Source organism: Hevea brasiliensis, chromosome 2 (genome assembly GCF_030052815.1).
Source record: "Hevea brasiliensis isolate MT/VB/25A 57/8 chromosome 2, ASM3005281v1, whole genome shotgun sequence".
Taxonomy (NCBI): Eukaryota; Viridiplantae; Streptophyta; class Magnoliopsida; order Malpighiales; family Euphorbiaceae; genus Hevea; species Hevea brasiliensis.
This window is the reverse complement of record NC_079494.1, coordinates 45,167,459-45,239,547: the sequence shown is the minus strand read 5'-3', so window position 1 is coordinate 45,239,547 and position 72,089 is coordinate 45,167,459. Positions and strand designations below refer to the sequence as shown.

At 36.0% G+C, this 72,089-nt stretch overlaps 1 protein-coding gene and 1 long non-coding RNA gene across 5 annotated transcripts; both read left to right on the top strand.

Moving 5' to 3' along the window:
• Positions 1-17,826: 17,826 nt before the first annotated feature.
• On the top strand, positions 17,827-23,958 carry LOC110663632 (GATA transcription factor 24). 3 transcript variants are annotated; one of them, XR_002496569.2, is made up of 10 exons: positions 17,827-18,458; positions 19,130-19,216; positions 19,300-19,433; positions 19,974-20,084; positions 20,228-20,342; positions 21,812-21,871; positions 22,247-22,312; positions 22,420-22,524; positions 22,930-23,010; positions 23,497-23,560. XR_002496569.2 is itself a non-coding variant. In XM_021823013.2 (10 exons), exons 1-10 carry the CDS (start codon positions 18,183-18,185, stop codon positions 23,560-23,562), a joined length of 1,068 nt encoding a protein of 355 aa, XP_021678705.2. In that variant the 5' UTR covers positions 17,827-18,182; the 3' UTR covers positions 23,563-23,958. The 3 variants fall into 3 exon arrangements, 2 of the variants coding, with proteins under 2 accessions (XP_021678705.2, XP_021678706.2); XM_021823013.2 differs by having other exon boundaries at positions 22,420-22,491; positions 23,497-23,958; XM_021823014.2 differs by lacking the exon at positions 23,497-23,560 and having other exon boundaries at positions 22,930-23,066.
• A 1,354-nt stretch (positions 23,959-25,312) lies between these two features.
• LOC131173306 (uncharacterized) lies at positions 25,313-41,399 on the top strand. 2 transcript variants are annotated; one of them, XR_009143555.1, is made up of 3 exons: positions 25,313-25,784; positions 29,055-29,212; positions 41,141-41,399. It is a non-coding gene; the product is annotated as an uncharacterized LOC131173306 (long non-coding RNA). The 2 variants fall into 2 exon arrangements; XR_009143553.1 differs by lacking the exon at positions 29,055-29,212.
• Positions 41,400-72,089: the final 30,690 nt, after the last annotated feature.

The following is a 72,089-nucleotide window of genomic DNA, read 5'->3' as shown; positions in this document are numbered from 1 at the left end:
AGCGGAGAGTGCCATCCTTCTTCTTAACAAACAACACTGGCGCTCCCCAAGGTGACACACTAGGGCGGATAAAGCCCTTGTCAAGTAATTCTTGCAACTGCACTTCAACTCTTTCAATTCTGCAGGTGCCATTCTATATGGTGTTATGGAGATTGGGTCCACACCAGGCATAACATCAATCTCAAACTGCACCTCTCTTTCTGGAGGTAATCTTGGCAATTCATCAGAAAACACATTCGAAAAGTCACATACAGTAGGGATGTCCCTCAGTGCTGGACTCCCCACTTGGGTGTCTATCACATGTACTAAGTATGCTTCACATCCCTTTCTAATCATCCTTTTGGCTAGTGCAGTTGAAATGATGTTTGATGGCAGTAAATGCCTCTCCCCATGTATTACCACATCACCGTACCAAGGGGGACCAAAAGTGACTGTCTTTAGTCTACAGTCAATCATGGCATGATGCCTGGCTAACCAATCTATGCCCAAGATAATATCATAATCTCTGAAGGGTATTTCAATCAAATCTGATAGAAAAACATGTCCTTGGATCACCAAAGGACAGTCTCTATAAATTCTGTTGACCCGGACCTCTTGTCCTAATGGACTAGTTACTAGCACTTCAAAACCCATTTGGACACATGGAATAGCAAGTGAACTAACTATGCTAGCACTAACATATGAATGGGTTGAACCCGGATCAAACAACACAAATACTTCTTGATCAGAGATAGAAAATATACCGGCTACAACATCAGAAGTCTCAACCTCTTCTCACTGTCTCATTGTGTAGACTCTGGCTGAAGCACTTCCTTGTGTTGACTGACCAACCGTACCCTGACTGCCAGAAGCAGTGCCTCTACCTCTGCCTCTTCCTCTGCCAACTGATTGTGAACCTCTGGGAGCAGGACTCTGAATAAATCCTTCGGCAGTAGTAGGAGCTAGACCATATTTAGGAGCACTTGTGCAGTCTTTACCAAGATGGCCCTTGCCTCCACAGTTAAAACAGGCTCCTGTGGCCCAATAACATTCTCCTCTATGAATCTTGCCACAAGTCTCACAGGGGCAGGCAGGATATGAACCCTTGCTCGACTGCTGACCAGACCTAGGAGGTCTCTGTCCAGAGAATCGGCCCCTTCCAAATCTTCCACCTCGACCTCTACTAGGCCCACCAAATTTCTTTCTCTTCCCAGAAGTACCACCAGAACTTGGCTCTACTGACTTTTCTCCCTTGTCTTTCTCTGATTTTTCAACTTTTTCTAATTTTTCTTTAGTTGGGGTCGCTTCTGATTCAATCCTTTCTAGCTCAAGTACTTGAGACATGAGTTCTGAAAAATTGCTGTGCCTGAATTCCACTACTTGCATTCTCAAACTGGGCTTTAAACCAGTCTCAAATCTCTTGCACCGTTCCTTACTGGTAGAAAGGAGACTCCCAGCATAATGGCTTAAGCGAAAGAACTCCCTCTCATATTCTGCCACTGATTTACTCCCTTGCTTCAGACTCAGAAATTCTTGCAACTTTTGATCCACATATGCGTCTGGGATGTATTTTTGTCTGAATTCTCTGATGAAGTCATCCCAGGTCAGTACTGGTGGTTCAGCCAAGCTGTGGGGGATGGTCTTCCACCAATCATATGCATCCCCTTGCAGTAGTGACATAGAGTATTCAAATTTCAATTCATCTTGGCAGTGCAGCTTCTTAAACACTCTGTCCATTCTTTCAAGCCATTGCTCTGCCTCTAAAAGGTCCACTGTACCCTTAAATTCTGTAGCTCCATACTTTAATAACTTATCATACTATCTGGCTGGAGGCAGTGGTTGTGTCACAGGTGTCTGGGGTGGAGCTTGAGCAGGCATACCCCCAGCCATTTGTTGAAACATTGCAGCCATCTGCTGTGTAAACTGTGCAGAAAACTGCGGCATTTGTGGGGCTGGTGCTACTGATCCACTGACATTCTGTAGAGCTGGGGCTTCCCCTTGTGCCTCAGCTTCAACAAATTGCTCGACTGAGCGATTCCCTTCTTCCATTTCAGTCTGAAATTAAGGTATCTCCTAAACAAATAACACAAGGAGATTTCCCTCCGTTAGTTCATATTTATGATGTAATGCACTGTATGTAACAAATATGGACATTGAGCAGTTGTACATAACAAGGAAAGACACAAACTCTCAAGTTAAAACATACTTCAAAAATTTGCTCTGATACCACTAAAACATATCACACCTTACCCCTCTGTAAGGCATAACATGATCCCGTAGAATACCTAATGAACTACTGAACTTCACCTACGATAACTTATTAAGTACTCTATGAGGGATTTTAAAATAATTTTCTTACTTTTATAAGTGGTGAGCTTTTCTAATGGGTATTAAAATCATTTAATTAAAGTTGAAAACTAGTTAAGATTTTTAGCCCATTTTATTTTCCGCAAATTTTATAGAAATTTCGGCAGAGTGCCGTCTGTATTTTGAGAAAACAGTTCTTCAAATACCTATAAAAAGCACTTCTAATAATTTATCTCAACAATTTCAACAACTCCACAACAATCCCAACCAATTTCTCAAGTTTCAAAATTCAACAATCATCATTTCTCAATTTTAAAAAATTCAGTAATCAACAAGATATTGTCAATCAATTTCATTCATTCATATTTCATTAAAGATAAACAATTTATTTATACATCATACTAAAATTTTACATTAGGAAAATCCAAACTAAAATTTATTACAAACTTTATACAAACTTTGTACAAGCTGCTTAAGACCAATTTTACATGTCCATACAATTACGTGCATTACATACATCAAAATAAATATTTACAGTCGGGGTATAAATTATACCCGATAACTTCAAGCAGGCAGGTCCTCAATCCTCAGTAGCTCAATCTGCTGCTCCTCTAGTCTTTAAATCTGTGACAGTAATAATAGCCATCGCTGAGTACTAGGACTCAGTGGTGCACAACATACTAAAATAATCTTTATGCAGAATTTAAATCATATTTATTCAAAAATTGGACTGAGCATGAGAGTTAAACATGAAACATGAATTATAAGATTTTAATCCAAACAATTTCATTTTGAAGTGTCAAAACCAATTTCATAAAACCCACAGTTATATCATGCCATTCGAAATAAAAACAATCTCAATAGCCAGAGGCTAAGGAGAAGTCACATCATAAGGTTAGCTAGCTCAAATATATGGATATCCATTCAATTTCTTCTTCTACTGGCACACACCTCAACACTTCAGCCAAAGAAGGAATCAAAATTCAAAACTGATTACTCCCACTAGTCATGCTAGTGAGGTGTTCAAATATATGGTCATGACACTGTAGTTTCAAAACTTATCTTAACAATTTACTAAACTTTGTCATTTCAAATATACACAAATAACTTTCAACAATTTAAATCAAAAACATCATAAATACTTTATCATAGTAATGTCACAATTCAATATTTCAAATTATTCAAAACAATATGCAGAAGATAATTTACAAAAATTATACGTTATGCACAAACCTTAAGCGAGTCACCTCTTGGCCTTGACTCGATTCCTCGAGTTCTTTTCCGGTGTTCTTTTTCACTGAAACACACAGTTTCACAGTGTTTCAGTATCATAACTCATCATTAGTCCAAAAATAAATTTACATTCACTTATACCTAGCTCTAATGTGCTAAAGTTGACGTTCTTTAAATTTTGTGTTTCGGAATTACTATTCACTACACTATTCAAGTCAATTTATTGACTTTTTAAGGCTTAATAAGTATGGGAATTCCAACTTCACCCACATACCACATTTTGGTCACTAAATTTGTTGGTTTTGGTTGTTTACTTAAATTCTAAGTCTTTTAGGCAAATTTGCAAATTTTCAGTTTTGGTGTCTTAAGTTACACTGTTCCATTGGTCATTTTTTTGTTAGAATTTGGCAGAACTTCCTTCACAGAAAATGTTCCCTATTGTCTTAACTTTATTCTCCTTTTTGGATCACTCAAATTGGAGTTTTTTAGCTCAAGTTATAGCCATTTGAATCATGGTTGCCGGATTAGACTTAACCTAGATTTCTGGGCAAATTCTGGTTCTGGCAGTTTTAGGTCATCAATTTTGGGTGGCCAAATGACTTAGTTAATGGCATAATTTGGGTTTGTATTCTTCATAAAAGTTTTAGGTCTATATCTCAACTGTCCACTGGTAAAATTTCAGGTCATTTAGACTGCCTAGCTCAAGTTATGACCACATTGTTCATTTGGTCATTTTTGTACAGGTTAGATTGAGAAAATCCGGATTTGGTCAATTTGTTCACTAGGTTTTTGTCACACCTTACCCCTCCGTAAGGCATAACATGATCCCGTAGAATACTTAATAAACTACCAAACTTCACCTACCGATAACTCATTAAGTACCCTACAAGGGATTTTAAAACAATTTTCTTACATTTTGGAAGTGGTGAGCATTTTGATAGGAATTAAAAACCATTTATTCAAAGTTTAAATACTAGTAAAATTTTTTGTCCATTTTAATTTTGCCGCAAATTTTATAAAAATTTTGACAAAGTTCCGTTTGTAATTGGAGAAAACAGTTCTTCAAATACCTGAGAAAAACACTTCAAAAAATTTTTCACAACTCCCAACCTCCAATAAATCTCAATCAACTCAATTCAAATCACTTCAAAGTAATTCCACAATACAAATCAAAATTCATCATCTCAAAATATTTAATACTTCATTCACAAGGCATAAAACATGAAATTCACATGTACAAATATTAATTTACAGAAGGAAATCCAAAAATAATATTATTACAATTTATTTACAACTGCTCAACTTACATTGATACATAAAAACATTATTATATTTACATCAAAACTAACTACAAGGGTATAAAATAATACCCGTACAAAAAGACCAGAGTAGTCCTCGATTTAATAGCAGCTCACTCTGCTGCTTTCTTCTTGCTCTTATCTGCGACAGCAAAATAAGCTATCGCTGAGTATAAAATACTCAGTGGTGCACAATAAAAATTTAAAATGCAATACATAAATCATTCATTGATGAAACACAATTTGAATACTTCTCAATCACATTTCACAAATATCAAAGCTCATAATAACACCATTTAGTCAAATAATTCATTAAACACAGTGTTGCCAAAATCATACACAACTTAAGCCATGACACAAAATTTCCGATCAATACCGTGTTGTACACCACGACAAAGCAATCTACAACCCCATTAATCGAAATCAATGAGGGAGGTGGCTAGCTAGCTAATGAGTACTCATCCGATCTCAACCTCAACTGGCAAGCCAGAGAGGGAGGAAAATAAACGATCTCAACCCCATAAATGGAGGAGGAATAATGTGATACTGTTATGCTAAGTGTGAACATAAAATCAATTCAAAACAATTTATTCAAATAATTTACTGGAAATCTGGTAAATTTTCAAAGTCATATTCACAATCATAAATGGCAACACAATTCGTAATTAGCTAAAAAAAAAATCAAATTTTCAAGAATCATATATTTAAACAACAATTACTGTGCACAGACCTGACGTGAGTCGTCTCTAGGCCTTGACTCAGTCTCTCCGAGCCTCCAAGTCTTTTTCAGCTGAAACACACAGTTTCACAGTGTTTCAGTACCATAACTTAGCATAAATCCAAAAATAAATTTCACTTCATTTTTGCCTAGCTTTAATGTGCTAATTTCGACATTCTCGAAGTTTTTGTGTTTCGGGTTACTATTCACTACACTATTCAAGTCAAATTGTTGACTTTTTAAGGCTTAATAGGTATGGGAACTCCAACTTCACCCACATACCACATTTTGGTCATTAAATTTGTTGGTTTTGGTCATTTTCTCAAAGCTTAAGTCCTTTTGGCCAAATTGTCACATTTTCAGTTTTGGTGCTCCAAGTTGCACTGTTCCATTGGTAATTTTACTGTTAGAATTTGGCAAAACTTACTTCATAGAAAATATTCCTTATTGTCTTAAGTTTATTCTCATTTTTGAATAACCCCAATTGGAGTTTTGTAGCCCAAGTTATGGCCATTTGAACCAGGGCTGCCGGATTGGAAACAACCCAGATTTTCTGGGCAATTTTGGTGCTGGCAGATTTGGGTCACCAACTTGGGGTGGCAAAATGGCTTGGTTGCTGGCAGAATTTGGACTTGTGTTCTTCATGAAAGTTTTAGGTCTATATCTCATCTAACCACTGGTAAAATTTCAGGTCAATTTGACCTGCCTAGCTCGAGTTATGACCAAATGAACAAACACTGTTCATTTAGTCAGTTTGTACAGTGGCAGACTGCTCTTACTCAACTTTGGTCAATTTGTTCACTAGGTTTTGGTCACTTTTTGGGCATGGTTCCTAAATGAAAATTGTGTCATTTTAGGTCTATTTTCATCCCCAATTGGTACCATATCAATTGGACTTATAAAATTTCAGTTTTGGTCCTTCAAAGTTGACTTGGTCATGCTGCCAGCAGCATGACCATACAACCTCCGAATTTAACTTGATTTCCAACCATTCCCACACAACTCATTTGGTCATAATTGACCATTTTTCACTTCACAATAGGCCAAAGATATCATTTACTCATTTCTCACATTCTTGGTTCACAAACCCTAATATTCAAAACCCTAACTCATCCATCTCATGCATTTAATCACAATTAGTGCTCTTAATCCTAACCATTCAACTAAATAAGGTTTTTAAACTCATTCAAATCCATCAAACCATACAAAATCATACTCCCCTTCAATAGACTGAAATTTCAGTTTGGTCCTCCCCCCATATTTTTATTTCATTTTATTAGTTTCTAAGCTCATTTCAATAACTAATTATGCATTTAAAATGGAAAATAACAAGTTAACATACTAACCTCTCTTAAAACTTCAAATCTCTATCTTTTGCCCTTCTTTCTTCTTGTAATCTTCTTCTTAAGTTGCAATAACAAGCTCTAGTGAGGTTTTTAGGGGAGTTATGAAGATTGAGTGAAGGAATTTAAGCTTAAGTGTAAGCTTAAATGAAGAGTTTTCATGGACGAAATTGGGAGTGAGTGAGGCGGCAAAGAGAGGAAGAAGAAAGAGCTTTCTAATTTTTTTTTTCTTTTCTTTTATAAATTTTGGCTTATGGAAGACCATAAAAATCTAATTTAATAATTCAATTAATTAATTTTTTTATGGCATCATGCATGAGGTCATGCATGATGTCATCACCTTTTTACTTTTTCATTTTCCTCTTTTCTTTTTTTTTTTTATTTTTCTATTAGTTCTTTAATTTAATTCTCGATTCCGAAATTTTATTTTCTCCGATTTTATTTGACAGTTAGGTCAGGAGTCAGCTCTCGGGGTCAATTGACCAAATTGCCCCTCGCCGGTTCATCCCGGTTTGCAAATAATTTCATATTTCTTCCGGCTCCCTGACCTAATTATTTGAATGCCTTAACAGTTCTTTTTCGTGATTTTCTCTTTTCCAATGTGTTCATATGTGACGCTCCTTACCCGTGTACAGTATACCCGAGTAAGTAATGCCACACGGTGTACCGGCACACTTTAATATACCTTAATTAATTTATATCATGCTTTTGAATATAATTTGTGAAATATAATTTATTTAAGCCATTTATCAAAAGTATTATTTATTTGAGGTTCCGAAAATTTTAAAGAAAATCCAGCAGAGTACCGGCTAAAAATGGAGAAAACAGTTCTTCGGAATCTGAAAAAAAACACTTCCAATATTCACATTCAATCATTCCCAAACTCCAATATCCAAAATCTCAACAATTTTTCAATTTCAGGTCTCAACAACCTTTTCATTTCTCAAACATCCATTTCTCAGAATACTCATATAGAAACAACAAATAAATGCTCAAATTTTGCATTCATGACCATAACTTTCATTATTTACATGAACATCAAAATGCATTACATAGATCCAAATACATATGAGAAAATAAAAATTTAGTTACAAAATGACAAAATGACACCTAGTGCCCTACCGATGCACTGAAGGTAGTGAGGTGACACGGACACTGTGCAGAACTGCAGGATGGACTCACCCAGTCTGCGGTCTACTGGGCTCACGATCAGTATCTCCAGTACCTACGAGTGGCAAAAGCAACGCGCTAAGCAATAATGCTTAGTGGTGCAATAATAAAATAACATGAAAAAACAGAAAATAAATATGTATTGCATGTGCATGTTTTGTTTGTCTTGTATTTGTATATCCATTCATTTATTTCTTTTACTTTGCCCATTTTCATTCATTTGGTTGCCCAAGTAACCTACACTAGACGACTGGACTGGATAAGCGGGTAAACTGGCACTGGGTATCAAGTACCTCGGGCCGTCACACCATCGGTCACATATGCATCTCCCGGTGTGCAACAGAATAGCTAACAAACTGTAAATAATATCAGGCACAAGGCCAAATCTCAATACAAGGTCAGAATGGCTAAAAGCCATAAAATCACAGAATGGCATATTGCCATGTGCAGTACTGCTAACTGAACCCTATTGGCATGCCAAACTATCCAAACCAATCTTGTTAGGTATACTAAGGCATTTGAAACCTTTAAATTCTTCAATTTGTGAATTTCAAGTTTTTGGTGTCACTATTCACCTCATTGGTCAACAAAAATGTTGACTTTTGGATAGAAAATATGTACATTGACTTTGGCACTCCCAATATACCACATTTGGCATTCAAAACTTGTTGGCATTAAGCATTTATACCATTTCAAAGTTTAAACCAAGGGAAGCAAAATTTTCAGTTTTTGTAGCTCAACTTTACTGTTCTATTGGACACTATTGCAGTGGGAATTTGAAGAAATGGCAAACATAAAAGTTGTTCCTTATTTTGTCTAGTTGAATTTCCTTTTTTGAATCACTCCATTTGGAGTTTTTTAGCTCTAGATATGGTCCAAAAACCACAGCTGGCCGGATTGCCAATCTGCAGAATTGACCATATCTACAAGAATACGAACAAGAATCGAGTCACTTGGTTGGATGGGTTTTGGCCATAATTTGGGGTAGGTTTCTTCATGAAAGTTGTTTGTCTATGTCTTAAATTGTTGCTGTAAAAATTCCAGGTCAATTGACCATATCTACAGTGAGTTATGGCCAAATGAACAGTTACTGTTCATTTGGTCATTTCTGCAAGTGTCATGTGGTATCCGGATTGGGGCCAAGTTTTGGTCCTCTTGCTTTGGTCTTTTGGGCATGGTTTCTTCAGAAAAAATGTGCCATTATAAGCCTAGTTTCATGTCCTAAGCCAAGTCAAATTTTCACTTCTCAAAACCCTAATTTCCATATGAGTTTTCACAACATGCTTGAATTAACTATCTCATTCACTATCCACATGCATATATGGTTTAAACATAATCTCTAATCCACTTTAAGTCCATCAAAACACTCCATTATTGTTCCTTCAATAGGGTAGCCGAATTTATGGTATGTATACACATAATTATTGTTCATTTTAGTTACAAATTCTTACTCAATTCAAGTTACTAATAATGAAAATAAAGAGTTTTAGGTATCTAATGCACTAACCTTTAAGTGGCACTTTTTTCCCAAGTTTAATCTTCACTTTTCTTGTACTCTCTTGGCTGCCAAACACTTCCTCTAGGTCCAAGGATTCATTTTAGTGTTGGGGTCTTGAGGAAATATGGTGAGGAAGCATAAGAATGAAAGCTTGCAAAGAATGGCTATGGTGGAAACCCTATCTTCTCTCTCTCTACGTTTTGGCTGGTTTGAAAGAGGTGGCTGCTGTATTTTTGGTTAATTTGGTCTTCATTTAGTCTCTTTTATTAGTTAATAATATGGTTGTTTAATTATAATTAGTGGAGACTTTCAAATGACATCATAATGATGTCATATTTGGCATTTTTATGGATTTTTCTTTTCTTTTCATCACTACTCAATTTCAATTTAATTTTTAGTAATGTTTCTTCATATTTTATGTCATATTAATTATTTACTTAACTGGACAAGTTGGCCAAAAATCACCTCTGAAGGCGAAATGACCAAAATGCCGTCCGTTTGGCTTAACGGGTCAAAATTGGCTGTACCGATTGAAAAATTTTCCTAAATATTTTATTGGCATTCTAATGCCATAGGAACCTCAATGACCCTTCTCTGGAGTCCCAAAAATTATTTTATAATTTTTCCCCCGGGTCTAGGGCTCCTCGTTGCGAGAACCGCAACTTTCCTCTGGTTACCCCTCGCTAGGGCACCGGCTCGTTTAATTTGGTTGTATTTTATTTCTAAAATTTTTATTAAATTTTTTTATTAATATTTGAGTTAATTATGGTTCCTGACTTTAGTTTAAATATTTTTTCGGACGTTCTAGCTGTCCGGACCGACACCGGTCACCGAAACAGTTGAATGTACTGAGTTGCTACTGGGAGGATGTTACATCATAAGGGTCCTAAGGACCGCAGCGTCACATTTTACGGTTTGAAATTTGAGTTTAAAACGACTTCGCAGTCGTTCCCGAGGAGGTCACCCATCGCTGTGACTCTCGGCTCGTTTAACTTCTTATGTTCTGTTTTTCTTATTTATACTTAACTAATTGAACATTACTAATTATTTATGTTTATGGTTTCTCTAGTTGTCTTAAGTATGTTTCTAATCCCCTTAATTGTCCAAACCGACACCGGTCACCAGAACAGTGAAATATACCAGGCTATACAAATAGGGGTGTTACAGTTTTGGTCACTTTTTGGGCATGATTCCTAAATGAAAATTGTGTCATTTTATGTCTATTTTCATTCCCAATTGGTTCCATACCAATTGGACTTGTAAATTTTCAATTTTGGTCCCTCAAAGGGACATTGGTCCTGCTGCCAGCAGCACGACCACATTCAATCCGAATTTAAACTCAATTCAAACACTTCCAACACACTTCATTTGGTCATAAATGACCATTTCTCACCTCAAACTAGGTCAAACACATCATTTCACAATTTCTCACATTTTTTACTCCTAAACCCTAAGTGTCCAAAACCCTAGTTCACCCATTCATTGCATTTAACCAATTCAATGCCTATATACATGCTTCTTCAACCCAATCAAGCTCACATACACTTTTAAATCCACCAAATTCATGCATACATACATCAAAACCCTAGTTGACCGAAATTCAGCTTGGTCCTTCAACAAAAAATTTTCTTTTCATTTAAGCATATTTCTAAGTTAGTTAAGCTATAAACACAACTAATAAACTAAATTTTTGCAACTTAAATCACTAACCTCAACTTGGATGCTAATTCTTCAATTTCCTTCTTCTTTTCTTCTTTCTTTTGTGATCAATCTTCTTCTCAAGTGATTAAATCAAGTTCTAATAAGTTAATTTGGGGTCAAAATAGGTTTAAATGGTTGAAAGAAAGCTTGGATTCAAGCTTTTATGGTGTAATAATGGTGGTTTGAGGGAGAGGGAAGAGTGGCCGGCTTGGTTGGGAGAGAAGACCAATAATGTTTTTCATTTCTTCTTTTTTGTTTTATGTATTATAACTCTTTAATTATCCTATAGTTTTAAATTTTTAATAATTAAGTTTATTGCATCATGCTTATGTCACCACATGATGTCATTACTTTTTCAATTTTTCTTTTTCTTTTTTTTTATTTATTTTTCTATTAGTTCTTTAATTTAATTCTCAACTCCGAAATTTTCTTTTCTGCTATTTTATTTGACAGTTAGGTCGGGAGTCAGCTCTCGGGGTCAATTGACCAAATTGCCCCTCGTCGGTTCAACCCGGTTTGTAAATAATTCTGTAACACCCTCCCGGTAACCACTCCGTACATCCTACTGTTCCGGTGACCAGTGTCGGTCCGGACAGCTAGAATGTCCGAAAAAATATTTAAACTAAAGTCAGGAACCATAATTAACTCAAATATTAATAAAAAAAATTTAGTAAAAATTTTTGAAATAAAATACAACCAAGTTAAACGAGCCGGTGCCCTAGCGATGGGTAACCAGAGGGAAGTTGCGGTTCTCGCAACGAGGAGCCCTAGACCCAGGGGAAAAATTATAAAATAATTTTTGAGACTCCAGAGAAGGGTCATTGAGGTTCCTATGGCATTAAAATGCCAAGAAAATATTTAAAAAAATATTTCAATCGGTACAGATAATTTTGACCCGTTGAGCCGAACGGAGGGCATTTTGGTCATTTCGCCTTCAGAAGTGATTTTTTGCCGATTTGTCCAGCTAAGTAAATAATTAATATGACATAAAATATGAATAAACATTACTAGAAATTAAATTGAAGATGATTAGTGGAGGAAAGAAAAGAAAGTGAGGAAAAAGCTTATTTATGACATCATGGAGATGTCATTAAGAACACTATGACCAATCACAATTAAGTAACCATTTGACTAACAAATAAAAGAGATAATTGAGACTAAAAAAATAAAATAAAAACCAGCAGCCACCTCTTCCCATTCCAGCCGAAACCCTTGCCCATAGCCAACCTCCATTGCCAACTTCCATCAAGCTTATTTTCTCTCTTCTTTTCACCATAAACCCTAAACCCCTTTCATTAAAAGTTGTCCACTCATCTTGGGAGAGTGTTTGGCAGCCTAGAAAGTGAAGGAAAGTGAAGATTTAACTTGGAAAAAATCTGCCATATTCAAGGTTAGTGCATTAGATACTTAAAACTCTTTATTTTTATGATTTGTAACTTGAATTGAGTAAGAATTGTAACTAAAATAAACAAGAATTATGTGTATACATACTATGAATTTTCGGCAGCCCTTGTGAAGGAATTATTTTGATTGGTTTGATGGACTTAGAGTGAACTAGAGCTTATGTTTAAAGTGCATACCTATACATATACAAAGAAAGAAAGAGTTAAGTAAGGAATTTGTGAAAACTCATATGGGAATTAAGGTTTTGAGAAGTGAAAAATTGATTTGGCTTAGGAAATTGTTAGAGAACATTTTAATGGTCAATTAGTGACCATTTTAGGTAAGTTGACCACAATTTGGACTGAAAAATAGTATGGCAAAGTGAAGGTGTAAGCTGCCCTAGACAAAGAATGGACTGAAATTTCAGTCCAATTACACAGCCATAACTTTGGCTGTGTTGGTCCAATTGGTGTTTGGCCAATTGGACATGAAACTAGGCTTATAATGGCACATTTTTGCTGAAGAAACCATGCCCAAAAGACCAAATCAAGAGGACCAAAACTTAGCCCCAATCCGGATACCCCGTGAATCGATTTCAGATAATGACCAAATGAACAGTAACTGTTCATTTGGCCATAACTCACTGTAGATTTGGTCAATTGACCTGAAATTTTTACAGCAACAAGTTACGACATAGACAAACAACTTTTATGAAGGAACCTACCCCAAATTATGGCCAAAACCCATCCAACCAAGTGACTCTAGTTACTGTTTATGTTACTGTAGATATGGTCAATTCTGCAGATTGGCAATCCGGCCAGCTGTGGTTTTTGGACCATATCTAGAGCTACAAAACTCCAAATGGAGTGATTCAAAAAAAGAAATTCAACTAGACAAAATAAGGAACAACTTTCATGTTTGTCATTTCTTCAAATTCCCACTGCAACAGGGCCCAATGGAACAGTAAAGTTGGATCTCAAAAACTGAAATTTCTGCCCTCTTAGAATTAAGTTGAGAAATGGAAATGGCAATCAATTCCAACAAGTTTTAAATACAAAATGTGATATGTTTGGGGTGTTAAAACCAATACACCTATTTTCTATCCAAAAGTCAACATTTTTGTTGACCAATGAGGTGAATAGTGACATCAAAACTTGAAATGCACAAATTGAAGAATTTAAAAGTTTCAAATGCCCTAGTATACCTAACATGATTGGTTTGGATAGTTTGGCATGCCAATAGGGTTCATCAAGAAGATCGCACATGGCAATATGCCATTCTGTGATTTTATGGCTTTTAGCCATTCTGACCTTGTATTGAGACTTGGCATTGTGCCTGATGTATTTACAGCTTGTTAGCTGTTCTGTTGCACACCGGGAGATGCATATGTGACCGATGGTGTGACGGCCCGAGGTACTAGGTACCCAGCGCCAGTTTACCCGTTATCCAGTCCAGTCGTCTAGTGTAGGTTACTTGGGCAACCAAATGAATGAAAGTGAACAAAGTTAATGAATTAATGTATATACCCATACTAAACAAATGAATCATACACATTCACTACATATTTGTTTTCTTGCTATTTTCTTTTATTTTATTATTGCACCACTAAGCATTATTGCTTAGCGCGTTGCTTTTGCCACGTGTAGGTACTGGAGATACAGATCGTGAGCCCGTGAGACCGCAGATCGGGTGAGTCTATCCTACGCTCGCTGTCCGTGTTACCTCAACTTCTGCAGTGCATTGGTAGGACACTAGGTGTCATTTTGACATTTTGTAACTAAATTTTGATTTTCTCATATGAAATTAAACTTGTGTAATGTATATTGATGTTTATGTAAATTATGAAAATTGTATTTGTGAATGGAAAAGTAAATGTTTATTTGTGATTTATATGTGATCATCACATGTGATGGATGAATGAGAATTGAAATTGAAATGTTGAGATCTTGATATTGAGTTTTGTGATGATATTGGAGTTGAGAATGAATGAATTTGTTTATTGGAAGTGTTTTTCACAGGTTCCGAAGAACTGTTTTCTCCATTTTTAGCCGGTACTCAGCCGGATTTTCTTTAAAATCTTCGGAACCTCAAATAAATAATACTTTTGATAAATGGCTAAGATAAATTATAATTCATCAATTATATTCACAAGCATGGTATAAATTAATTAAGGTATATTAGAATGTGCCGGTACACCGTGTGGCATTACTTACTCGGGTATACTGTACACGGGTAAGGGGTGTCACAAATTCAATATTTCTTCTGGCTCCCTGACCTAATTATTTGATTGGCTTAACAACATTTTTTCGTGATTTTCTCTTTTTCACTGTGTTCGTAATAGTCCTAAGAACCGCAGCGTCATATTTTACGGTTCGAAATTTGAGTTTAAATCGACTTCGCAATCCTTCCTGAGAAGGTCACCCATCGCTGTGACTCTCGGCTCGTTTAACTTCTTATGTTCTGTTTTTCTTGTTCATACTTAACTAATTAGCAATTACTAATTATTTGTGTTTATGGCTTCTCTAGTTGTCTTAAGTGTGGTTCTAATTCCCTTAATTGTCCGGACTGGCTCCGGTCACCGAAATAGTGAAATGTACCAGGCTATGCAAATAGGGGTGTTACAAGTCTTGCATAGTTAGTGAGATAAATGATGGGTTTTGATTGATAAGAAATTGTGATTTTAAATTAGATTGTACACAAATGATTTTGTTAAAATAATTGTTTATTTCCATAATTGCAGGAATTATTTTTATTGTTTAGTTGTGATTTAACAAATTGAAATTTTGATCAAGGTTATTTTAACAAGTGACTATTATTATTGACAATGAAAATTTTGACATTTTAAAATTGGTTAAATTTTGAGATTTCAAAATTTTTGGGTATAATTATTGTCAATGTATATTGTATTATATTTTAAATTATAGTTGTGCACCACTGAGTTTACCACTCAGCGATAGCTTTGTATGCTGTCGCAGGTGAGAGTAGAGATAGAGTAGTTGAGTGAGATTTTTGCAGCTACACCTTGAACACTGTTTGTGACTAGCCTCAGGTATATTATAGCTATACCGTTGTATATTAGATTTTGATGTATGCTTGTAATTATATGTATGTAAATTATTTGAGCAGTTGTACAAAAACTCTTGTAATATTATTTTGGTATGTAATGAAATGCAAATTATTGTAATGTTCAAACTTATTTTTGAGTTTTGTAATGAATGTAAATTAATTATTTTTTAGTGGAATATAAATGAAATTATTTAATATTATTTTGAAGACAATTGCATTGAGAATTATTTTGAATTATGCAGTTGGGAGAAATGATGTTGATTTGTGTTGTGGTAATGGTTTATTTTGATGAAATAAACTATTAGAAGTGTTTTTACAGGTGTTTGAAGAACTATTTTTCCCAAATATAGATGGTACTCTGTCAAAAATTTTACAAGATTTGCGAAAAATAGAAATTGTCAAATATTTTACTTAGTTTTTAAACTTCAGTTAAAAGTTTCTGATTCCTACAAAAAATGCTCGACACCTTTAAAAAGGAATAGAATTGTTTCAAAATCCCTTGTAGTATATTTAATGGGTTATCGGTAGGCGAAGTTCTGTAATTCATTAAGTATACTACGGGATCATGTCATGCCTTATAAAGGGATAAGGTTTGACATATTTTAGTGGTATCAGAGCCGCTCGCGTGTCCTCTTGGGCGATGGTGGGGCAAACCTCAGCAAGGATGCTGAGTCCCGAAAGGGGGGAGAAAAGTCCCTTAGGCAAATCCCACATCGGCAAAGCACAGAGATGATATTGTGTTCAAAAAAGTAACGATATATAAGATGGGGGAAACTAATCACTAGAGGCGCCTTTTGGTGGAATGGTCTGGAAAGTTGGAAGAACTCCAATGTTAAGCGTGCTCGCTTGAGAGAAATCCTAGGATGGGTGACCTCCTGGGAAGTTTTTCATTCCACTTATGGGACAAAACTGTGAGGCTTATGGCCAAAGCGGACAATTCCTCTAGTGATTAGAGTCCAATCGTTACATGCCGTCCTATGGAAAAATGCTGAATCTATAGACATAATAAAAAATTATTATTTAATTCTTTTATTCTAATAAAATTAATTATTTAATTTTTTATATTAAAAAATATATTAATTAATTTTTGTATTTTATTTTTTTTATTTTAAGTATTAGTTTAAATTTTGCTAAAAAAAAATATTAGTTTGAATTTCATTCAGTACTTGTCCTTCTATTTTTAAAATTTGAATTATTTAGTTTTCATAATGGTAATTTCTCTATCTCTTTTAGATACATTGACTAATAAAAATTTAATTTAAATTTAATAGAGAGATTAAAGGATAAAAAATAAAAAAATATAAAACTAATTAATGTGTTTTTCTTAAAAAAATCAATTTATTTAAAAAAATATCAAATAATTAATTTAATTAAAATAAAAAGAGTAAATAATAATTTTCTATATACATAAATAAAAATTCTTAGGCAAGGCGAGATAAACGTAGTTATTAAATTTGGACAGATATACTAGCCCTAAATTGATTCAAATTTGAAGTTAAACCAAGCAAGAAAGTGATTTGGTGTGACATAGTTAATTCAATGGTTAAACCAATATAACTCAGTTGACTCAATTAATTCAGTTACTTAACAGAATCAATTTTTTTTAATGTTGACAAGAAGAATTAAATTTAAAATCTCATAAAAATTTTTTAAAAATCAAAATCAATTCAACTACTTAGTTATGTGCTTGTAAATATATTATACTATAATAATATAATAAAATATCTTTAAAATTAACACTAAATTAACTAATATATATATAATAATATAATAATAACTAATTTAATAGTTATTCGTTTGTAGTTTTAAAATAAATTTTATAAACTAATTTGTTTATTTATTTTTTAATATAAATTTAATATTTTATAAATATTAAAAAGATAATTAAATATTTATAGAAATTTTTTATATATTATATTACTTTTATGTAAAATTTAAAAATGTTATTAAAATTTATGTAAATGGATCTTAATAAATGTTAAATTTTGATTTTAAATAAATTAGATTTATTTAATTAATTTATTTATTTATATTAATAAGTTTTGCATTTAATTAATTTTTAATTAATTTATATATAATTAATTTGTTTAATGATCATTTATTGAATTACTGATTGATTAACTCAGTCCTACTGTCGGCTTGACCTTCGAACCCGATTTAGTAACACAGAAGGCGACGCATTTCCGTAGCAATCGGAAGGAGAAAAATAAAAAAAAATATTCCAAATTGGAGACTCTGCAAGGAAACACGAGTGAGGCCCCTGCAAATCTTACCTATTAGGGTGCTTTGTCTTTCTCTTTCATTTCTCTTCCATTTTCGAAGCTTCTCGAGAGCTCATATAAAATTGGCCAATTCCAAATTCGGGGTAGGGTTTCCAAAGCTTCAACATTTAGTCACCCAATCCAATGAAACGGATAGCTCCAAGCTTAGCTTAGGGTTTCGGTTCTCTGAGACTGAAGGTACGCCGGTGACTTTACCGTTTTTGAATGGCGGCAGCGAATCCACAGCCACTGCAGGCTCGTCCTTATGAAGAACATGTGCGAGCGCCGATACAGATCGAGGATGACGACGGCGGCGAGTACGGGGACGGTGACGCCATGGATGAAGTTGAAGAGGCGCACGTGAATTCTGGTGTGAACGTGCCGGAGCGTCACGTCGGAGTTGGAGGTGGACCTGGTATGGTTATGGAGTCGAGGACCAGTGAACTTACTCTTTCTTTCGAAGGGGAGGTTTATGTTTTCCCTGCTGTTACACCTGAGAAGGTCTTTCTGCCTTTCTATCTGCGTTCTCTAATTAATAATTGGATAGCTTGTTCTTTCGGTTCCTTGGTTTGTTTTTTGTTTAGAATCTTGCATGCCCTTGTACGTATGATCACTTTTATTCTGACTTGTTTGTGTGGCTATATGTGTCCTTATGAAAAAATTATTATTATTATTATTATTATTATTATTATTATTATTATTATTATTATTATTATTATGTTTTTAGGGGTTTAGTGTGATTTGAATGTTGGGAATTGATATAGAATTTTCGAAGAATTGCAATTTACTGGAATGAAGTAGATATTGCCACTGTTTTTGATAAGATATGTCTTTTCTAATTTTATGTAAAGGTCGTTTATTTTTGTTTATCCATTATTGTTTTCTTTCTCCAGCAATTATGTATCCGTCTTCTAATTTACTTGTGTCTGCATCATTGACTAGGCCCTTAATTTGTATCTATTCATTGAGTTTTATGTCTTAATGCATGGATGTAGATGCTTTTGATTTCTGGGGTAGTGCATGTGTGACTACCATAAGTAGCTTTGGTGGAAATTAGTTGTACTTTTGCAATTATGTGGACTTATTCCCCAGTTCGCACAATTACTCTTTCATTTGTTAGTCTGGATTATATTTAAAGGAATGAATGTATTGGTTTCAACTGGTAAAAGCAGGTGCAAGCAGTGCTCTTGCTTCTGGGTGGACGAGACATACCCACTGCGGTACCTACTATTGTAGTACCCTATGATCAAAATAACAGGGTAATGCAGAATTTGAATTATCAAGCACAATTAAGTTGGTTCTTCTCTGCTTGTGTTCATTTGTTGTCTGCCATATTCTCTAGGGCATAGTTGACACCCCAAAGCGTTCAAATCTTTCACGAAGAATAGCCTCCCTTGTTAGGTTTCGTGAGAAACGGAAGGAGAGATGTTTTGACAAGAAAATAAGATACACTGTGCGAAAAGAGGTTGCACAGAGGTATGTTGCAATTAAACTATTAAATTTTTTGGTGCTGTCTGATTATGTCAAGTGCAGATATTTCTGTTAACTGATAAACTAAGTTGTTATAATTTGCAAGTACTATTTTTATTTCAAATGTTGAGAAGATGATTTATTATGTCTTTGCAGTTTAGGAGTTGGGAATTCTTTTTTCCTTTTATTCATTAATTGTTGGTATTGCTGTTTTTGTGACTAATCTAGTGGACCTAAATACCAGTTTGTTTTAGTTGGATATTGCTTGTCAAGGAATTGTATGTATCTTCAGGAAGCATGCTTTACACATCGAAACTATGCCATTGATATTTTGCAGTATTATTCATTGTCCCTGTACAGCCCTGCTAGATATGGGAAGTTATTGAATTGAATTTGTTATAGAGACAAATCCCCTGTCCTGCTGTTCGCACACACATTAAAGAAAAGAAAAGAGGGGAAAAGTTGCCATTGATGAAAATTCTACAGAACTTTGAACATGTTGGTGTAAATGTGATGCTCTTTCTTTTCTATTTATTATCTTGTTAGGATGCACCGTAAGAATGGGCAGTTTGCATCCTTCAAAGAAAGCTTGGGTGGTTCAAGTTGGGACTCTGTGCAGAGTTGCCTACAGGATGGCACTCCTCGTCCTGAAACCGCGTGAGTTGCGGGCTTAATCTGGCTTTGTTAGTTTTGGCCTTCATAAACGGTTATTGTCATGACCTCTGTTTATGGTGTTTTTTGCTTATGGACCTTATGGTACTAGCTTTTAATCCTCCCCATGGGCTTTTGCAATGTTTCAGTGTTCAGAGATGCCAACATTGTGGTGTTAGTGAAAATAATACTCCTGCAATGCGTCGTGGGCCAGCTGGACCAAGGACATTGTGTAATGCTTGTGGCCTGATGTGGGCGAATAAGGTTGGTTTCTGTTGGCTTCAAATTAATTTTTTATGCAACTGCTGGAGATGGCCTTGCACTCATGCGGACTTGAGTATAGTTTAGCTGAACTATGAAGCATCAGAGTTCATATAGGGGTGGCCACAGGCTGGTTTGGGCTTGAAACCAGCAAGGGACCTGAACTGGCCAGTGGTTCCACAGGATCAAATCGGCCTGGATTCGGTAGGAGGGGAGGGAGGGGGCCAGTGTAGGTGGGTGCAAGTTGGTTACGATTCCTCCCCCATTCAACCCAAATTGGACTTGAACCAGAAACACTGGTCCGGTCCATCAGAACCTTGTATTTTTTCTTCAAAAGAATTCAAAAAATTGTTTCAATCATTGGATTGCCTCAACCTGGATCTTAATGGAACCAAAATCAAAACTACTCTCGAACTGGCCTGAAACTATGGGGAATTGGCTTCCCTTGGTCCAGTTTAGGTGCCCCCCCCCCCCACCCCCAACAAAAAAAAAAAAAGAAAAAAAAAAGAAAAAAAAAAGATGATTTTAGGAGTTAAATTTTCCTTGGGGTTTAATCATTAGCTATTGCTTACAAGTTTGGTCATTTGAGTAAAGGCTCATTGTGCTCTAATAGAAATTGAAGGGCTACATCAACAATTTCTCATGAGATTTTTTTTAGTTGATTTCTTTTGATTATCAAAATATATGGTGGAGTGAGTGACTAGAAAAAAAGCCTCTCTCTTTCTCTGATGAGCCATTTTCCCCATGATCTCAGTACCTACTTTGTTTTTGCTGTCAATTTTTATGTGAAGATTACATGAAATAGGGACATTGTTTTAGGGTCTGTTTGGCATTGTTTGTTGGAGCTGTTGTTGAGAAAAGTGCCTCCTTAATAAATATTAGTTATAGGGTATTAAAAATTGCTTTAAAGTTAAATTTGACATGTCTTAGTTATAAGAACTCAAAAACAACTAAACTTCTTTTTTTAACATCATCTAAAATGATGTTTTTCTAAAAGGCAACTTTTTGGCCTCCCAACCATAATAATGAAGCCTTAGTCATTTGGTAAATTAGTTTTGATAGTTTCCCTATCTTGTCGAGCTTTGATTTGTCCTTTGTAAATGTTCATTGTTTATCCACCTGTCGGAGTCAATAAGCAATGAGTACTCAACTTTGTGCTGTAATCTTATATTGCATTTTTAATGGAAAATATGATACTGAAATGTGAAAATAGCATGGATGTATATAATTCACTGTGGAATTTCAAAGTGGACTATAGAGTGAGTGAATATTTCTATAGTTTTTCATTTATTTTTATTGTCCTGTTTGGTTGTGAAGAAGAGTGTGTGATGTGCACCATTGTTAGATTAGGAACTCTTGAAAGGTAATTTTTTTCCCTAGTCACGGCTTTGGATTATTTTTGGCTTCTAGTGTTACTAATTTTTGTCGCTCTTAATCTTTGTTATTTATTCTTTTTCTCGTGGATTCTGCAGGGAACATTGAGGGATCTTAGCAAAGGAGGAAGGAATCTTCCTATAGACCAAATTGAACCTGTATGTACAATGTCAAAGAACTGAAACCTTTGTTAAAGCTAATTCATTAATTTGTGGATCTGCTATTTTTAAAAATGTCCTAAACTATTGCAAGTTTTGGATTTTGAGTTGGGCAAAACTGAATTTTGTTCGACTGTGATTGCATTATTATTAATATTGGTAATCCTTAATACGAGTTCTTATTGTCTTGATTCTTGCATAATTAGGTTACCATGGTATCTTCATTGTTTTTCTTTAGGGCTTTATCTTTTGATTGCTGAGATGCATGTGGGTCAAGAAATTTTCTGCATTAATCTTGTCCAATTGGAATACATGTGGCGGTGTTGACATCACTTCTATTTGTATGCATGTTTTAAACTGATGATGGATGTGCAGGTAGCCCTGATTGATGTCAAGCCTTCTATCATGGAAGGAGAATTCTCAGGCAACCAGGATGAGCATGTAAAATTTCTTACCTGTTGCAGTTTTCTTCTTAACTATTGCGCTTATCTTGTTAATAAACTGGAAAGCATATTTTATCCTTCTAATTTGATATATGCTGCATTCAGGGAACTCCTGAAGATCCTTCTATGGCTATAACTGAAGTATCCAACAATCCTTCTGTCAATCCAGAGGAAGTAGTATGATTCGACTTCTAGCCTTAACATATAGAGGCAATATATTTTACTTCTATGCTTTCTAAATGCTTGTTATGCTATGTAGTCTCTTCCTCCCTCCGCCCTTTCAACTCAGTTGATGGTTTTGGGCTGAAATTTGTGTAATTGCTTGCCTTTTCTTGCTTCAATAATTATTCTGATAGATGGCAGCAGTTTGTTTTCCATTGCTATGGTGCTGCAAAATGCAACAAAGTGAGATGATGTTTCACCTGCAGCAGAGCAACTTGGAATGATGTGCATTTTTATATTTTTATTTATTTTTTAAATTGTTTGATACTGGGGTTGCTAAAGTCCTTAAGGTTTTGCATTTCAACTACTTGGTTTGTGTGTACTATTTTATTTTCCAACCTCAAATAGATATGCCTTGTCTTTTTTAGCAACTGTCTATTTCATGTGATACAGGTTTTGCAAGAAGGTACTGAAGATCTGTCTAGTACTTTGCCAATGGGAGTTGTCCATTCTTCAGCAGATGATGATGAGCAGGTATATCATCTATATGAACAATTTTGGATGCTTCGTATTTCATGGCTTTTAATGTCTCTATGATTGTTTCACTTTGTCACCTAGTCATATACGTCTGATGCTTTGTATTTTAAAGTTCATAGCAACTGCAAAATGTATAACCTTATATCTGTATAAAGCAAGCCAAGTTTTCCCAAGAGTTGACCATTTGTCTTTCTAAAATTATTCTGTGTGGCCACTTAAAAGCTTGGGCTATTCGCACTTTTTTAATTTTAACATGTGCAATACTCTCTCTTCCATTCTAGTAGTATTACAACAGAGAAACAAAGTTGTTGGCACCTCGTAAGGAGGTAACATTGGTAATCATATCCCAATACGTTCATGTGCAATTAGTTCACAATGTGTTCTTAGTAACTTGATTTACCTATTATAGGCATAATTCACTCAAACTAATGATTTCTGTTGACATTTTAGAACATCTCATATACAAGTTTGTGGGATTGACAGGAACCTCTGGTTGAGCTTTCTAATCATTCGGATACAGAATTGGACATTCCTGCTAATTTTGATTAGAAGGTGATAAGTCGCTTCTGTACACAAATGTTGGGAGGGTTGGTTAGTAAATGGCACTATCATTTTACTGCATATTGTCGTCGTGTTGCAGAGGGAAAGTTAGTGATACCTCATAAGAGGGGGTAATTAACAAATTGAGTTGTAACTAGAAACAGGCATGATGTTGGATCCCCAAGTATAGTCATCCCGAGACGGGAGAAGACATGATGCAGATAACTCCAAAATAGCAGGCGATAGTCCTTGTTGATATTTGTGCTGGATCTTGTATGTATGAAAGTGATTTTAGCAGTCTGTATGTGATTAATTTATTAGGTTACATAATTCCAATTTGCTTCAATTGTCATTTTTCACTTGGTATGACTCAAATAAATCTGCTTCCAGTGTTCTGTTGTCTAACACCAGTCTTGATTTAACAGCAATAATCAAGGTATTGTAATTATGTGATGCCTCTAATAAAAGTATAAAACAATTTGGCAGTGTACGATTGTTTTTTTTACGCGGTTTTTTTTACACTTCCAATTTTAGTTATTTTTTTTTTTATTATTGTTTATTGCCTTGTGCAACGTTTCCTATATTTCTTTCTCCTGCATGACGCTCGTATATTAATTTGGTTTGCATTATCAGATGAATGTTTAACTGAATTAAAAATGAACTAATTACGTTGTCTTGTGAAAGATGACAACGAATTTTTCCATTTGCCGTAATTCCATTAAGATGGAAAATGGTGTTTCATAAAATCATTACCAAATGTGGTTTACTCGGGTTAAGTTTTAACTAATCTCGTTATGTTTATGTATAGGATAAAAAATGCTATTAAAATAATTGAAATGGCCAATTTTTCCTTACAAAAACAATTTTCTGGCTACTTAAGGAATTGCGGGCGCGGAACATATTGAATATGTCACTCAAATTGTGTTCTTAGCATTTAGAGTCAAATGATTCAGGGTTGAGGGAACTGATTTTACTGAATGTAGCTTCTTCAAAGTGTGTTGAAAATTGAAAGAGATCTCTTCAAAGTGTGTTGAAAATTGAAACAAAACTTAATTAAGTATAAGACTTTAGAAATTAAATATAAAGTTTTGAAAAATAAATACAATAGCTAAAAAATTAAAGGCCGATAAAAATAAAAAATAGATTAACTGTTAGAGTCTGATTTGATTGTTTGTTTGAGTTTTTGAGATGTTAATGTTGTTGGACCTCTGTTATTTATGGACATAAATTTTTAGTAGTGTTTTCAAATTTTAAATAAAAGTATTAAAGTAATATAACACATAAAAAATTTCTATAAATATATAATTATCTTTTAAATATTTATAGAATATTAAGTATATTTTGAAAATAAATAAATAAATTACTTTATAAAATTTATTATATATATATATATATATATTGATATTGAAATTACACACACATAACTACCGAGTTTGTTAATTAGTTTTGATTTTACAGACTTTTTATAAGATTTTGAATTCAATTTTCCTTGCCACATTAAAAAATAATTGATTCTATTGACTAATTGAACATTTCGGATCAACCGCCAAGTTGATTAGGTCACATCAAGTTATTTTTTTGTCTGATTCAATTACAAACCCATATCAATTTGAGGGCTGGTTCATCAGTTAGTACGATTCGGGTTTAATAACTATGAAAATAATTAATGATTAAAAAATTAATATTTTGGTGCAAACATTGGTTGAACAAGCCATTCCACATGAAATGTTAATTTCCTGTGAAAATTGGATCTCAATCACTTGCCTTATCTCCAAGAACTTTAATTTAAAAATAATTCTCCTTTTTAAGACTCATCCAATTACCAAGAGATAAGATTCCTAACCAAATTTGTCTTATTATATACCCAATCACAATTCATCCTTTTAGCACCATTCTTATCCTACCACATTCTCTCTCTTTTCCATTCACACTATACTTTTGTCTTTTCCTACACCCAAAACCACGTCTCCTTTATGCTGCCGATCATCTCTTCTTATCGGCATTCTTCTTCTTCTCTTGCTTTTTTTTTTTCTTTTCCCTTACACAGCGTTTTTGCATTTCTCCATCGCCTTGTGAGCCACCATTGGTATTTCCATTTTCGTTTGCTACTTCCCATCATCACTAGTGCTTCCCTCATATGTCGCCGCACTATCTCTAGTCTCGCTTTGCCGTTTGTGGCACTTCTAGCATCTGAATCTTTGGATTTCTAGATATGACATTGAAATTCGCAGGTATGTTTCAATCCATTAGGTGCTTTTATGATTTTGGTAGATTGTAGGCTTGGGACTTGTTCTATGTTGACATTGGAGACATCACCTTTGAATTTGTTGTGCAAAGATGGCTTATAGTGCTTTTACTTCAAATTCTACCCAACTATCTCCATTTCACAAGTGTATGGGTCCCTCTATTGGCTTCCAGAGTATTCTAGGATTTAGTACCCCAAGCTCAAGAATATTTGCACTGCCTTTTCTCTCTATTCCTAGCACTGCCTTTTTTCTCTGTTTCTAGCACCAACTCATTTTCGAGCCTAGATGAAGGTATCTCACTAACCTCTTTGCAGATACCTTTTGCTATTTTAAATTTTGCATCCATGCTATGTGCACATCTTTGCATGTTGTGTTAAAAATTGGCTAAATATTGAAAATCCAATTTTCTAGATGCTTATATTATAGAGAAGATTGTAAAAAATTTTACAGACTAGGTACCTTACTGACCCTACAGGTGTCACACCTTTTCCTCTATAAGGCATAATATGATTCGGTAGTATACCTAATGAATTACCAAACTTTGCCTACTGATAACCCATTAAATATACTACAAGGAATTTTAAACATTTTCTTATTCCTTTTTACAGTGGTAAGCACTTTAGACAGGTATTAGATTTTTTTTTTTTTTTTAACTGAAGTGAACTCAAATAACAAATATGAAGTATCAGTAATTTCTGTAAAAATTTTGGCAAAGTGCCATCTGTATTTTGAATAAAACAGTTCTTCAAAAACCTAAAAAAAAACACTTCCAATATATTTGTTCAATCCTAAACTCCAGTATGACTCAACACAAATCAATTTTCTCAATATTTGTTAAACTCAATTCAATATCAATTTTTAATATTTCCAAAGATAGACTACAAAATGACTGAGTAGTTCAAAAGCTGAGATAAAAAATAAATATATTACAACTTTAGTTTACAACTGCTCAAGACCAAGTACAATATATATATACAGTGCACAAACATTACTACAAAAATTACAAAAGGTGGTATACTCAATATACCCGGCAAAATCCCAAAATGTAGCACAAGCAGCCTACTCTGCTGCTCTGTCTGTCTGTTTTTCTACTTGCGACAGCAATGAAAAAGCTATCGCTGAGCTAATGTCTTAGTGGTGCACAACATTAAGAAAATGCAATTTAAAATCATAAACCATAAATCATATAAACTGTGGATACTTAAAATCATAGTTAAATTCAAAAGACAGAGAATGTCATAAAGAATTAAACTCCATTTCACAATGTCTCAATGAATATCAATAAATCACACACACAACTTAATCATGATTCCATAGTCCAATTTGTCCCAGAAGCCAATGGCTAATGAGGAATAACATAGCTAGTTAGCAATTATATGAGTACTCATCCTATTCGTCCTCAACTGACACACACCTCAACACTTCAGCCAGAGAGGGAATTCAAAGCCAATTCGTCCCACTAGACAAGCTAGTGAGGAATTCAATCAAATATACATGATAGTTGTGGTTTCAAACCATTTACAATATTTTTCAACCAATAAGTATCCATCAAATTCCATTCAAACAAATTTTCCATACTTTAAGCAATAACATACAAATTGTCATAATTTATTTCAATTGAAAATTCAAAAGAAATAACTGTTGTACACAAACCTCAGATGAGTAGCCTCTTAGCCTTGACTCAGTGTTTCTTTTCCCTTCCTTGAGTCTTTGCTAACTGAAACACACAATTTAAAGTGTTTCAGTACTTAGTTAAATTGTCTCTAATAATAAGGTTCAATAATTAAATTTTTTTAATAATATTGCTTTCATTAGTCAACCTATAATGTTGACCTTTGATGCACTTTAGGGGAATAAATTTTAATGTTACCAATATGTCACATTTTATAGTCCTATAGTGTTGGTACATGTTACCAATTTCATTTTCAAGTGTATTATATTTTATTGCAATTTATTAGATTTTGGTATGCTATTTTGACCTAGCCGGATGACCTAGTTTCCTCGGTTTTCGGGTTCTGGTCCGAATTACAAACTTATAGGTCTATGTCTTAGTGAACTTTTGCCACAATTTTAGGTCATTTTGGAGTTTACTAGACAAAGTTATGGTCATTTTACCAATACTAGACAGGTTGCACTAAAATGGCAAACTTAGGTCATTTTTAGGTCATTTCCAATTCTGGCAATTTTTATACCCAAATTTGTGCAAGCATTTTGACTTGCTTATGGTCATTTCTGGGTTTTGTGATCTCTATAAAAGATGTAGCCCTATGTCTAAGCTTTCCAACCATATAAATTTTAGGTCATTTGGACCTGTTTTGAGTAAGTTATGGCTAAAATGCTGATTGCTGTTCAAATGATCAATTTTCAGATTTGCAAAGTCACTAATCTGGATTTGGCCAATTCTCATGTCACTTTCTGGACAGAATTTAGGTAGGCTTTCTTCATGAAAGTTGGCACATTTTGTGCCTAGTTGCACCTCCAATTGGCCTCAACTCAATTAGAGTCACACAAGTCCACTTATAGCCTAAAACATATACTGCCCTTAACACATTTTTGAGGCATTAACCATTCACACATTCAACTAACTATAACTTCAATTCCCAAACAATTCTGGATTTGTATCATACCACAACCATTCATTACTTTACATTATAATAACTTTGGGCAGAATATAACCAATTTACAATGCACCAATTACACTTCCAATTCACAATATCCAATTCTAAATAATACATACACATGAATGCTCCTAACCATTACATATAACTTCCATCCTCAATCATACAAACGGCCCCTATATCATCACCACTAGAATTCATCAATAAGTTTCATGATATCATACATAATTTCATGGGTTTAAAGGCTACCCAAAATGGCAGTTTACTTAGGTATTGAATTTCCTTCACAAATCCTTAATTTCAATTGCTCAATTCACACATACACATAAAATACATTGGCTAAATTATCTTATAACGTTAATCAACATAATTTCCCTTCAATTCCCACCAATTTAATGTAAGAAAAACTCAAGCAAACTCACTTCCCATGGCTGCAAAAAATGGACAGTCCCATAAGTCAACCATTTCTTCAAATTTCTTTACCCAAAATACTACCCACAACCTCAACACAAGTTTTAATTAAGGAAGAGAAGAAAATGGACACTTACCTCTTGTTGGAGCTTGCTAAAACTTGATATTTTCTCTCCTCTTTGCTGCCTACTTACTGCCCATGATGTGAGGACCACTTTTAATGAAGGGAGTTTGAAGAAACATGGCTTGAATTAAGGTGCATGGAGGTTTGTTCAAGCTTTGGCTATGGAGTTTCAATGGAGATTCAATCGGCTGGAGTGTTTAAAGGTTGAAGATGACTCAAGGTTCTGTCCAAAATAGTTTATATAGGTCCCATAAGTTGAGGTTAGTAGAGCACTAACTTAGATTAAATGATTAAATTACTTAAAGTTCCATAATTTGCATTTATGCCTCATTTCTTCCACTATTCATATAATGTACCACATTTTTATTTTTCATGACATCTTCAAACTGTAACACTTCTTATTTTTAATGGACATTGAGGTCAAAAGGAAACTCTAGGTGTTAATTGACCAAAATGCCCTTATTCGGTTTGTATTTCCGATTTTTCGGTAACACCAATTTTTGTCGGTTTCTCGATTTTTTATTTTTCTTTGTACTAATTAATTAAATTTTCTTTGATATTTTCAATGTCATTTATACTTCAATAGATGTTTATTTAAGTCTTAAAAGTATTTTCTAGGGTTCCCCGCAGTCTAGGGCTAGTTAACGGTCTATCCCATAACTTTCCAGTGCGGTCACCCATCGCTACGATTTTTGGCTCGTTTAACTTAGTTTTATTTTCTCTTTTTTATTTTTTCTTAATTTTTCTTGTATTTTATTTTATTGTATTTTATTATTTTATGTCTCCTCACTAACATTTAAGTGTAATTTTAGGCATTCTATCTATCTGGACAAACGCTGGTCGTCGGAACAGTAGAACGCACTACCGAATATAGGAGTATTACAATTCTTTCCCCCTTAAAATAAATTTTGTCTTGAAATTTTACCTGGCATTAGTCTCTGAACAACTGTGGGTGCTGTCTCCTCATGTCCTCTTTACGTTCCCAAGTAGCTTCCTGGCTAATATGATGGTTCCACAGCACTTTCACCAAGGGTATCTGTTTGTTCCTTAGCTGCTTCACCTCATATGCCAGAATCTCTACGGGTTCTTCTTGTAATGATTGGGCTCCAACCACTAGAGGAATTGTCCGCTTTGGCCATAAGCCTCACGGTTTTGTCCCATAGGTGGAATGGAGAACTTCCCAGGAGGTCACCCATCCTAGGATTTCTCTCAAGGGAGCACGCTTAACCCTGGAGTTCTTCCAACTCTCCAGGCCATTCCACCAAAAGGCGCCTCTAGTGATTAGTTCCCCCATTTTATATTTTATTACTTTTTGAACCCAAGACCATCTCCGTGCTTTGTCGATGTGAGATTTGCCTAAGGGACCTTTCTCCTCCCATTTTGGGACCTAACGTCCTCGCTGAGGTTTGCCCCACCATCGTCCAAGAGGACACGCGAGCGGCTTTGATACCAATTGTAACGATCGGGCTCCAACCACTAGAGGAATTGTCCGCTTTGGCCATAAGCCTCACGGTTTTGTCCCATAGGTGGAATGGAAAACTTCCCAGGAGGTCACCCATCCTAGGATTTCTCTCAAGTGAGCACGCTTAACCCTGGAGTTCTTCCAACTCTCCAGGCCATTCCACCAAAAGGCACCTCTAGTGATTAGTTCCCCCATTTTATATATCATTACTTTTTGAACCCAAAACCATCTCCGTGCTTTGCCGTGGGATTTGCCTAAGGGACCTTTAACTCTTTTGTAATATATTTTTTGACTGTAATTAAATACAAATTATTGTAATATTATCTTGAGATTTTATGTACTTATAAAGTTTTGTACTACTAAATTTTTAATGTTCCCATGAATGTAAATATTAATTTTGTTACCTTAATGAGATATTTCAATGTTTGATTTAATTTAAACTGTGTATTGAGTTGCTTGTACTGATTTGTAAAATGAAATCGATTAATGGAGTTGTGATTGAGAAATATATTGGGAGTGTCTTTATTTTCAGGTTTTGAAGAATTGTTTTCTCAAAATACAGACGGCACTCTGCCAAAATTTTTATACAAATTATGGAGATTTTAAATATATATATAAAAAAAGATTTATGTTTGCACTTTAAATAAAGGTTTTTAATATCTGAAAAAAATTTTACCCACCAATTTAAAAATGAACGAAAATTATTTTAAAATCCCTTGTAGTATATTTAATGGGTTATCGGTAGGCGAAGTGTGGTAATTTATTAGGTGTACATCTTACAAGGAGTAGGGTGTGACATGTTTTAGTGGTATCAGAGCACTTTATAGAAATTATTCCTTATTGTCTTAACTTTATTTCCCTTTTTGAATCACTCTAATTGGAGTTTTGTAGCTCAAGTTATAGCCATTTGAACATGGCTGGCCGGATTGGCCTAACCCAGATTTTCTGGGCACCAACTTGGTTTTAGCAGTTTTAGATCACTAACTTTGGGTGGCTAAATGACTTGGTTAAGGGCATAATTTAGACTTGTGTTCCTCATGAAAGTTGTAGGGCTATGTCTCAACTTTCTATTGGTAAAATTTCAGGTCATTTGGATCTGCCTAGCCCAAGTTATGGCCAAATGAAAAAACAAAGCATATTTGAGTTGAAATATATGGGGAGGTGTTGAATAATGACTTTAATTGCATTAGATTTGAATTGTATGAAAGTTAGGGTTTTGGACCTAGGGTTTGGGAGATGAAATTTTGAGAATTGGTCAAATGGTGTGTTTGACCTTGTTTGAGCTGAAAAATGGTCATGTATGACCAATTGTGGTGTGTTGGAAGTGTTGGAACCAAATGGAAATTCGGATTGGTTATGGACATTCTGCAGGCAGCATGACCAAGGTCCATTTCAGGGACCAAAACTGAAAATTTACCAACCCAATTAGTATGAGGCCAATTGGGAATGAAACTAGACACAAAATAGCACATTTTTCATTTAGGAATCATGCCTAGAAAGTGGCCATAACTTAGTGAACAAATTAACCAAATCCGGATTAGGCAATCTGACCTGTACATTCTCTATCTCTGATCAAGATGTATTTGTACTGTTTGATCCCGGTTCAACCCACTCGTATGTTAGTGCTAGCATAGTCAGTTCACTTGCTGTTCCATGTGTCAAAATGGGTTTTAAAGTGCTAGTAACTAGTCTATTAGGAAAAAAGGTTCGGGTTAACAGAATCTATAAAGACTGTCCTTTGGTGATCCAAGGACATGTTTTTCTGTCAGATTTGATTGAAATGCCCTTCAGAGATTATGATATTATCTTGGGCATGGATTGGTTAGCCAGACATTATGCCATGATTGACTGTAGACTGAAGACAGTCACTTTTAGTCTCCCTCTGTATGGTGATGTGGTAATACATGGGGAGAGGCAGTTACTGCCATCAAATATCATTTCGGCTGCACTAGCCAGAAGGTTGATCAGAAAGAGGTGTGAAGCATACTTGGCACATGTGATAGACACCCAAGTGGGGAGTCTAGCATTGAGGGACATCCCTACCATATGTGACTTTCCAGATGTGTTTCTTGATGAATTGCCAGGATTACCTCCAGAAAGAGAAGTGCAGTTTGAGATTAATGTTATGCCTGGTGTGGACCCAATCTCCATAACACCATATAGAATGGCACCAGCAGAATTGAAAGAGTTGAAAGTGTAGTTGCAAGAGCTGCTTGATAAGGGCTTTATCCGTCCTAGTGTGTCACCTTGGGGAGTGCCAGTGTTGTTTGTAAAGAAGAAAGATGGCACTCTCCGGTTATGCATTGACTATCGCCAGTTAAATAAGGTGATAATTGTGACACCCCTTACCCGTCTACAGTATATCCGGGTAAGATATGTCACACGGTGTACCGGCACACTCTATTTTACCTTAATTAATTTTTGTCGTAATTTTGAATATAATTTATGAAATATAATTTATTTAAGCCATTTATCAAAATTATTATTTATTTGAGGTTCCGAAAATTTTAAAGAAAATCCGGCAGAGTACCGGCTAAAAATGGAGAAAACAGTTCTTCGGAATCTGTGAAAAACACTTCCAATATTCATATTCAATCATTCTCAAACTTCAATATCATAATCTCAACAATTTTCAATTTAAGTTCTCAATCATCATTTCTCAGGGTACTCATATACGAACAACAAATAAATACTCAAATTACTTCCATACATAACCATAAATCTTCATTATTTACATGAACCTCAAAATACATTACATAAGTTCATTTACATATGAGAAAATAGAAATTTAGTTACAAAATACCAAAATGACACCTAGTGTCCTACCAATGCACTGCAGAAGTTGTGGTGACACGGACACTGTGCAGAACTGCAGGATGGACTCACCCAGTCTGCGGTCTACTGGGCTCACGATCTGTATCTCCAGAACCTACGCGTGGCAAAAGCAACGCGCTAAGCAATAATGCTTAGTGGTGCAATAATAAAATAAAAGAAAGTAGCAGAAAATAAATATGTATATGTCTTATTTGTTTTGTATCTGTTATATTCATTTATTTCTTTAACTTTGTCCACTTTCATTCATTTGGTTGCCCAAGTAACCTATACTAGACGACTGGACTGGATAAACGGGTAAACTGGCACTGGGTATCAAGTACCTCGGGCCATCACACCATCGGTCACATATGTATCTCCCGGTGTGCAATGTAACACTAACAAGTCAGAAATAATATTAGGCACGAGGTCACATCTCAATACAAGGTCAGAATGGCTAAAAGCCATGAAATCACAGAATGGAATATTGCCATGTGCAGTACTGCTAACTGAACCCTATTGGCATGCCAAACTATCTAAACCAATCTTGTTAGGTATACTAGGGCATTTAATACTTTTGAATTCTTCAAATTTTGAGTTTCAAGTTTTGGTGTCACTATTCATCTCATTGGTCAACAAAAATGTTGAATTTTTGATAAAAAATAGGTACATTGGTTTTGACACTCCCAACATACCACATTTTACATTTAAAACTTGTTGGAATTGAGCACCCATACCATTTCTAAACTTAAAACCAAGAGGGCAGAATTTTCAGTTTTTGAAGCCTAAATTTACTGTTCCATTAAGCACTGTTGCAGTGGGAATTTGAGGAAATGGTAAACATGAAAGTTGTTCCTTATTTTGTCTAGTTGAATATCCTTTTTTGAATCACTCCATTTGGAGTTTTGTAGCTCCAGATATGGTCCAAAAACCATAGCTGGCCGGATTTCCAATCTGCAGAATTTACCAAATCTATAGTACCATGAACAGTGATTGCCACTGCCTTGTTGAATAGGTTCTGGTCATAATTTGGGGTAGGTTTCTTCATGAAAGTTGTTTGTATATGTCTTAACTTGTTGCTGTAAAAATTTCATGTCAATTGACCATATCTATAGTGAGTTATGGCCAAATGAACATTACTGTTCATTTGGTCATTCTGCAGAACCTGTTTGCAGGGGATCCGGATTGGGGCCAATTTTTGGTCCACTTGCTTTGGTCTTTTGGACATGGTTTCTTCAGAAAAATTGTACCATTTTAAGTCTAGTTTCATGTATAATTGGCCAAACACCAATTGGACCTACACAGCCAAAGATATGGCAGTCCAAACAGGCTGGATTCATAGCCTCCTTGCTGTTGTCCCTAGGCAGCCTACCAATTGGGTTTGTAACACTTTAGTTCACTTCAAATTATGATTAACTTACCTAAAATGGTCACTAATTGACCATTAGAATGTTCATATACCATTTCATGAGCAAACCCTAATTTTTGTTCAAGTCTCCAAGTTCTCAAAGTTCAATTTATACATTAAACTTACAATTTCAACTTAAATCATGTTCTTAAACATGAATTGAGTGAGAGAGAATAAATTAGGCACTAACCTTAGGAGGGCAGAATTTTCCCTTCAATTTCCTTCACTTTCTTTAATTTTCTTGGCAGCCAAACACTTTCCCAAGAGGTAAAATCAAGTTTTTGTGAAGAAGACTAAAGGTTTTATGGTGATTTGGTGGGATGTCTCAAGCTTCCATTAAGCTTCCATGGAGGAATGGGTTTGGGAGAGAGTGTAACGTTTTTGGGTGAGGAAGAGCAGATGGTATTTTGATTTCTTTTGTCTCAATTATCTCTTTTTATTAGTTAATTAAGTGGTTGTTTAAATGTAATTGGCGGAAACTTTTAAATGACATCATCATATGTCATAATTTGGCATTTTATTACATTTTCTTTTCTTTTCATCACTACTCATTTTCAATTTAATTTTTAGTAATGTTTATTCATATTTTATGTCATATTAATTATTTACTCAACTGGACAAGTCGGCCAAAAATCACCTCTGAAGGCGAAATGACCAAAATGCCCTCCGTTTGGCTTAACGGGTCAAAATTGTCTGTACCGATTGAAAAATTTTTCTAAATATTTTCTTGGTATTCTAATACCATAGGAACCTCAATGACCCTTCTCTGGAGTCCTAAAAATTATTTTATGAATTTTTACCCGGGTCTAGGGCTCCTAGTTGGAGAACCGCAACTTCTCTCTGGGTTACCCATCGCTTGGGCACCGGCTCATTTAACTTAGTTGTATTTTATTTCTAAAATTTTTACTAAATCTTTCTTATTAATATTTGAGTTAATTATGATTCCTCACTTTAGTTTAAATATTTTTCCGGACGTTCTAGCTGTCCGGACCGACACTGGTCACCGGAACAGTAGAATGTACGGAGTTGCTACCGGGAGGGTGTTACAATAATAAAGAATAGATATCCATTGCCCCGCATTGATGACTTGTTTGATCAGTTGAGGGGTGCTGTTGTGTTCTCCAAAATTGACCTGAGATCAGGTTATTATCAGCTGAAAGTACAAGAGCAGAGTATTCCTAAAATTGCCTTCAGAACCTGCTATGGCCATTATGAGTTCTTGGTCATGCCATTCGGGTTGACTAATGCTCCAGCTGCTTTTATGGATCTGATGAACACTATCTTCAGACCATACCTAGACCAATTCATTGATGACATATTGGTCTACTCGACGAGTGCAGAGGAGCATGATAGACATCTGCGAATTGTACTGCAGACTTTGAGGGAGAAACAGCTATACGCTAAATTGTCGAAGTGTGAATTTTGGCTGAAGGAAATGTCTTTCTTGGGGCATGTAGTATCGGTAGAGGGCATCAAGGTAGATCCAAGTAAGATAGAAGCTGTCCTTAATTGGAGACCACCCAGAAATATCACGGAGATTCGCAGTTTTTTAAGTTTAGCTGGATACTACCGTCGATTTATGAAGGGATTCTCCATGTTGGCATCTCCATTGACCAAATTACTTCGAAAAGATGTGAAATTCCAGTGGATGGACAAATGCTAGCAGAGTTTTGATAAATTGAAGAGATGTTTGACTGAGCTCCAGTCCTGACTTTACCTACTCCGGGTAATGAATACACAGTTTATAGTGATGCTTCTCACAATGGGTTAGGCCGTGTATTGATGCAAGACCGAAATGTTATTGTCTATGCATCACGCCAGCTGAAACCACATGAGAGGAATTATCCAACACATGACTTGGAGATTGCAGCTATTGTATTTGCTCTTAAGATCTGGAGACACTATTTGTATGGGGAGAAGTGCTACATCTACACAGATCATAAGAGTTTGAAGTATTTGGAAACTCAGAAGGAGTTGAATTTGAGACAAAGGAGATGGTTGGAGTTAATAAAAGACTATGATTGTCTGATAGACTATCAGCCAGGGAAAGCTAATGTTGTGGCTGATGCCTTAAGTCGCAAGGCTATGGCAAGTATCAGAGTTTCTCCTTTGTCTATGGTACGTGAGTTGAGATCATTACATGCCAGCTTAGAGATTAATGATGAGGGCCAGACAGCAGTTGCATGGCATGTACAGCCAGTGTTGATTTATCAGATCAGAATGGCTGCTCAGAATGATCAAAAGTATCAGAAGCTGTTAGAAGAAGTCTGGCAGGGCAAGAAACTAGAATTCTCAATAAGAGATGACGCTCTACTGCTACACCAGGACAGAATATATGTTCCTAATGATGTTGATTTGAGGCAGATCATTTTAAAGAAGCACATGAGTCTCCTTTTGCCATGCACCTTGGTGGCACAAAAATGTATAGAGGGCTAAAGGAGCATTACTGGTGGATGGGTATGAAAAAAGATGTGGCAGAATTTGTTTTCAAATGCCTAACTTGTCAGCAAGTACCAGCTGGGTTGTTACATCCACTATCAGTACCAGAGTGGAAATAGGAGAGAATAATGATGGATTTTGTGATGGGACTTCTGAGGACACAGAAGAGTCATGATGCAGTTTGGGTCATTGTTGACAGACTAACTAAGTCTGCTCATTTTTGCTAGTTCGGATGGATTATAATTTAGAAAGATTGGCCAAGTTGTACATTGATGAGATAGTAAGACTGCATGGAGTGCCAGTATCCATCGTATCTGACCGAGATCCTAGGTTCACTTCTATATTCTGGGGCAGTCTTCAGAGAGCCCTAGGAACTAGATTGAACTTTAGTACGACATTCCACCCACAGATAGATGGCCAGTCTGAGAGGGTAATTCAGATCTTGGAGGACATGCTACGGGCTTGTGTGATTGAGTTTGAGGGCAGTTGGGACACACACTTGCCTTTGATTGAGTTTGCTTACAACAACAGCTACCGGTCAAGTATTGGGAAGCCTCCATATGAAGCTTTGTATGGAAGAAAGTGCAGAACCCCATTATGTTGGGATGAAATAGGTGAAAGGAAGATGATTGGACCCGAAATTGTTTAGCAGACTGAGGAGAAGATAAGGGTGATCAGAGATCGACTTAAGACTGCATTAGACCATCAGAAGTCCTATATTGATATGAAGAGAAGAGATATTGAGTATGCAGTGGGTGAGAAAGTATTCCTTAAGGTTTCCCCTTGGAGGAGAATTATGAGATTCGGCAAGAAGGGGAAACTGAGTCCTTGTTTCATTGGGCCATATGAGGTTCTGGAGAGAGTGGGTCCTTTGGCATATCGTTTGGCACTACCTCCAGAGTTAGAAAAGATACATAATGTCTTCCATGTGTCTATGTTGAGGAGGTATCAATCAGATCCATCTCATGTACTACTAGTAGAAGAGATTGAAGTAAATCCATACCTCACATATGAGGAAGAACCCATAGGGATTCTGGCTTATGAGGTGAAGCAGTTACAGAACAAGCAGATATCGTTAGTGAAATTGCTGTGGAACCATCATTCGGGCCAGGAGGCTACTTGGGAATGAGAGGAGGACATGAGGAGACAGCACCCACAGCTGTTTAGAGATTGATTCCAAGTAAAATTTTGAGACGAAATTTATTTTAAGGGGGGGAGAATTGTAACACCCCTATTTGCATAGCCTGGTATATTTCACTATTTCGGTGACCAGTGTTGGTCCAGATAATTAAAGGGATTAGAACCATGTCTAAGATAACTAGATGAGCCCTGAACACAAATAATTAGCAATTGTTAATTAGTTAAGTATAAATGAGAAAAATAGAACATAAGAAGTTAAATGAGCTGAGAGTCACAACGATGGGTGACCTTCTCGGGAAGGACTGCGAGGTCGATTTAAACTCAAATTTTGAACCATAAAATGTGACGTTGCGGTCCTTAGGACTATTGCAAACACAGTGGAAAAGAGAAAATCATGAAAAAGAATTGTTAAGCCAGTCAAATAATTAGGTTAGGGATCCGGAAGAAATATCAAATAATTAGCAAACCGGATCAAACCAGCGAGGGGCAATTTGGTCAATTCACCCCTAGAGCTGACTCCTCACCTAACTGTCTAATAAAATCTGAGAAAAGAAAATTTTGAGATTAAGAATTAAATTAAAGAACTAAAGAAAAATAAATGAAAAAGGAAAAAGAAAAAAATTGAAAAAGTGAAAAAAGTTTATTACATCATGCATGACATCATGCATGATGCAATAAACCTAATAATTAAAAATTTAAATTTTAGGATAATTTTTGTCTTACTAAAGGTTAAAAATTCATAAAAGAAAAGAAAAAAAAATAAAACTCTTCTTCTTTTTTTTGTCGTGACCCATGCTCACCCTCTCCCTCACCACCATGTGTGACCACCATTGATGAGTGAATCAAGCTTACTTAACTTGATTTTAGCTTCCCAAAATAAACCCTAAACCCTAAAAAGCTTCCAATGTAAACTAGAAAAGAAGATTGAGGGAGAAGAAGAAAGGAGAAAGTGAAAGAGTTGGTGGATTGTAAATCAAAGAATTGAGGTTAGTGTTCTTCCTTCCTTATCTCTTTGAATTTATGTTTAAGTAGCTAAGTTACACTTGGAATTAACAAATAAGTGAAACAAATCAAGTAGGTGGACTATGTATAAATTTTGGCCAGCACTTAAGGGAGTAGAGATTGCATGGTTTTGATGAATTAAAAAGCATATTTGAGTTGAAATATATGGGGAGGTGTTGAATAATGACTTTAATTGCATTAGATTTGAATTGAATGAAAATTAGGGTTTTGAACCTAGGGTTTGGGAGATGAAATTTTGAGAATTGGTCAAATGGTGTGTTTGACCTTGTTTGAGCTGAAAAATGGTCATGTATGACCAATTGTGGTGTGTTGGAAGTGTTGGAACCAAATGGAAATTCGGATTGGTTATGGACATTCTGCAGGCAGCATGACCAAGATCCCTTTCAGGGACCAAAACTGAAAATTTACCAACCCAATTGGTGTGAGGCCAATTGGGAATGAAACTAGACACAAAATGGCACTTTTTTCATTTAGGAATCATGCCTAGAAAGTGACCATAACTTAGTGAACAAATTGGCCAAATCCGGATTAGGCAATTTGACCTGTACAAAAATGATCAAATGAACAGTGTTTGTTCATTTTGCCATAACTTAGGCTAGGAAGGTCCAAATGACCTGAAATTTTGCCAGTAGAAGTTGAGACATAGCCCTAAAACTTTCATGAAGAACAAAAGTCCAAATTATGCACTTAACCAAGTCATTTGTCCACCCAAATTTAGTGACCTAAAACTGCCAGAACCAAGTTGGTGCCCAGAAAATATGGGTTAGACCAATCTGGCCAGCCATGTTCAAATGGCTATAACTTGAGCTACAAAACACCAATTGGAGTGATTCAAAAAGAGAAATAATCAATAAAGAACAATTTATATGAAGAAAACTTAGCCAAATTCTAACAGCAACATGACCAATGGAACAGTGCAAAATAGGACACCAAAACTGAAATTTTGAAATTTTGCCTAAAAGACTTAAGTTTTGAGAAAATAACCAAAACCAATAAATTAGGTAACCAAAATGTGGGATGTGGGTGAAATTAGAATTTCCATACCTATTAAGCCTTAGAAAGTCAACTAATTGATTTGAATAGTATTGTAAATAGTAACATCGAAATACAAATTTTAAAGAACGTCAAGTTTAGCATATTAAAGCTAGGTATAAGTAAATTTGAATTTATTTTTGGAGTTATGATAAATTGTGATACTGAAACACTGTGAAACTGTGTGTTTCAGTGGAAAGGAATACTGGGAAAGAACCCGAGGTGTCGAGTCAAGGCCAAGAGGTGACTCATATAAGGTTTTTGCACAATATAGAAGTTCTGTAAATTTTCTTCTGCAAATTATTTTTGAATGAATTGAGATATTAAATTATGACACAATTGGATTGAAATGTTTATTATACTTTTGATTTAAATCATTGAAAGATTAATTGTTTGTGTTTGAAATGGCAATATATGTTTAGTAAATTGTTAAGATAGTTTTGAAACCACAGTGTCATGACCATATATTTGAATACCTCACTAACATGGCTGGTGGGGGAAATTAGTTTCGAATTTTGATTCCTTCTCTGGCTGAACTGTTGAGGTGTGTGCCAATAGAAGAAGAAAAAGAATGGGTTCCCATATATTTGAGCTAGCTAGCCTTGTGATGTGACTTCTCATAAGCCTCTGGCTATTGAGATAATTATTGTTTCGAATGGCATGATATAACTATGTATTTTTATGAAATTTGTTTTAAAACTTTCGAAATGAAATTGTTTGGATTAAAATTTTATAATTCATGTTTTGAATTTATATCTCATGTTCAGTTTAATTTTTGAATAAATATGATTTAAATTCTACATAAATATTATTTTAGTATGTTGTGTACCACTGAGTCATAGTACTCAGCGATGGCTGTTATTGCTGTCGCAGATATAGAGACTAGAGGAGCAGCAGAGTGAGCTGCTAAGGATTGTGGAGCCACCTTCCCTGAAGTTTTATCGAGTATATTTTATACCCTGATTGTAAAAATTATGTTGATGTATGTAAATATATGTAAATGTAGAAAATGGTCATGAGTAGTTATATAAAGTTTGTAATAATATTAGTTTGGATTTTTCTAATGTAAATTTTGGATGAATGTAATTTGTTTTAATTTTAATGAAGTATGAATGAAAGTATTTTGTTTTAATTTGAATGAAATTACTTAGTATTATTTTGGATGTCATTTGAATTGGAAATTACTGATTTGAATTTTTGGAATTTGAGAAATGATGTTGAAATTGGTTGTGATGGAGGTTGATTTGATGAAGTTGATGAGATAAATTATTGGAAGTGTTTTTTTTTTCAGGTATTTAAAGAACTGTTTTATCAAAATACAGACGGCACTCTGCCAAAATTTTTATAAAATTTGCGAAAAAATAAAATAGGACAAAAATCTTAACTAGTTTTCAAACTCTAATTAAATATTTTGATACCTATTAGAAAATGCTCACCACTTATAAAAAGTAAGAAAATTTTTTTAAAATCCCTTGTAGGGTACTTAATGAGTTATTGGTAGGTGAAGTTCGGTAGTTTATTAGATATTCTACGGGATCATGTTACGCCTTACAGAGGGGTAAGTTGTGACACTTCCTCATATAAAAGGTCTGGATTTACCTCAATCTCTTCAACTGATAGAACATGAGATGGGTCAGATCTGTACCTCCTTAACATGGATACATGGAAGACACTGTGTATCCTTTCTAGCTCTGGAGGTAATGCCAACCGATATGCCAAAGAACCCACTCTTTTCAGAACCTCATATGGTCCGATAAAATGAGGACTCAGTTTCCTTTTTCTGCCGAATCTCATAATCCTCTTCCAAGGAGAAACTTTGAGGAATACTTTATCACCCACTGCATATTCAATATCTCTTCTTTTCAAATCAATATAGGAATTCTGACGGTCTGATGTAGCCTTGAGTCGATCTCTGATCAATCTGATCTTTTCCTCTGTCTGCTGAATAATTTCTAGCCTAGTCATCTTTCTTTCACCTATGTCATCCCAACATAGGGGAGTTCTGCACTTTCTGCCATACAAAGCTTCATATGGAGACATCCCAATGCTTGATTGATAGCTGTTGTTATAAGCAAACTCAATCAAAGGCAAGTGTGTATCCCAACTACCTTCAAACTCAATCACACAAGCTCGTAGCATATCCTCCAAGATTTGAATTACCCTCTCAGACTGGCCATCTGTCTGTGGGTAGAACGCCGTGCTGAAGTTCAATCTAGTTCCTAGGGCTCTCTAAAGACTATCCCAGAATCTAGAAGTGAATCTAGGATCTCTGTCAGATACAATTGATACTGGCACTCCACACAGCCTTACAATCTCATCTATGTACAATCTTGCCAATCTTTCTAGGCTATAGTCCATCCGGACTGGCAGAAAGTGAGCAGACTTGGTCAGTCTGTCAACTATAAACCATATTACGTCATGACTATTCTGTGTCCTTGGAAGTCCCATCACAAAATCCATAGTAATCCATTCCCATTTCCACTTCGGTACTGGCAATGGATGTAACAAACCAGCTGGTACTTGATGTTCTGCCTTCACTTGCTAAAAAGTTAGGCATTTGGAGACAAAATCAGCTACATCCCTTTTCATACCCATCCACCAGTAATGCTCTTTTAGCCCTCTGTACATTTTAGTTCCACCGGGGTTCATAGCAAAATGAGACTCATGTGCTTCCTTCATAATGATCCGTCTCAATTCCACATCATTAGGAACGCACATTCTAACCTGATGTAGCAATAAACCATCATCTCTCATAGAAAATTCAGGTTTCTTTCCCTGTTGGACTTCTTTCGGTAGCTTCTGATATTTCTCATCATTTTGAGCAGCCATTCTGATCTGATCAATTAACACTGGCTGTACATGCCATGCAACTACTGTCTGTCCCTCATCATCAATCTCCAAACTGGCATGCTGTGCTTTCAACTCATGTACTATGGACAAAGGAGAAACTCTGAGACTTGTCATAGTCTTGTGACTCCACCACATTTGCTTTCCCTAGCTGATAGTCTATTAGACAATCATAGTCTTTAATTAGTTCTAACCATCTCCTCTGTCTCAAGTTCAATTCTTTCTGAATGGCCAAATACTTCAAGCTCTTATGATCTGTGTAGATGTAGCATTTCTCCCCATACAAATAGTGTCTCCAGATCTTCAGAGCAAAAACAATAGCTGTAAGCTCCAAGTCATGTGTTCAGTAGTTCCTCCTGCGGTTTCAGCTGGCATGATGCATAAGTAATGACATTCTGATCTTGCATCAGTACACAGTCTAACCCATTGTGAGAAGCATCACTATAAACTGTGTATTCTTTACCTGGGGTAGGTAAAGTAAGGACTGAAGCTTTAGTCAAACACCTCTTTAACTCATCAAAACTCTGCTGGCATTTATCCGTCCACTGAAATTTTACATCTTTCCGAAGTAGCTTGGTCAGTGGAGTAGCCAACATAGAAAACCCTTTCACAAATCGACGGTAATATCCAGCTAAACCCAGAAAACTGTGAATTTCTGTGATATTCCTGGGTGGCTTCCAATTAAGGATAGCTTCTACCTTGCTAGAATCTACCTTGATCCCTTCAGCTGACACAACATGTCCCAAAAAAGAGATTTCTTTTAGCCAAAATTCACATTTCGATAATTTGGCATATAGTTATTTCTCCCTTAAGGTCTGTAGTACAATCCGCAGATATCTGTCATGCTCCTTTGCATTCCTCGAATATATCAAAATATCATCAATAAACACCACCACAAATTGGTCGAGATTTGGTCTGAAGATAGTGTTCATCAAATCCATAAAAGCAGCTGGAACATTAGTTTACCCGAATGGCATTACTAGAAACTCATAATGGCCATATCGAGTTCTAAAAGCAGTTTTTGGAATACTCTGCTCTTGCACTTTCAACTGATAATAACCAGATTGCAAATCAATTTTGGAGAACACAGCTGCACCCTTCAACTGATCAAACAGATCATCAATGTGAGGCAATTTATATCTGTTCTTTATTGTCACCTTATTCAACTGCCGGTAGTCAATACATAAGCAGAGAGTTCCATCTTTCTTCTTAATAAATAATACTGGCCCTCCCCAAGGTGACACACTAGGGCGGATGAAGCCCTTTTCAAGTAGTTCTTGCAACTGTACCTTCAACTCCTTTAACTCTGCTGGTGCCATTCTGTATGGTGTAGTGGAGATTGGATCCACACCAGGCATAACATCAATCTGAAACTGCACTTCTCTTTTTGGAGGTAATCCTGGCAATTCATCAGGAAACACATCTGGAAAGTCATATACTGTAGGGATGTCCCTCAATGTTGGACTCCCCACTTGGGTGTCTACCACATGTGCCAAGTAAGTTTCACACCCCTTTCTGATCTTTTTTCTGGCTAGTGCAGCCGAAATGATGTTTGATGGCAATAGCTACCTCTCCCTGTGTATTACCACATCACTGTACTGAGGGAGACCAAAAGTGACTGTCTTCAGTCTATAGTCAATCATGGCATGATGCCTAGCTAACCAATCCATGCCTAAGATGATATCATAATCTCTGAAGGGCATTTCAATGAGATCAGATAGAAAAGTATGTCCTTGGATCACCAAAGGACAATCCCTATACATTCTATTGACCCTGACCACTTGTCCTAGCAGACTTGTTACTAACACCTCAAAGTTCATTTTTGTACACGGAACAACAATGCAATCAATGATGCTAGCACTCACATAGGAGTGGGTAGAACCCGGATCAAACAACACAAAAACATCTTGATTAAAATTTGAGAAGGTACCAGCCACAATATCAGATGTCTCAGCCTCTTCTCTCTGTCTCATTGCGTAGACTCTAACTGAAGCACTGCCTTGCTCTGACTGATTCACTGTGCCTTGGCTACCTGCTGGACTACCTCTACCCCTGCCTCTACCTCTGCTAGGTGGTTGTGAACCTCTGGTGGTAGGATTCTGAACTGACCCTTCTGCAGTAGTAGGAGGTGGCCCAATTCTACGGGCACTGATGCAGTCTTTAGTAAAGTGTCCTGTGCCTCTGTAGTTATAACATGCTCCTATGGCCATATAGCATATCCCACCATGATTTCTACCACAAGTTTCACATTGGCGGGGAGGGTAGGAACTTCTGGTAGTTTGCTGACCAGATGGAGGAGGTCTCTATCCTGAAAATCTTCCCCTACCAGACTTTTTACCACCCCTGCTATGTCCCCCAAAGTTCTTTCTCTTCCCAGTAGGACCATTGGAACTTTGATCTACTGACTTCCCCTCCTTCTTTTTTTCTGTCTTTTCTGATTTCTTTTTCTCTGGGGCCGCTTCTGACTCAATTCTCTCTAATTCAAGTGCTTGAGAAATAAGCTCAGAGAAGTTATTATGTTTGAATCCAACCACTTGTAGTCTGAGACTTGGCTTCAGGCCGGTTTCAAACCTTTTACATCTTTCTCTGGTGGTAGAAAGGAGACTTCCTGCATAGTGGCTCAGGTGGGAAAACTCCCTTTCATATTCTGCCACTGATCTACTTCCCTATTTCAGACTTAAGAACTCCTGTAGCTTCTGGTCCACATCGGTATCTGGGACATATTTTTGTCTGAACTCCTGAAGAAAGCCATCCTAGCTTAGTACTGGAGGTTCCACCATACTATTAAGAATGGTTTTCCACCAGTCATATGCATCCTCCTGTAATAGTGACACTGAATACTCAAATTTTAGCTCTTCTATGTAGTGCAGTTTCTTGAACACCCTATCCATTCTCTCTAACCATTATTCTGCCTCTAGTGGATCTACTGTCCCCTTGAACTCAGTAGCCCCATATTTAATCAGCTTGTCATACTGCTTAGCTGAAGGTTGTGGTTGAACCACTAGTGTCTGCAATGGGGCTTGAGTAGGCATGTTCCCAGCCATCTATTGGAACATTGCAGCCATTTGCTAAGCAAACTGAGCAGAAAACTGCGTTACTGAGGGGGCTGGTGCGGCTGATCTACCCACATTATGAAGGGCTGGGGCTTCCCCTTGTACCTCAGCCTCTATTGATTGATCGACTAAACGGTCCCCTTCTTCCATAGTCAATTAGAGGATATTACACCTTCTGAACAAATAACACAAAGAGATTTCCTCCCATTAGTGCATATTAATAATGTAATGTACTGTATGTATCAAACCATGACATTAAGCAGTTGTACTATGAAGAAAGAATATTCAAATTACAGGTCAAAACAGAATTTAAAAACTAGCTCTGATACCACTAAAACATGTCACACCTTGCCCCTCCATAAGGTATAACATGATCCCGTAGTATACCTAATGAATTATCAAACTTCATTTACTGATAACTCATTAAATATACTACAAGGGATTTTAAATCTTTTCTTATTCCTTTTACAGTGGTGAGCACTTTAGACAGGTGTTAGAATTTTTTTTTTTTTTTAACTGAAGTGAACCCAAATAACAAATATGAAGTATCAGTAATTTCTGTAAAAATTTTGGCAGAGTGCCATCTGTATTTTAAATAAAACAGTTCTTTAAAAACCTGTAAAAAAAAAAACTTTCAATATATTTGTTCAGTCCTAAACTCCAATATGGCTCAGCACAAATCAATTTTCTCAACATTTGTCAAACTCAATTCAAAATCAATTTTCAATATTTCCAAAGATAGATTACAAAATGACTGAGTAGTTCAAAAGCTAAGATAAGAAATAAATATATTACAACTTTAGTTTACAATTGCTTAAGACCAAGTACAATATATACATACAGTGCACAAACATTATCACAAAAATTACAAAAGGTGGTATACTCAATATACCCGGCAGAATCCTAAAATGTAGCACAAATAGCCTACTCTGCTGCTCTCTCTGTCTGTTTGTCTACCTACGATAGCAATGAAAAAGCTATCGCTGAGCCAATGTCTCAGTGGTGCATAACATTAAGAAAATGCAATTTAAAACCATAAACCATAAATCATATAAACTGTGGATACTTAAAATCATTGTTAAATTCAAAAGACAGAGAATGTCATAAAGAATTAAACTCCATTTCACAATGTCTCAATGAATATCAATAAATCACACACACTGCTTAATCATGATTCCATAGTCCAATTCATCCCAGAAGCCAATGGCTAATGAGGAATAACATAGCTAGCTAGCAATTATATGAGTACTCATCCTATTCGTCCTCAACTGACACACACCTCAACACTTCAACCAGAGAGGGAATTCAAAGCCAATTCATCCCACTAGATAAGCTAGCAAGGAATTCAATCAAATATACATGATAGCTGTGGTTTCAAACCATTTACAATATTTTTCAAGCAATAAGTATCCATCAAATTCCATTTAAACAATTGTTCCATAATTTAAGCAATAACATACAAATTGTCATAATTTATTTCAATTGAAAATTCAAAAGAAATAACTGTTGCACACAAACCTCAGATGAGTAGCCTCTTGGCCTTGACTCAGTGTTTCTTTTTCCCTTCCCTGAGTCTTTGCTAACTGAAACGCACAATTTAAAGTGTTTCAGTACTCAGTTAAATTGTCTCTAACAATAAGGTTCAATAATTAAATTTATTTAATACTATTGCTTTCATTGGTCAACCTATAATGTTGACCTTTGATGCACTCTAGGGGAATAAATTTTAATGTTACCAATATGTCACATTTTATAGTCCTTTAGTGTTGGTACATGTTACGAATTTCATTTTTAAGTGTATTGCATTTTATTGCAATTTATCGGATTTTGGTATGCTGTTTTGACCTAGCCGGATGACCTAGTTCCCTCGGTTTTCAGGTTTTGGTCCGAACTACAAACTTGTAGGTCTATGTCTTAGTGAACTTTTGCCACAAATTTTAGGTCATTTGGAGTTTACTAGACAAAGTTATGGTTATTTTACCAATGCTGGATAGGTTGCACTAAAATGGCAAACTTAGGTCATTTTTAGTTCATTTCCGATTTTGGCAATTTTTATACCTGAACTTGTTCAAGCATTTTGACTTGCTTATGGTCATTTCTGGGTTTTGTGATCTCTACAAAAGATGTAGCCCTATGTCTAGCTTTCTAACCATATAAATTTCAGGTCATTTGGACTTGTTTTGAGTAAGTTATGGCCAAAATACTGACTACTGTTCAAATGGTCAATTTTCAAGTTTGCAAAGTCACTAATCTGGATTTGGCCAATTCTCATGTCACTTTTTGGACAGAATTTAGATAGGCTTTCTTCATGAAAGTTGGCATATTTTGTGCCTAGTTTCACCTCCAATTGGCCTCAACCCAATTGGAGTCACACAAGTCCACTTATAGCCTAAAACACATACTGCCCTTAATACATTTTTAAGGCATTAACCATTCACACATTCAACTAACTATAACTTCACTTCCCAAACAATTCTGCATTTGTATCATAGCACAACCATTCATTACTTTACATTAAAATAACTTTGGGCAGAATATAACCAATTTACAATGCACCAATTACACTTCCAATTTACAATATCCAATTCTAAACAATACATACACATGAATGCTCCTAACCACTACATATAACTTTCATCCTCAATCATACAAACTGTCCCTACATCATCACCACCAGAATTCATCAATAAGTTTTATGATATCATACATAATTTCATAGGTTTAAAGGCTGCCCAAAAATAGCAGTTTACTTAGGTATTGAATTTCCTTTATAAACCCTTAATTTCAATTGCTCAATTCACACATACACATAAAATACATTGGCTAAATTATCTTACAACATTAATCAACATGATTTCGCATCAATTCCCACCAATTTAATGTAAGAAAAACTTAAGCAAACTCACCTCCCATGACTGCCAAAAATGGACAGTCCCATAAGTCAACCATTTCTTCAAATTTCTTCACCCAAAATACTACCCACAACCTCAACACAAGTTTTAATTAAGGAAGGTAAGAAAATGGACACTTACCTCTTGTTGGAGCTTGCTAAAACTTGATATTTTCTCTCCTTTTTGCTGCCTACTTACTGCCCATGATGTGAGGACCACTTTTAATGAAGGGAGTTTGAAGAAACATGGCTTGAATTAAGGTGCATGGAGGTTTGTTCAAGCTTTGGCTATGGAGTTTCAATGGAGATTCAATCAGCTGGAGTGTTTAAAGGTTGAAGATGACTCAAGGTTCTATCCAAAATTGTTTATATAGGTCCCATAAGTTGAGGTTAGTGGAGCACTAACTTAGATTAAATGATTAAATTACTAAAAGTTCCATAATTTGCATTTATGCCTCATTTCTTTCACTATTCATATAATGAACCACATTTTTATTTTTCATGACATCTTCAAACTGTAATACTACTTATTTTTAATGGACATTGTGAAGGAACGGAAGCGTGAAAAACACAAGTTTATACCATTGAATTCAAAAATTTTCACCTAGGGCCACATGCATCATGCAAGATTTATTTTTATCTATTTGATTTCAATGATAAACAACATATTAAAACTCTTTTAATATGTTTTTGGATCTATATTTGCCATTTAAGATTTTAAAATTAATCAGATTAATTTTAGAACCCTAGATTAAATCAAGAACGATTACACTAACCTCTTGATGCAATCGCAAATGTCTGCGCCTTTGAGATTCGTCTTGTGACACCAGATGTTATCCCTCTAGCTTGTCCACACCAAGAACACCTATGGCAGCCCTTGAACAGCTTCTAAAGCCTTTTCTATTAATTAGAAATTCAAGTTCTGCCTTTTAAGAGATTAGAGATGTAAACAGGACACTAGAAACAATTTCTAGTGTTCTTAATTCAAGAGATTGATGGCTAATCTCTTTGAATTGATAAGAGATGAAGAAGAAGAGATAAAAACCCCCAAAGTGGCGTGACAAAGGAGTGTGCCTGCTGGTTGTGTTTTATTTTCTCATAACAACACTTAAATAGCTAGGTTAACACATTAAACCCTTGCCACATGTCACCCTTTGATTAGCTCTAGGTTTAAGTGACCCAATCACATTGTGCCAAGTGTCAAACCTATATTTAATCTTGATTTTAATCATCTTACATGATTAAAAAAACATTTGGCAAGCATATGTGTTATGCCATGTGTCACCATCTCATGGTGCTACGAGTCACACTGCAAAATGACCAAAATGCCCCTGTGTCTTAATTTTGAGTTCTTAACCCAAAATAATTATTTTCTTCTTCTAATTAATTTATATCAAATATAAATTAATTAATTAATCTCTATTAATTAATTTCTCATCAATTAAATTCATATTTAAACACTTTAAATATAAATTTAATTTATACTACACATCCAATAATCTAGATTTGGTTTCAAGTCATGCTAGGGACTTTGCAATTTAATTGCAAACCAAACCTATTTAATTAATCAATTAAACTCTTTAATTAATTAATTAAATCATATTTAAATAGGTGATAACTTGTGTATGTGTGTGACTTACTAGGCTCATCACTAATTGGCAATGAGACATGATATCAACTCTTAATATCATCAGAACTCTTTCTTACCATAAATGATTTCTCTAAATCATTTTATGAACCTCATAGACCATGGTTAACACCTAGCATAGCATGCCATGGCCACCCAATTAGTAATAAGGTTTACCTTAAATGAACCTATAATCATATGTTACCATGCACTAGAATCTCTCTGTTACAAAATCCCAACTCAAGCTGGAGTCATGGTTTATGTCAAACTCCATTTGCTATGAATATTATGTTCTCTTTTAATTCCAGTTCTTGATTAAAAGATTTTTCTCATCGAAACTCTTTCGAATAAATCTATCTGTCCTGGCCAGGAACTTGAAACATCAAGAACAATTAAATGAACATAGGATTTTATCTCTATTTACTTAGAGGAACATTTTCCATCTTGATCAACACCTACCTCCATATATAACTAGTAGGAGCCAACACATGCCCATATACCCATACATAGTACAAGTATGAAAGCAGTATCAAACTCAAACTACCTATATACAAGATAACTGTGCTATCTCAGGTCTAAAGATTATATGCACTGATATGATTTATGACAAAACATTGACAAGAGTAAACTCCATGTGCTTGTCATAAGTGTCACTGGTTCGGCCTACTTATCATTTATAAGTGCCTATCATGTTTATTATATGGCATGAGACTCACCATTCCATCTTATTTATATCTTATATAAATAACTTGGTAACAAACATGAATACAATCTTTCTGGATAAGTCATGTCCTTATTATGAAGTATCCTCGATTGTGAACCTATTTATGATACTTTGTGCTAGAAATATTGTCACTCATATTCTTAACAACTTAAGAATAATATTTCTAACAAAATATCAATGGACCTTTTCTATTACACATAAATATATTATGTAAACGGAAAAGTGGAAATGCCTTTTATTAATAAAAATATGTACAAGATACATACTAAATGATATGCTCTAGGGCATATTACTAACAATCTCCCACTAACACTAGAGCCATTCATTACAATATCTTAGACCTATCTTCTCAAGATGTCGGTCTAACTGAGTCTGTGACATAGGCTTAGTGAATGGATGAGCTGGATTTTCAGCTGATACTATTTTCTGCATGGCTATATCGCCTTGCCCAACTATATCTCTGATAATATGGTAGTGCCTTTCTATGTGTTTGGATTTTGGGTGAGACCTTAGTTCCTTAGCCTGTATGACTACTCCATTGTTGTCACAGTGTAGTGGAACTGCTGACTCAATGGAAGGAACTACTGTAAGTTCTGTCAGGAACTTCTTTATCCAAACAGCTTCCTTTGCAGCATCTGATGCAGCAATATACTCAGCCTCTGTAGTGGAATCTGCAGTCGTGCTCTGTTTGGAACTCTTCCAACTGACTGCACCTCCATTACAAATGAACACATATCCAGAGGTAGACTTTCTATCTTCGATATTTGATTGGAAATCAGAATCAGTATAACCATCCAATTGCAAGTCTCCACCTCCATAAATCAAGAATAAATCCTTAGTTCTTCTCAAGTACTTAAGGATATTTTTGATACTATCCGGTTCCAAACCTGGATTGGATTGATACCGCTAGTCAAACTAACGAGATATGCGATATCCGCCTAGTACACAACATTGCATACATTAAACTTCCAATAGCCGAAGCATATGGAATCCTGGCCATCTTATCTCTTTCTTCAGGTGTCTTTGGAGACATCTCTTTAGAAAGATGGATACCATGTCTCACTGGTAACAATCCTCTCTTGGAATCAAGCATGTTAAACCTCTTTAACACCTTTTCCAAGTATAGACTTTGGGATAAACCAATTATTCTTTTCGCTCTATCTCTATAGATGCGAATCCCAAGAATATAGGTTGCCTCCCCTAAGTCTTCCATGGAGAATGTATTTGACAACCATACCTTTATAGTCGTCAACATACCTGTATCATTACCCATCAACAGTATGTCATCCACATATAAGACAAGGAAAGTGATAGCATTGTCATTAACCTTCTTATATACACATGGCTCATCCTCATTTTTGATAAAAACCAAAGGATTTAATGGCTTCATTAAAACAGATGTTCCAACTCCTCGAAGCTTGTTTCAACCCATAAATGGATCGCTTTAGCTTGCATACCTTGGAACCATCTTGGGATTCCAATCCCCTAGGTTGTTCCATGAAAATGTTTTCTTCAATATATCCATTGAGAAAAGTTGTTTTGACATCCATCTGCCAAATCTCATAATCATAGTACGCAGCTATTGCTAATAAAATCCTAATTGATTTAAGCATGGCAACAGGCGAGAAAGTCTCCTCATAGTCAATTCCTTGCCTTTGGCGAAACCCTTTCGCTACTAGCCTTGTCTTATAGGTCTCTACCTTTCCATCAGAACCAATTTTCTTCTTGAAAACCCATTTGTTCCCTATAGGTACAATACCTTCAGGTGGGTCAACAAGATCCCAAACTTGATTCTTATACATGGAATCAATCTCGGATTTCATAGCATCAATCCATTTTGAAGAGTCTATATCTGATATAGCTTCTTCATAGGTAAGTGGTTCATCTCCATGATCTACTTCTTCATGAGTAGACAACTCTTGTTCTTCTTCATGAAGAAAACCATATCTCACTGGTGGGTGAGATACCCTGGTTGTTCTACGAGGAACAGCTGTAGATGTTTCATCAACGGGTATAGGTTGACTAGATGGATCTATTTCCATCTGATCTGTTGGTTGGTCAGAATTCTCCAATTCTAACTCTATTTGCCTTGCTTTGCCTCCTTCTTGAACAAACTGTTGTTCAAGAAATGTGGCATCTCTACTTATCACAACCTTTTGTGAAGTAGGCAAATAAAAATAATATCCAAAACTATCTTTTGGATATCCAACAAATCGACCTTTTTCTGATCTGGTCTCCAATTTATCAGTGTTCAGTTTTTTGATATAAGCTGGACAACCCCAAATCTTAACATGCTTAATACTTGGTTTTCTTCCATGCCATATCTCATAAGGTGTGAAAGAAACTGATTTTGATGGAATCCTATTCAGAATATACAAAGCTGATTCTAATGCAAATCCCCAAAAGGAGATTGGCATATCAGTATAGCTCATCATACTACGTACCATATCCAATAGGGTACGATTTCTCCTTTCAGATACACCATTCAGCTGTGGTGTTCCTGGAGGAGTCAGCTGAGAAACAATGCCATGCTCTCTCAAGTATTCATCAAATTCAGTACTCAAATATTCACCTCCACGATCTGATCGAAGAGCTTTAATATTCTTTCCTGTTTGATTTTCAACTTCAGATTTAAATTCTTTGAACTTTTCAAAAGATTCATGTTTGTATTTCATCAAATACAAATACCTAAACCTTGATTTATCATCAATAAAGGTAATAAAATAATGAAAACCCCCTTTAGCCATTTCTTTAAATGGACCACATACATCACTATGTATTAGCTCCAAAATATTTTCAGCTCTTAGCCCCTGTCCAACAAAGGGTGATCTAGTCATTTTGCCCTGAAGGCAAGATTCACAAGTTGGAGTAGGCTCAGAGCCCAATGAGGATAGAATCCCCATTTTCTCTAATTTTGCAATCCTATCTTCTGCAACATGACATAACCTTAAGTGCCAAATATATTTTGAACTTGAGTTGGTTTTTCACCATGGCATTGCATTCTTTTAGATTACTATACTCTGTCCAGTGGAAACACTTTCTTACTGGCAATGGAAACACTTTCCTGTTGGCAGTGGAAACACTTTCCTTTGCCTTTGTCAGCTTTGGTTTTCCTTTTCTGTTTAGCTATTTTCTTGGAAGGACCAGGAATCTGAGGTTTCTTTTCTTATTGCCTTTCTTCTTGTTGGACTTTCCAGCAAAAAAAATGCAACCAAAGCTACCTCTTTTCCTTTATTGCCTGGCATATTCTTTTGGGCAATAACCAGCATGTTGAGTAAACCAGCTAAGGTGCATTCCTGTTTAGTCATATGGAAATTTGTCACAAAATTCCCAAAAGACTCAGGAAGGGACTGAAGGATCAAATCCGTCTGTAGTTTGAAATCCATGTTGAAATCAAGATGTTCCAACTGCTCAATCAGCCGAATCATCTTGTGGACATGATCCCCAACATTCTGTCCCTCAGACATCCTCATGCGGAAAAGCTGCCTAGATATCTCATACCTAGCATTCCTGCTGTGCTCACCATACAACTCTTGTAGGTGAAGGAGGATCTCACTCGCACTCTGCATGTTCTCATGTTGCTTCTGTAACTCATTACTCATGGAAGCAAGCATGTAACACTTAGCTCTCATATCATGCTCCTTCCACTTGTCCAAAGTTTCATGTTCCTCTTGTGTGGCCTCTGGAGGTAAGGGACCAGGAACATTTGAATCTAGAACATATCCTATATGTTCAAGGTTCAGGACAAGTTTCAAATTTCTTAGCCAATCGCATGATTAGGTCCTGTCAACTGTTGTGATCAAGTATGCTTGCAAGGATATTGGATGGTGGTGGTTTTTGTGCTCATTTTTATCGTAAAATTAATCTGAGAAAATAACCAGATTAATTAGTAAATGTATCATGTAATTAACCAAAATGATTATGGTCTTTTAATCAAATTGGTCCTCCCACTAACTTAGCGAATCCTACACTTCCAGAGTAGAAAACGGAAATCCTAATTGGATGGATTTCTAGTGGGTGATTGAATTCTTATAATTCTATTGATCATCCTCAGGTACATCCATTATTGGAATTACAATAAACAATGAGTGAGCAACTCTTTGCCCATCACATCTCATGTGAGGTTCAATCCTTTACCTAGCCCCTAATGCTCAAAATCTCAGGTACATCCATTATTAACTTATCTTGCATTAGTTAAGTTGATCCCATTGAGCCAGTAATTATGCAAATAATTTTAATGTCCTCAGGTACATCCAATATTGGCCACTAAACCATTTACATATTTACAACATCTCATGCTTAACAATTATTCTTAAGAAAATCTCTTAAATAAATTGCATCTTATGCAACTATTTAAAATTTCTTAAAATAATTGCCCCAATGGAGGGCCTATGTTATAATTACTTTAATTATAGCATTTCCAACTTAATCATTTGTTTGGAAGATTTTATGGTCATTCTATTTACTATTAAGGTCTCACTTTGCACATTATCCATTTAGCATGCACATATCATATAATTGCATACATTCCCATACATCTCATGCATTCATGGATAAGCAGTAAATATGGTATGATCATGGACTTTTTAAGGGATTCAATTCTGAGCCACCAAGAATTGAATCAGGGCATTCCTAGGTACATTTCATTCATTCATTTTACAAGAGTTGCTGAAGGAGTACATAATCAACACTTGATCTTGAATTCCTCCCACTGGTCCCACCAATGCTCTTGACCTCCTTGAACTTCTTGCAATCCAATATTACATGGTAATCCTTGGCATACCAAGGCGAATTTACAAGAACTTAAATAAATGAAATTACAACCCAAAAATTATTACAAACTTAATAATACATGCCCAAAATAAATTAAAATAAATTAATTAATTTACAATCCCAAAGAAACATAAAAGAAATAAATCCAATCACATTGGTCTTTTATAGTCCATGATCATCCATCATGCATATCACTATTTAACAATTAAATAAAACATGCATACTTAAATTAAATTGAATATCTCATATTCAACTTAAAAATCCAGATTTGAATATGATTCAAATAAATTTAAAAATTCAGATTTGAATCTCATTCAAACAAATTTAAAAATTCAGATTTGAATCACATTCAAACAACTTCAAAAATTCAGATTTGAATCACATTCAAAGATTTTTTAAAAAATCAGATTTGAATCACATTCAAATATTTTTTAAAAAATCAGATCTGAATTTTATTGAATCAATTTTAAAAAATCAGATTTAAATATGATTCAAACAACTTTAAAAATTCAGATTTGAATCACATTCAAACAACTTTTAAAATTCAGATTTGAATCACATTCAAACAATTTTTAAAATTCTGATTTGAATCATAATTTAATTGTGTGATAAAAACTACTAATTAAACACTTTAATTAGTCAAAGAATAGGCCTTAGATCATACAACAATTGCAGAATTAAAAGCCAAACCTTGAACCACCCATGGAACCATTGTTACCGCTACCAATGGTGGCTTCAACATGTGTGCCGCCACACCTCTTGATCCAACCAGCAATGAATCAATCATCTCATGATCAAATCACACAATTAAATCATATAATCAACAATCTAAATGGCAAATATAGTGGCTCTGATACCAATTGAAGGAACGGAAGCGTGAAAAACACAAGTTTATACCATTGAATTCAAAAATTTTCACCTAGGGCCACATGCATCATGCAAGATTTATTTTTATCTATTTGATTTCAATGATAAACAACATATTAAAACTCTTTTAATATGTTTTTGGATCTGTATTTGCCATTTAAGATTTTAAAATTAATCAGATTAATTTTAGAACCCTAGATTAAATCAAGAACGATTACACTAACCTCTTGATGCACTGCAGCGTGTCTGCGCCTTTGAGATTCGTCTTCAGGACACCAGATGTTGTCCCTCTAGCTTTTCCACACCAAGAACACCTATGGCAGCCCTTGAACAGCTTCTAAAGCCTTTTCTATTAATTAGAAATTCAAGTTCTGCCTTTTAAGAGATTAGAGATGTAAACAGGACACTAGAAACAATTTCTAGTGTTCTCAATTCAAGAGATTGATGGCTAATCTCTTTGAATTGATAAGAGATGAAGAAGAAGAGATAAAAACCCCCAAAGTGGCGTGACAAAGGAGTGTGCCTGCTGGTTGTGTTTTATTTTCTCATAACAACACTTAAATAGCTAGGTTAACACATTAAACCCTTGCCACATGTCACCCTTTGATTAGCTCTAGGTTTAAGTGACCCAATCACATTGTGCCAAGTGTCAAACCTATATTTAATCTTGATTTTAATCATCTTACATGATTAAAAAAACATTTGGCAAGCTTATGTGTTATGCCATGTGTCACCATCGCATGGTGCCACGAGTCACACTGCAAAATGACCAAAATGCCCCTGTGTCTTAATTTTGAGTTCTTAACCCAAAATAATTATTTTCTTCTTCTAATTAATTTATATCAAATATAAATTAATTAATTAATCTCTATTAATTAATTTCTCATCAATTAAATTCATATTTAAACACTTTAAATATAAATTTAATTTATACTACACATCCAATAATCTAGATTTGGTTTCAAGTCATGCTAGGGACTTTGCAATTTAATTGCAAGCCAAACCTATTTAATTAATCAATTAAACTCTTTAATTAATTAATTAAATCATATTTAAATAGGTGATAACTTGTGTATGTGTGTGACTTACTAGGCTCATCACTAATTGGCAATGAGACATGATATCAACTCTTAATATCATCAGAACTCTTTCTTACCATAAATGATTTCTCTAAATCATTTTATGAACCTCATAGACCATGGTTAACACCTAGCATAGCATGCCATGGCCACCCAATTAGTAATAAGGTTTACCTTAAATGAACCTATAATCATATGTTACCATGCACTAGAATCTCTCATTACAAAATCCCAACTCAAGCTGAGTCATGGTTTATGTCAAACTCCATTTGCTATGAATATTATGTTCTCTTTTAATTCCAGTTCTTGATTAAAAGATTTTTCTCATCAGAAACTCTTTTCTAAATAAATCTATCTGTCCTGGCCAGGAACTTGAAACATCAAGAACAATTAAATGAACATAGGATTTTATTTCTATTTACTTAGAGGAACATATTCCATCTTGATCAACACCTACCTCCATATATAACTAGTAGGAGCCAACACATGCCCATATACCCATACATAGTGCAAGTATGAAAGCAGTATCAAACTCAAACTACCTATATACAAGATAACTGTGCTATCTCAGGTCTAAAGATTATATGCACTGATATGATTTATGACAAAACATTGACAAGAGTAAACTCCATGTGCTTGTCATAAGTGTCACCGTTCGCCTACTTATCATTTATAAGTGCCTATCATGTTTATTATATGGCATGAGACTCACCATTCCATCTTATTTATATCTCATATAAATAACTTGGTAACAAACATGAATACAATCTTTCTGGATAAGTCATGTCCTTATTATGAAGTATCCGCGATTGTGAACCTATTTATGATACTTTGTGCTAGAAATATTGTCACTCATATTCTTAACAACTTAAGAATAATATTTCTAATAAAATATCAATGGACCTTTTCTATTACACATAAATATATTATGTAAACGGAAAAGTGGAAATGCCTTTTATTAATAAAAATATGTACAAGATACATACTAAATGATATGCTCTAGGGCATGCTACTAACACATTGAGGTCAAAAGGCAACTCTAGATGTCAATTGACCAAAATATCCTTATTTGGTTTGTATTTTCGATTTTTCAATAACGCTGATTTTTGTCGATTTCTCGATTTTTCATTTTTCTTTGTACTAATTAATTAAGTTTTCTTTAACATTTCCAATGTTATTTATACTTTAATAGATGTTTATTTAAGTCTTAAAAGTATTTTCCAGGGTTTCCCACGGTTCAGGGCTAGTCAACGGTGCACACCGCAACTTCCCAGTGCGGTTACCCATCGCTACAGTTTTTGGCTCATTTAACTTAGTTTCATTTTCTCTCTTTTATTTTTCCTTAATTTTTCTTGTATTTTCTTTTATTGTATTTCATTATTTTATGTCTTCTCATTAACATTTAAGTGTAGTTCTAGGAATTCTATCTGTCTGGACAAACACTAGTCGTCTGAACAGTAGAACGCACTACTGAATATAGGGGTGTTACAGCAGGTGCTTCTATGGGTGCCTCCACAGGTGCCTTTATGAGTACTTCTTTCTTAGATGCCTTTAGAGGTGCTCAGCCTTTATCCGCTTTTGTTAAGGTTCCTGTAAGTACTTATAGGCTGTAGAGACCATTGAATACTCAAAGAGCTAATTTCCTCAGTTTTTCATAGTACTTAACTTCATTTTTTTGTTTTTCCTTTTACATAACTTGCGCATAGAGAATGTAGGTGTAGGTCCTCTAAGGCCACCTCATTAGGCATGGTTCCAACCTTGTCTCACTGTAGCTTATTAACTCCAAGCTTATAACATCCTCATTTTAGCTAGTCCGTACAGTCTACTGTTCCGATGACCAGTGTCGGTTCGGACAGCTAGAACGTTCGGAAAAATATTTAAACTAAAGTAAAGAATCAAAAATTAACTCAAATATTAATAAGAAAAAAATTTAGGAAAAAAATTATAAAATAATTCTTGGGACTCTAGAGAAGGGTCATTGAGGTTCTTATGGCATTAGAATGCCAAGAAAATACTTAGAAAATTTTTTCAATCGGTACAGACAATTTTGACCCATTAAGCCAAACGGAGGGTATTTTAGTCATTTCTTCTTCAGAGATGATTTTTGGGCTAACTTGTCTAGTTAAATAAATAATTTATATAACATAAAGTATGATTAAATATTTTTAAAAATTTAATTGCAATTAAATAGACAAGAAATGAAGAGTAAATGAAGGAAAATGGACTTATGACATCATAATGATGTCATTAAAAATCTCCCAACCAATCTTGTCTTGACACATGGCATAACTTTCTATAAAAGAGACTAAATGAGCTGAAAATGAAAAAAAAAATCAGAACCTCTTCCTTCTTCTTCTCCTTGACGTCAACTCTCCTTCCCTAACCCTCCATGAACAAGCTTTTTCAAGCTTGATTTTCCCTAGCTTTCTTTCACCAAAAACCCTAATTGTCAATACAAAAACCTGCTCTTTCATCTTAGTGAAGCTTTGGGTAGCAAAATTTTGAAGAAAAATTGAAGTTTTGCAAGACCCAATCTTAGTTCCAAAGAGGTTAGTGACCAATCCTTGCTTTCTTTTTGAAATGCATGTTTAGGGACAAAAATTGAGCTAGAAAATGAGAGAAACTTAAATGAAATTGATAATTATGTAAACCCCCATTTTAAGTAGCTATGTGAAGGGTAGGGTTTTGATTGTTTTCCTTGAATAAATTTGGTATTGTGGCTGCCCATAACACTAACCTATTGTTTAGAATGGTGAAAGGTAAGTGAATGCATGAATTGAGATGGAATGGGTTAGGGTTTGGGTATAAAATGGAGACTTTGATCATTTAATGGTTAAAGTGAGTTTTAATGGTAAATTAGTGACCATTTGGATATGTGTAAACAAGAAATGAAGTGGTTTGTGTAGTGGGAATTGAGATTGGTGTGGCTACCCTTGGTGACCTGTAGAATTGGACATGAGTCCAGTAGGTTTGGGCAGCCATAACTCGAATTGTAGAGGTTTAATTGGTGCAAGGCTAATTGGACATGAAACTAGACACATAATGGCACAACTTTGGTGAAGAAACCATGCTCATAAAACCAAACCAAGTGGACCAAAAGCCTGCCTTAATCCGGGTGACCTGCAGTCTGTTTCTGCAGAATGACCAAATGAACAGTATTTGGTCATTTGGCCATAACTCAGTGTAGAATGGTCCAATTGACCTGAAATTTTACCAGAAACAAACTGAGATATAGACCAACAACTTTTATGAAGGAACCCAACCCAAATTATGACCAGAACCTATCCAACAAGTAAGTTGTAGTCATTGTTCACTGCACTGTAGATATGGTTAGTCTAGAAAAATTTCAATCTGGCCAGTTGTTGTTTTTGGACCATAACTTGAGTCACAAAACTCCAAATGGAATGATTCAAAAAAGGAAATTCAACTAAACAAAATAAGGAACAACTTTGTTGATCATTTTGCCAAATTCCCACTACAAAAATGGCCAATGGAAAAGTAAAAATGAAGTATGAAAACTGAAAATTCTACTTAATTAACATTAAGCTTAGAAATGGCATTGGCAACCAATACTAACAAATTTTAAATGTAAAATGTGGTATGTTGGGAGTATTAAAACCAATGTACCTATTGTCTATGTAAAAGTCGACATTTTGGTTGACTAATGAAGTGAATAGTAACACCAAAACTTGAAATTCAAAAATTGTAAAACTCAAAAGTGTAAAATGCCCTGGTATACCTAAAAAGATTGGTTTGGATAGCTTGGCATGCCAATAGGGTTCTGTTAGCAGTACTGCATATGGCTTCATGCTATTCTGTGTTTCATGGCTTTCCCATGCCATTCTGTGAAATAATAGCCTTTGGCTATGTTATTTGAGTTGATATACTTGGGTTTTAACCCTGATCATTATTACAGCTTATTAGCTATTTTGTTGCACACCAGGAGACACAATGTGACCGATGGTGTGATGGTCCGAGGTACTTAGTACCTAGTGCCAGTTTACCCATTTATCCATTCCAGTCAACTAGTATGGGTTACTCGAGCAATGATAATAAACCTTACCAAAGTTTAATCAAATAATAATGAAATTAATATCAGATGTTAAGTCTACCAAAAAAATGTAAACACACATTCTGCATATTTGTTTCATTTTATGTTATTTTATATTATTTTATATTGTCACCACTAAGCAGAATTGTGACACCCCTTACTCGTCTACAGTGTAGCCGAGCAAGCTATGCCACACGGTGTACCGGCACACTCTATTTTACCTTAATTAATTTTTGTCAAGGTTTTGAATATAGTTTGTGAAATATAGTTCATTTATTGAAATTATAATTTATTTGAGGTTTCGAAAATTTTATAGAAAATCCGGCAGAGTACCGACTAAAAATGGAGAAAACAGTTCTTCGGAACCTGTTAAAAACACTTCCAAAATTTGTATTCAATCATCTCAAACTCCAATATCCAAAATCTCAACAATATTTCTCAATTTCAGTTCTCAATAACCTTTTCATTTCTCAAACATCCATTTCTCATAATACTCATATACAAGCAATAAATAAATGCTCAAATTTTGCATTCATAGTCATAACTTTCATTATTTACATGAACATCAAAATATATTACATAAGTTCAAATACATATGAGAAAGTAAAAATTTGCTACAAAATATCAAAATGACACCTAGTGTCCTACCAATGCACTGTAGAAGTTGAGGTGACAAGGACACTGTGCAGAACTGCAGGATGGACTCACCCAGTCTGTGGTCTACTGGGCTTACGATCGGGATCTCCAATACCTACGCGTGGCAAAAGCAACGCGCTAAGCAATAATGCTTAGTAGTGCAATAATATAATAAAAGAAAATAGCAAGAATTTAAATGTGTAGTGAATGTATATGTTTTATTTGTTTGGTATTTGTATATCATTTACTTTGTCCACTTTTATTCATTTGGTTGCCCCAAGTAACCTACACTAGACGACTGGACTGGATAACGGGTAAACTGGCACTGGGTATCTAGTACCTCGGGCCGTCACACCATCGGTCACATATGCATCTCCCTGTGCAGCAGCTAATAAGTCAGATAACATCGTGCACAAGGCCAAGTCTCAATACAAAGTCAGAATGGCTAAAAGCCATGAAATCACGGAATGGCATATTGCCATGTGCAGTACTGCTAACTGAACCATATTGGCATGCCAAACTATCCAAACCAATTATGTTAGGTATACTAGGGCATTTGAAACTTTTAAATTCTTCAATTTGTGCATTTCAAGTTTTGATGTCACTATTCACCTCATTGGTCAACAAAAATGTTGACTTTTGGATAGAAAATAGGTGTATTGGTTTTAACACCCCAAACATACCACATTTTGTATTTAAAACTTGTTGGAATTGATTGCCATTTCCATTTCTCAACTTAATTCTAAGAGGGCAGAAATTTCAGTTTTTGAGACCCAAATTTACTGTTCCATTGGGCCCTGTTGTAGTGGGAATTTGAGGAAATGACAAACATGAAAGTTGTTCCTTATTTTGTCTAGTTGAATTCCTTTTTTGAATCACTCTATTTGGAGTTTTGTAGCTTCAGATATGGCTCAAAAACCACAGCTGGCCGGATTGCCAATCTGCAGAATTGACCATATCTACAGTAACATGAATAGTGACTGTGATTGCATTTTTGAATTGGTTCTGGCAATAATTTGGGGTAGGTTTCTTCATGAAAGTTGTTTTTATATGTCTTAACTTGTTGCTGTAAAAATTTCAAGTCAATTGACCAAATCTAAAGTGAGTTATGGCCAAATGAACAGTTACTGTTCATTTGGTCATTCTAGAGAATCAGTTGCAGGGTATCCGGATTGGGGCCAAGTTTTGGTCCTCTTGCTTTGGTCTTTTGGGCATGGTTTCTTCAGCAAAAATGTGCCATTATAAGCCTAGTTTCATGTCCAATTGGCCAAACACCAATTGGACCAACACAGCCAAAGTTATGGCTGTGTAATTGGACTGAAATTTCAGTCCATTGCTGCTGTCTTTAGGCAGCATAATCATTCTCTTTGCCAAGCCATTTTTCAGTCCAATTTATGGTCAACATACCTCAAATGGTCACTAATTGACCATTAGAGTGTTCTTTAACAGTTTCATAAGCCAAGTCAAAGTTTCACTTCTCAAAACCCTAATGTCCAACTCAATTTACCCATAAACCTCAATTAGCACACTAGTTCAACATCCATGCATATTCATACCTTAAACACCATTTCTAGCTCACTTTAAGTCCATTAAAACAATTAAAACCATTCCTCTATTAGGGCTGCCGAATTCTATGGTGGACATACACATGAATTTGTTTCATTTATTTCACAATTTCTCATCCATTACAAGCCTCAATCATGAAATTAATGAGTTTTAACTACATATATGCACTAACCTCTTGTAGGGAGATTTTTCCCAAGCTCAAAACTTCACTTTCCTTCTTCTTCTTGGCTGCCAAAAGCTTCCCCAAGTGATATGGTCAAGGTTTAATGAAAGGGGTTAGGGTTTAGTGGTGTAACAAAGGGAGAAATAAAGCTTGCTTGAAGTTGTCAATGGAGGTTGGGCAAGGCAAAGGAAATGGCTGATTTTTGGGGAGGAAGAAGGCTGCTCACGTTTTTTGTTTCCTTTGGTCTTTATTTGGTCTTATTTATCTCTTTTATTTGTTGGTTAATGGTTTGTTTAATCGTAATTGGCTATAGCTTGTAAATGACATCATCAAGATGTCATAAATGAGCCTCTTTTTTTTTATTTTTCCTTTCTTTTCGTCACTACTCACTTCAAATTAATTTTTCATCAACATTAATTCATATTTTATGTCATGTTAATTATTTACTTAGCTGGACAAGTCGGCCAAAAATCACCTCTGAAGGCGAAATGACCAAAATGCCCTCCGTTTGGCTCAACGGGCCAAAATTGTCTGCACCGATTGAAAAATTTTTCTAGGTATTTTCTTGGCATTCTAATGCCATGGGAACCTCAATAACCCTTCTCTGGAGTCCCAAAAATTATTTTATGAATTTTTCCCCGGGTCTAGGGCTCCTCGTTGCGAGAACCGCAACTTCCCTCTGGTTACCCATCGCTAGGGCACCGGCTCGTTTAACTTGTTTGTATTTTATTTCTAAAATTTTTACTAAATTTTTCTTATCAATATTTGAGTTAATTATGGTTCCTCACTTTAGTTTAAATATTTTTTCGGACGTTCTAGTTGTCCGGACCGACACCGGTCACCGGAACAGTAGAATGTACGAAATTGCTATAGGGAGGGTGTTACAACTAAGGTCCCTTAGGCAAATCCCACATCGGCAAAGCACGGAGATGGTCTTGGGCTCAAAAGTAATGATATATAAGATGGGGGAACTAATCACTAGAGGCGCCTTTTGGTGAAATGGCCTGGAGAGTTGGAAGAACTCCAGGGTTAAACGTGCTCGTTTGAGAGAAATCCTAGGATGGGTGACCTCTTGGGAAGTTCTCCATTCCACCTATGGGACAAAACCATGAGGCTTATGGCCAAAGCGGACAATTCCTCTAGTGGCTGGTTCCCGATCGTTACAATTGGTATCAGAGCCGCTCGCGTGTCCTCTTGGGCGATGTTGGGGCAAACCTCAGCGAGGACGTTGAGTCCCGAAAGGGGGGGGGGGGGGGAAGGTCCCTTAGGCAAATCCCACATCGGCAAAGCACGGAGATGGTCTTGGGCTCAAAAGTAATGATATATAAGATGGGGCAACTAATCACTAGAGGCGCCTTTTGGTGGAATGGCCTGGAGAGTTGGAAGAACTCCAGGGTTAAACGTGCTTGTTTGAGAGAAATCCTAGGATGGGTGACCTCCTGGGAAGTTCTCCATTCCACCTATGGGACAAAACCGTGAGGCTTATGGCCAAAGCGGACAATTCCTCTAGTGGCTGGTTCCCGATCGTTACAAGAATTGCTTAGCGCGTCGCTTTTGCCACGCGCAGGTACTAGAGACCTAGCTGGGGAGCCCAGCAGACATCAGACGGGGTGAGCCTTTAGAGCTGCATCCGGGGTCTAGAGTCACCTCATATCTGCACTGCATATGGTAGGACATTAGGACTATAGGTGGCCCTTTTGTATTTTGCATTTTGTATTAGTTTGGATTGTAACTATAAACTCCTGTAATTATGTATTAATGTAAATATATGAAATTTCATATTATTGAGGTTTTCTGCATTATGTATGTTGAAAAATGAAATGTTGAGACTTTGAGATTGACTTGAATGTGTATAATGGAGTTTGCATTTGAAAATTATTTTAGAAGTGTTTTTAAACAGGTTCAGAAGAACTGTTTTTCTAATTTACAGCTGGCACTCTGCCGGATTTTCTATAAAATTTACGGATAAATTCAGATTTATCAAAATTGAAAATAAATGAATTATAAAGGGATAAATTGTAATAGAAACATAAATTGTTGCTCCGGCACACTGAGTGGCATAACTTGCTCGGCTACACTGTAGACGGGTAAGGGGTGTCACATTTAGTGGTATCAGAGCATCGGTTTAGGCGTTTCTGGGCCTAGATAGAGTACATACCATTGCATTGCTTTTGTAAGTATTGAGGTGACACTGATGCAGATCTGTTTGTTTTCTTATTTTGAATAGGATATGAATCCTGCTTCGCAAAGAGCAGTTGAGGAAGAGGTGGAGAGTCATGCTCGACCAAGGGTTGAATCTGGGGGCAGGGTTGAATCTGCTCCACCAGCAGCTGAGGCACTTGCCCAACCTCAGTTTGCACTATTTCAACAAATGACCGAGTTTTACTGGCAAATGATAGGGGCAATTCCACCACCACAACCACAGCCACAACCACCACCAGCACCACAAAAATCTCATTTGGAGAAATTGAGGAAGCATGGGGCTGTGGACTTCTTTGGGAAGAGGAAGGATGATCCCATGGTCGCAGAAAATTAGTTGGATAGAACCATCAGAGTACTGAAACAACTAAATTGCACCCTCGAATAGAACCTGGTGGGTGCTGTGTCCCTACTTCAGGATGATGCATATCAGTGGTGGGACACAGTAACCAGTGAGGTGCAACCTGAACGGATCACCTGGAAATTCTTTCTCACAGAGTTCAGGAAGAAATATATTAGCAAAGTGTATTTAAAAGAGTGAAGAAGGGAATTTATTAGTTTGAGACAGAGACAGTTGTCAGTGGCTGAGTATGAGCGTGAGTTTGTCAGACTGAGCCGGTATGGGAGGTAGATAGTCCCTACAGAGGCAGAGAGGTGCAGACGATTTGAAGAAGGGCTCAATGATAACATCAAAGTCATGATCACAGCACTGGAGATCACGGATTTTTCTAAATTGGTAGATGCAGCATCAAAAGTGGAAAGGGTCAGAATCAATGAACAAAATAGAAGGGAAAGACAGCAGAAGAGGGGTCTGGGTCAGTCTAGTACATTTTCTGCTTCCAGTAAGAAGAGTAAGGGTCCTCCTGCTCAGAGTTCAGGACCACCATAGGGTCGTGGCCGTCTCGGGGCCTGCACCACGCTCACACCTAGGAGAGGCCAGTCCACACCATCAATGGGTAGCTCTCCAGGGATGGTGTTTAGGGGACCAGCCCCTGCATCTTCTGCTTGTCAGTACTGTGGAATGTTAGCGAGTGACCGGTGCATGCTTACGGTGTGGTTAAACAGAACATCAGATCAAGAATTGTCCGAAGAGGACTACTACAATTGCTTCAACACAAACTGATAGACTTGCTCCTACACCACAAAGTGGTAGGAAGCCTAGTAAACCTGAGGCAGTTGGTCCATCACTGAGGCCTGCATCCGAGTCAGCTGAGAAACCAGACACTAGAATACCTACCAGGGCCGATGCCATCAGAGCTCAGGAGGAGCAAGATGCCCTGGATGTCATCAGGGGTACGTTTTCCCTCTACAACACTTCTGTGCATGCATTAGTGGATCCAGGATCCACTCATTCCTACATTTGCATCAAACTACCCATAGAGAGGGGAGTTCCAGTAGAGGAGAGTGATCAAGACATTCTGGTCACAAATCCACTAGGCCACAGTGTGGTAGTGAATAAGGTGTATAAAGGTTGCCCGTTGAGGATTCAGGGGTATGAATTCTCGGCGGACCTAATTTAGTTGCCCTTCCACGAGTTTGACGTGATTTTGGGAATGGATTGGTTATCACGTCATCAGGCAATAGTTGATTGCAAATTGAAGAGGATTTCTCTGAAAACTTTTGAGGGTAATGAGATCACTATTGTGGGTGAAAGGACAGATTTCCTATCCATTGTTATCTCAGCACAGTTGCAAGAAGATTGATGAGAAAAGGCTGTGAAGCTTACCTAGCACACGTGGTTGATACTAGGCAGGCTAAGCCGAACCTGTGTGATATACCCATAATGAGAGACTTCCCAGATGTGTTTCTTGAAGAGTTGCCTGGTTTACCACCAGAAAGGGAAGTCGAGTTTGCTATTGAGGTAATGTCGGGTACAGAACCCATTTCTATTGCTCCTTATAGGATGGCACCCACTGAATTGAGGGAGTTGAAAACTCAGTTGCAAGAGTTGCTTGATAAAGGGTTCATACGGCCCAATGTGTCACCATGGGGAGCTCCGGTGCTATTTGTGAAGAAAAAGGATGGAACCTTGAGATTGTGTATTGATTACCGGCAGTTGAACAAAGTAATTGTGAAGAATAAATATCCATTGCCCAGAATCGACGATCTGTTTGATCAGTTGAAAGGAGCCAGTGTGTTTTCAAAAATTGATCTCAGATCAGGGTATCATCAAATGAGGGTAAAGGATGCAGATGTGTCAAAAACTGCATTCAGAACCCGGTATGGACACTATGAATTTTTAATGATGCCATTTGGTTTGACAAATGCACTAGCAGCATTTATGGACCTTATGAACCGTATCTTCCATCCATATTTAGATCGGTTTGTAGTGGTCTTCATTGATGATATTCTGGTGTATTCCAAGACCAGGGAAGAACATGATGAACATTTGAGGATTTTTCTGCAAACCCTGCTAGAAAAGAAGCTGTATGTTAAGTTGTCCAAATGTAACTTCTGGATGAGTAAAATCTCCTTCCTTGGACACATAGTATCAGCAGAAGGGATTAGAGTGGATCCGAAAAAGATAGAAGCAGTGATGGAGTGGAAGTCTCCTAGAAATACAACTGAGGTCAGAAGTTTCTTGGGGTTAGCTGGGTATTGCAGAAGATTTGTGAAGGGGTTCTCTCTTATAGCTGCTCCAATGACCAAGTTGTTGCACAAGAATGTGAAATTTGGCTGAAACGACAAGTGCCAAGCCAGTTTTGAGAGGCTGAAGGCTATGTTGACAGAAGCACTAGTGTTAACATAGCCAGTGTCAGGAAAAGACTTTGTGGTCTACAGTGATGCCTCACATAATGGGCTAGGGTGTGTATTGATGCAAGGGAGGAAAGTGGTCGCCTATGCTTCTAGGCAGTTAAGGCCACATGAACAGAACTACCCTACTCATGACCTGAAGTTAGCAGCAATTATCTTCGCACTGAAGATATGGAGGCATTATTTATATGGTGAAAAATGCTACATCTATACAGACCATAAGAGTCTAAAATATTTGCCTACCCAGAAGGAGCTCAATCTTAGACAGAGGCGATGGATTGAGTTCCTAAAGGACTATGATTGTGTGATAGATTATCATCCTAGGAAGGCAAATGTAGTTGCTGATGCTTTGAGCAGGAAGTCCATCACAACTTTAAGATCACTAAATGCCTGTCTGTCCTTAGCTCAAGATGGAGCTATTTTGGCTAAGTTGCAAGTGAGGCCAACCCTGCTACAGCAGATACAAGATGGGCAGAGGGCAGATGAAAAATTAATGGCCATTGTGGGTAAAATTCCAGAGGGAAAGGAAATTGAATATGAGGTGAAAGCAGATGGGTGTCTGTATTGCAGAGGAAGAGTGTGTGTACCTGATGATGGGGAACTGAAGACTAGTATTTTGAAAGAAGCACACACTAGTGTTTATGCTATGCACCTGGGAAGCACAAAAGTGTATAATGATTTGAAGCCTCATTATTGGTGGCCTAGTGGATATAGCTGACTGTATGACTAAATGTTTGACATGTCAGCAAGTTAAAGAAGAACATCAAGTTCCATCAGGATTGCTACAGCCTATAAGCATACCTGAATGGAAATGGGACCGAGTCATTATAGATTTTGTTAGTGGTCTACCTCTCACCCAAAGGAAGCATGATGCAGTGTGTGTGATAGTGGATAGATTGACGAAGTCAGCACGTTTTCTGCCAGTTAGGACTGACTACTAACTGGAGAAGCTAGCAGAATTGTATATCAGTGAGATAGTTAGACTGCATGGAATCCCGCTTTCCATCATATCTGACCAAGACCCAAGGTTTACATCAAGATTCTGGAAAAAGTTGCAAGAAGCCTTGGGCACACAACTTCATTTTAGCACGGCTTTTCATCCCCAGACGGATGGACAGTCAGAATGAGTAATCTAGGTAAATCCAAGAACTAATTAAATTTTCGCAATTAATAAATTGAAATGATAGTAACAATGTGAATTATGTGATAGATCCTGGAGGATATTCTAAGGAGTTGTGTCATTGAGTTTGAGGGGAGCTGGGATAGATACCTCCCACTGGCAGAATTCGCATACAATAATAGCTATCAAGCTAGCATTCAAATGGCTCCGTATGAAGCACTGTATGGGAGAAAATGCAGAACCCCAATGTGTTGGACTGAATTGAGCGAAGATAAACTGGTAGGACCAGACTTGATGAAACAGACTGAGGAGAAAGTGAAGATAATCAAAGCTAACTTGAAGGTTGCCTCAGATAGATAGAAATCATATGCTGACTTGAAGAGAAAAGAGATAGAGTATGCAGTTGGCGATAAAGTATTTCTCAAATTCTCATCGTGAAAGAAAGTACTGAGGTTTGGAAGGAAGGGTAAGTTAAGCCCTAGGTTCATTGGCCCATATGAAGTCATTGAATGTGTGGGACTAGTGGCCTATCGGCTAGCTTTACCACCAGAACTGGATAAAATTCATAATATATTCCATGTTTCCATGCTGAGAAGGTATCGCTCAGACCCTTCACATGTCATTTCCATGGAAGAGATTGAAATCCAACCAGACTTGACATATACAGAAGAACCTATACCAATCCTAGCTCAGGAAGTGAAGGAACTAAGAAATAAACAAATTCCACTGGTGAAAGTGCTTTGGAGGCACCACAACACTGAAGAGGCAACTTGGGAAAGTGAAGAGATAATGAGGCAACAGTTTCCTCAACTGTTTGCATCAGGTAAATTTCGAGGACAAAATTTTTATTAGAGGGGAAGAGTTGTAACATCCTCATTTTAGCTAGTCCGTACAGTCTACTGTTCCGGTGACCAGTGTCGGTCCGGACAGCTAGAACGTTCGGAAAAATATTTAAACTAAAGTGAGGAACCAAAAATTAACTCAAATATTAATAAGAAAAAAATTATAAAATAATTCTTGGGACTCCAGCGAAGGGTCATTAAGGTTCTTATGGTATTAGAATGCCAAGAAAATACTTAAAAAAAAATTTTCAATCAGTACAGACAATTTTGACCCGTTAAGTCAAATGGAGGGCATTTTGGTCATTTCTTCTTCAGAGATGATTTTTGGGCCAACTTGTCCAGTTAAATAAATAATTTATATAACATAAAATATGATTAAATATTGTTAAAAATTTAATTACAATTAAATAGACAAGAAATGAAGAGTAAATGAAGGAAAATGGACTTATGACATCATAATGATGTCATTAAAAATCTCCCAACCAATCTTATCTTGACACATGGCATAACTTTCTATAAAAGAGACTAAAGGAGCTGAAAATGAAAAAAAAAATTAGAACCTCTTCCTTCTTCTTCTCCTTGACGTCAACTCTCCTTTCCTAACCCTCCATGAACAAGCTTTTTCAAGCTT

Bases quoted from the DNA above. Each gene is read 5' to 3' on its own strand.
- LOC110663632 (XM_021823013.2), top strand. From the start codon at position 18,183: ATGGCGGCAGCGAATCCACAGCCACTGCAGGCTCGTCCTTATGAAGAA. The intron at 18,459-19,129 runs GTCTTTCTGCCT...TGGTAAAAGCAG, and splicing joins CTGCTGTTACACCTGAGAAG to GTGCAAGCAGTGCTCTTGCT. The intron at 21,872-22,246 runs GTATGTACAATG...ATGGATGTGCAG, and splicing joins CTATAGACCAAATTGAACCT to GTAGCCCTGATTGATGTCAA.